The 72,089-nt window shown below is 38.4% G+C and overlaps 4 protein-coding genes and 1 long non-coding RNA gene across 8 annotated transcripts; 2 read left to right on the forward strand and 3 right to left on the reverse strand.

The window, feature by feature from the left end:
* Window positions 1-11,292: 11,292 nt before the first annotated feature.
* On the reverse strand, window positions 11,293-15,217 carry LOC131006818 (uncharacterized). The gene is made up of 7 exons (XM_057933971.1): window positions 14,991-15,217; window positions 14,729-14,845; window positions 13,102-13,566; window positions 12,636-12,775; window positions 12,428-12,548; window positions 12,026-12,166; window positions 11,293-11,617 (listed from the first exon to the last, which is right to left on the reverse strand). The coding sequence occupies exons 1-7, from the start codon at window positions 15,057-15,059 to the stop codon at window positions 11,528-11,530; spliced, it is 1,143 nt and encodes a 380-aa protein (XP_057789954.1). The 5' UTR covers window positions 15,060-15,217; the 3' UTR covers window positions 11,293-11,527.
* A 10,964-nt stretch (window positions 15,218-26,181) lies between these two features.
* On the reverse strand, window positions 26,182-28,512 carry LOC130990555 (uncharacterized). The gene has a single exon (XM_057914801.1). The coding sequence runs from the start codon at window positions 28,510-28,512 to the stop codon at window positions 26,182-26,184; it is 2,331 nt and encodes a 776-aa protein (XP_057770784.1).
* A 3,735-nt stretch (window positions 28,513-32,247) lies between these two features.
* Window positions 32,248-38,163, reverse strand: LOC131006819 (homeobox-DDT domain protein RLT2). 4 transcript variants are annotated; one of them, XM_057933975.1, is made up of 9 exons: window positions 37,376-38,163; window positions 35,893-36,000; window positions 35,140-35,790; window positions 34,800-34,876; window positions 34,065-34,113; window positions 33,640-33,929; window positions 33,462-33,536; window positions 33,272-33,366; window positions 32,248-32,537 (listed from the first exon to the last, which is right to left on the reverse strand). In XM_057933975.1, exons 1-9 carry the CDS (start codon window positions 37,383-37,385, stop codon window positions 32,519-32,521), a joined length of 1,374 nt encoding a protein of 457 aa, XP_057789958.1. In that variant the 5' UTR covers window positions 37,386-38,163; the 3' UTR covers window positions 32,248-32,518. The 4 variants fall into 4 exon arrangements, with proteins under 4 accessions (XP_057789958.1, XP_057789957.1, XP_057789956.1 ...); XM_057933974.1 differs by having other exon boundaries at window positions 32,248-32,548; XM_057933973.1 differs by having other exon boundaries at window positions 33,640-34,113.
* A 1,984-nt stretch (window positions 38,164-40,147) lies between these two features.
* On the forward strand, window positions 40,148-40,953 carry LOC131006820 (uncharacterized). The gene is made up of 2 exons (XR_009095776.1): window positions 40,148-40,194; window positions 40,554-40,953. It is a non-coding gene; the product is annotated as an uncharacterized LOC131006820 (long non-coding RNA).
* A 28,300-nt stretch (window positions 40,954-69,253) lies between these two features.
* On the forward strand, window positions 69,254-70,407 carry LOC130990617 (uncharacterized). Its single transcript, XM_057914853.1, has 3 exons — window positions 69,254-69,640; window positions 69,853-69,987; window positions 70,051-70,407. Exons 1-3 carry the CDS (start codon window positions 69,254-69,256, stop codon window positions 70,405-70,407), a joined length of 879 nt encoding a protein of 292 aa, XP_057770836.1.
* Window positions 70,408-72,089: the final 1,682 nt, after the last annotated feature.

A 72,089-nucleotide genomic window follows, 5' to 3' on the forward strand; every position in this document is an offset into this window, starting at 1 on the left:
AATAAAAATAAAAATTATTATACACATTTTCAGAAACAAAGTAATGAAGTTGAAAAATCAAATAATGAAAAAAAAAATTCATATATCCAAGCGAACACATTATTTTCGGGTCAACCCTATCAAGTGTCGGACTATTCGATTACGAGCTATTCAGGCTGTAATTTTATTGGATTGAAAATTTTCAGTCATAAGACTCATAACTCTCTCGAATTGTCGGTCCATAAATTTCGGGTTAGATTAACATTCTTATACAATTTGGGGCTGAAATAATATGGACTGATATTTCCTCATTTTAAGCTAGAGAGTGTGTGAAATGGATATCGAATATTTTAGGGTTAATTGCCGGAAAAATCATATACTTTTTCGATTTTTGGTTATTTCCCATGACAAAAAAAGTTTGAACAGAAATCCATGAATTGAGAACAAGACGATCATGGAGGCAAGCGAGAGAACTTCTCAAGTCCTTAGCATGGGAGATGTAGTCCTTCAACTCATCTCTGGCGTTGAGATTACCTTGAAGGATGTGCTGCACGTTCCCACTGTCCGAAAGAATTTAATTTCGGGCATTAAGCTCACTAAAAAAGATTTTGAATTATTTTTCAAATATGATTATGTTGTAATTCGTAAGTGGGGAAAGTTCCTTGGGAAATTCTATGCCTCCGAAGGGCTTTTCAAACTTGGTGTTAGAGCTTGTAAGCCTCCTAAAGCAAGTGCTAATAAGAATGGTTTTACTTCTTCTGCTTACTTGCTTGAGTACTATGGTTTTACTTCTTCTGCTTACTTGCTTGAGTACTCTGATTTATGGCATTGTAGACTTGTTCATGTTAATCTAAATGCTATATAAAGATTAGTAAAAATAAATTTACTAAAAGTTGATGAATTTAACAATAAAAATGTGAAGTTTGTGTTGAAGCCAAAATGGCTAAGTTACCGTTTAAATCGATTGAGAGGAGCACTAAACATCTAGAATTAATTCACACCAATGTATGTGATTTAAAGTTTGTGCAAACTAGAGGTGGTAAAAAGTATTTTATTACCTTTATTGACGATTGCACAAAATATTGCTATCTTTACTTATTGAAAAGAAAATATGAGGCTATTGAAGCTTTTAGAAACTTCAAAAATGAAGCCGAGAATCAACTTGGATGTCAAATTAAGATGGTTCAAAGTGATAGAGGCAAAGAATATGTAGCTCCGTTTGCTTAATTATGCAACGAAAGTGGTATAATCCATCACACGCCGACTCCTTATTCACCACAATCTAACGACGGCTCCTTATTCACCACAATCTAACGGCGTTACTGAATGCAAAAATCGAACACTTAAGGAGATGATGAATGCCTTGTTGATTAGTTCAAGATTACCCCAGAACTAGGGCTGCCACCGGTTTAGGAATCGCTGGTTCTGGGCCCGAACCGGCGGTTCAAGTTCAAAAATTTCATGAACCTGAACCGACCCGCCTAAAATTTGAAGGGCCGGTTTTTGAACCCTGAACCGGCGGTTCCAGGCTGGGCCGAAAACCGGCGGTTCCGGGCCAAAAACCAGCGGTTCCCGGGCTTTTTTCTTTTTTTTTTTAAATTTTTTTGTATTCTTTTTTATGAAATTAAATGATTTGTGATGAAATTTCAAAATTTTTATTCAACTTAAAATTTAAAATATAAACATGTGTTGAAATTGAAAATATAAACATGCAATATTTTTTATGTCACATATTTAAATTAAATGACTTGTGTTGAAAATTTATAAACATGACAATTAATACTCCCTCCGTCCCTGAAATGGCTTCCTCTTTGGGGACGACACGGGTTTTAATAAAAAGTTGTAAAGTGTATTGATAGTGGAGAAAAAGTGATATAATTATTATTGGAAGTTGTGAAAAGTGTTATAATTAGTATTGAGAGTGGTGAAAAGTGAAAAGTAAGAATAAATAAAGTATTATTAGTGGTGGGGTAGGTTTCCAAAAATGGAAAGAAAGAAAGAGGAAGTTATTTGGGGGACGTCCCAAAATGGAAAAAGAGGAAGTTATTTTAGGGACGGAGGGAGTATATTTTTTAAATAATTTTTTTTATGTCATCTTAATTCTTAAGTAATACTTGTGTCATCTTAATTAATATCATGTCATTTTTTTAAATTTATAACAAGTTATAAGCTTATAAAGTTGTCAATCAAAATATTTTTTTAAATTAAATGACTTGTGTTGAAAATTGAAATACAATAAAATAAAAATAATTCTAACACATTGACAATCAAAATAATGCATAAAAATTGATATCTTTATTGAATTTATTCTATGTACAAAAAAAATATTACAAGGATACAAATTACAATCTTCAAAATTGAATAAGTAAACTAACTAATACTAACTAAATAACTAATTCATTATAATAATTCCGAAAGAGAGTTGTCTAAAAGGGGAAAAAAATAATACTCTCTCCGTCTCCAAAATAAGTTCCTCTTTGGGGACGGCACTAGTTTTAAGGAAAAATGATAAAGTGTATTGATAGTGGAGAAAAATATGTTATAATTAGTATTGGAAGTGATGAAAAGGTGAAAAGGTGTTATAATTAGTATTGGGAGTGGTGAAAAAGTGAAAAGTAAGAATAAATAAAGTATTATTAGTGATGGGGTAGTTGTCCAAAAATAGAAAGAAAGAAAGAGGAACTTATTTGGGGGACGTCCCAAAAAGGAAAAAGATGAACTTATTTCAGGGACGGAGGGAGTAATAATTAAGGGCTTGAGCTCAATTTTAATATAAATATTAAAATTGAGTGGCCTACGCGCCCGAACCGGCGGTTCAGGGTCGAACCGCCGGTTCAGGGTCGACAAATGCTTGAACCTAAATCGGCCCTTAACTACCGGCGGTTCGGCCCTGAACCGGCCCGGTGGTCAATGGTCCGGGCTGAAACCGTTGACCACCGGGCCGGTTCAGGGTCGAACCGCCGATTTCGGTTGGCCCTTGGCAGCCCTACCAAGAACATGTGGGGGGGAGCTATCTTAACGACTAACTATATCTTGAACAAAATTTCACTCAAAGGGAAAGACATAACTCCCTATGAGCTATGAAAATGAAGAAAACTTTTGTATAAATACCTCAAAGTGTGGGGGTGTTTAGCTAAGGTAGAAGTGTCGTTACCAAAGCAAGTTACAATTGGATCGAAAACGGTGGATTGTATCTTCATTTGTTATGCACTTAATAGCAGTGCCTATCGTTTCCTAGTGCATAAATCGGAGATACCCGATATACATGTAGGGACTATACGATGGCACGAGTTCTAATCTGGTACCACCAAATAGGAAAAGACCAAGGTCTAAGCCTGTGGATGTGGAACTGAGACGAGGAGGTTGAAATAGAAAGGCTAAGGTCTATGGACCGGATTATGTTGTCTTAATGCTAGATGGCGAACCAGTGACGATCAAAGAAGCTTTGTCAGGCTCTGATGCAGCTCTTTGGAAAGAAGCCATTGACATTGAGATTGATTCCATTATGCAGAATCATACTTGGGTGGTAGTAGACCTACCACCTGGTTGTAAAGCTTTAGGATGCAAATGGATCCTAAAGAAGAAGTACAAATCTGATGGTACTATTGATAAGTACAAAGCCTGACTTGTCGTTCAAGGGTTTAGGCCAAAAAAATGGTATGATTTCTTTGATACCTACTCGCCTGTGACGAGGTTGACATCTATAAGGATGTTTTCTCGTTATTGCTGCCTTGCACAATCTTGAGATTCATCAAATGGATGTAAAAAACTGCTTTTTTATACGGCGAGTTGGAAGATGAAATATATATGAAGTAACCTGAAAGGTTTGTAGTACATGGGCAAGAGCGCAAAGTCTGCAAACTCCAACGGTCTTTGTATGGATTGAAGCAAGCATCACTTCAATGGCACTTGAAATTTGACGGAGTAATGTTGTCAAATGGATTTAGAATCAATGAGTGTGACAAGTGTGTCTACATTAAGAATTTAAATAATGGCTATGTTATTGTTTGTCTTTATGTAGATGATATGCTCATAATGAAAAACAATTCCCGTGTGATTCAAGAAATGAAAAGTATGCTAACTAGGAACTTTAGAATGAAAGATATGGTCTTAGCTGATGTTATTTTTGGAATTAAGATTCTAAGAAAACCTAATGGAATTGCCATGACACAATCTCACTATGCTGAGAAAGTGTTTAAAAAAATTCAACGCTTTTGACAAGCCAACAGCTAAGACACCATGGGAACCTAGTGTACACTTGAGTGTACATAAGGGAGAACCTATTGATGCAACAGAATATGCTAAGATTATTGGGAGCTTGATGCATTTGACAAATTGCACTCATCCTGATATAGCATGTTTAGTCAACAAGTTAAATAGTTTTATAGCTAACCCTAGTAATGAACATTGGAAAGCTCTTGAAAGATTTTTGAGATATTTAATATATACTCAGACTTTTGCAATTCATTATACTAGGGAGCCCCCTATACTTGAAGGGTACTGTGATGCAAATTGAATATCCGATGCAAAAGACTCATTCTCAACGAGCGATTATGTATTCACAGTGGGGGGTGGTGTTGTGTCTTGGAAATCCAAGAAACAAACGTGTATTGCTAGATCGACCATGGAATTTAAATTTATAGCTTTGGATAAAGCTGGTGAAGAAGCTTAGTGGCTTAGAAATTTCCTTGAGGATACTCCATGTTGGTCGAAACCTGTGTCGTCCGTAATAATTCACTGTGATAGTCATGCAACTAATCGGACGAGAACAAAATAATTTGTATAACGGAAAGTCTAGACATATTCGTCGACGTCATAATACCGTGAGACATCTGATCACGAGTGGAGTTATCTCAATTGACTATATAATGTCAATAGATAATATTGCAGATCATTTGACTAAAAGTATTCATCGAGATCAGATGTATAAGCTATTAGGGAGAATGAGTTTAAAATCCACATCTTAAAGATGATCATAGTGGAAATCCAACCATGATGACTGGAGGAACCCAAGAGCTTGGTTCAATGGGACAACTAAGCTATGAGAATCCGTGTGTTAAAAATTCGAATTCGCTTATTCCTTGTAGAACAGTGAGTGTTCGAAAACCTGAATACCTCTAGGAGGGCAAGTATAGCAGGATATTTAAGGTTAAGAGTCACCTATATAAGGGATGTTTCAAGGCCTGTAATGGACACAAACGTGAAAACAAATAAGGATTGAAGCGATATTGTGTCAATATTGTTGACTCAGTATACACCAAAGAGGACTAGTTCAAGGAACAATATCCACTAGGCCGCCAGTATACTCGATAAGATTGACTATGGTAGGTTCAAAGCCACGAGCTACCTTTCCAAATGCAATGTTGTTTCTTAAGAGGACTGAGCTAAGTGTCTGCATACAGCTTTCTCACTCATGTGTGGAATTGTTGGAAATATGGTTTTGAACAATATCTGGATTTAATTATTTTATTAAATATTTATTATTAAATTAAAATGATTATTGGATGTTAATCTACGTCTCGAGTAGATGAACGTGGTATACTTGAAGTCTCAAAATCGATTCCGGGTGAGTGAGATATTGTATGCCAAAGTTTGGATGTATGTAGGAAAATAACATTTGAAGATGTTATTTGTCCCACATTAGAAAATGAGAGATGTTTCCTCTTGTGTGAAAATGGTTAAGCTCATGGAGCTAATAACTTGTGGGCTTGCATGCTAGTGGGCTTGGATGAAGGCCTTGGCCTCGCGCGTCGCCGTCGACGATCGATCAATTGGACGAACGGACAGACGGACGTCGACGGGCCGTGGCCAAGGACTTGAATCTTGACAATTGGTGCTTTGGGTGGTATTTTGGTCCAAACTATATTCTTTTTGGACAAAATACTTTTGTGCTTTATTTTTTTAGCCCAACTGAATTTTGTTTCAGCCCAACCTCTAGAGCCCATGTGTCAGTAACAACCCAAGCCTTAAATTAGAACAATTTCGAAACTGCAGAGCCTCAATCTGTAACAGTTCTGAATTTTTGAATTCTAAAAATGCTGATTGAATTTTGTAACATCAGAATTCAAATATTTTAAGTGTTTCAATGTGTAACATCCATAACAGCCTCTGGTTGATTAATTCTCTTCAATGAGTTTTAATTTTCCTCATGGTCAGTAGCCTATAAATAGGTCTGCCTAGGACATTGCATGATTACACTGAAATTCTGCATCTTCACTCACTGCATATCAGCTTAGTTCTTGATCCTGTTCAGTTCGTCGGAGCTCGCCGGACTTGTGGTGCTACTTCCGGCGAGACATTGTCGTTCTACATTTGGGGAAGAATCGCCGAAACCGCGAGCACTACTGGGGTGATATTCTTCTTGCGGGAAGAGTTCTACTCGACTCGGCTACTGCATTCGTTTGCTATTTTCCTTTTGTAATTTGTTCTTTATTTCTCCTTGTTATTTCTAATTTGTCTATTTTCTTAGTCCAAAATTTTTTGTAGTTTTTATTTGTTCATTTGAGTTGTAAAAGTTTCTCGATTGTGTTTCTTGGTGTTAACAATAACATGGACTAGCTATTTATTTTCATAAGTTATAACCGTGAGAAGAATCATGTGTGAAGTACGTTTCAAAAGAAAATAAAGTAAATCAATTTTGAATAAAAATGCATGTCATATAAATAGTAATTTAGATTTAAGGTAAATAAGTGCACAAATTCGAACACCATTTATTATAAAAATGCACACTTACATGAGACCGAGTCCATTACAATGCGCAGATCGGGTCACTGGAATGGGGTAGGGCCCGTGAGGGTGCAGGCGGGCCGAGACAGGGTAGGGTGAGGGGAGAGGGATTATAGAAAAAAATAAATGCTTCTACTGAAAATCGAACCCAAGTTCATTGATTGAATTAAAAAAAATTTGCTTTATCCGTGCCACAATGTCTTTATAAATTTTTATTACAAATTTTGTTTATAAAGTCTTATTTGATTATAAAAAAAATCACATTTTCGCATAAAATTTTATTTGCTATTAAGAAAAGTCTTATTACTCTTAAAAAAGTCTTATTACTTTTATAAAAAGTTTTATTTAATTTTGTGAAATATCATATTCACATTTAAATAAAATTTTATATGCTCTTAAAAAAATATCTTATTTGCTCTTGAGAAAAATCTTACTCCCTCAGTCCCACAAATAACTTCCTAGAAGGGAGGAGCACAGGTTTTAAGATGAAATTATTGAGTGTATTGAAAGTGATGAAAAAAATATTATAATTAGTACTGAAAGTGGTGAAAATACACTCCATCCGTCCCATCATAAGTGAGGTAATTCTTTTGAGCACGAGATTTAAGAAGTTGTAGTTTAGTGTATTAAATGTATTTAATTATATGTGTTATTAAATATTTCAAAAATAAGGGATGAGTATTAATTAGGGTGATTAAGAAAAATAAGGGTATAATTAGTTTTATTAATAAAGTCTTAAATTTTCTAATTTTACCAAAAAAGGAAACGGCTCACTTTCGTTGGGACAACCCAAAAAGGAATACGATTCACTTTCGGTGGGATAGATGGAGTATTATAATTAGTATTGAGAGTGGTGTTTCATTTACGATTAAAAATTCTTAAAGTCTTATTTACTATTGAGAAATTTCTTATTTATTTTTAAGAAAAAGACTTATTCACTATTAAAGAAAGTCTTATTTGTTATTAATAAAAGTCTTATTTGATTTTAAAAAATATATTATTTACATTCAAGTAAAAGTCTCATTTACTAATAAAAAGTCTAAAATTCTTAATTCATCCGTCCTACTACAAGTGGCACAAAATTTTTGAGCACGCAAATTAGAGAATATGTGAATTGATTAAAAGTATTATGACTTACACTTTTTTAAGGGTTAAATTTTGTAATTTATGGAAACATGTCATTTATAGTGAGATAACTCAAAATGGAATACATGTCACTTTTAGTAGGACGAATGGAGTATTTGCTATTAAGAAAATTTTTATTTGTACTTAATAGTAAAAGTCTCATTTATGAATAAAAAATCTTAAAGTCCTATTTACTATTAAGAAAAATCTTGTTTGCACTTAAAAAAAGTCTTATTTGATTTTATGAAAAAATATTAATTACATTCAAGAAAAAGTTTTATTTTCAAATAAAAAGTCTTTAATGTCTTTGTTGGTCCCGAGCAAGTGCATATTGGTGTATGAGACGGAGAGAATACACCAGTTGCAATTTTTTTGTTGCTGTGCAAAGTGTGTTCTAAACACGTTCAGTTGATAATGAAATGAGTTAGTTGGAATGACACAGATCTGCTGACCAAAAGGTAGACTGACTGATACCCAAGTAAGCATGTTTTAACTGAGTGTTCAGTTAGCAATCCTACTGACTTCTCATAAGCTGATCAGTTGGACTGATAACTGGTATTTTCAAAATGTGGTGGTTAAGTTGCTCGCTTAACCAAAATCTTTCAAGTCAAAATTTTAGGTTAGTGCAGATTCAGTTTATAATCAGTAACTTGAGTCAGGTGATAGATTTATGCTGAAATTTTGTTTTATCAAGAATGCTAATTATGATATGATGATTGGTAGATTGCAATTTATATCAAATAATATAATGTTGAAAGTAAGTGCATAATATAAATGACACAATAAGTTTTACGTGGTTTGGAGAAACCATACTTTGTCCATGGTTTTGATTTATAGGAGAATTCCACTAACTTAGAATTTCATGTATTAAAGCTGCAGGCTGATCAGTCAATTTTCTTACTATTTCAAAATAAGTTGCAATAAAGTATGGTGTATCTTCGTACTCTACTTTCTAGCACAAATGCATCTTCTACATGGTGAAGAAATTTGAGTATGGAGAAGCATTCCATTGAGGGCGTGAATTGACATACTACAGTTCCTCAGATTCAATATCTTATAGTTGCCAACGGATTGAGTTTTTAAGGATATCCATGTCGCCACATGCTTTGCTGGATGAGAGCTCAACAAATCATGATGCTACCAGGAAAATATGTGGCTCAAAGTTGGACAAAGTTGGCAAAATCTAGTACATTGTATGAGCATATCAAAGGTTTTGTTCAATCTTTACTTCAAGGCGATGAGCATCATCTCATATAGCAAGGGATATAATGGATAAGTATTCTTTAACAAAGGCTTCTAGCAATTTCTTGATGGTAGAATTAGATAAGTTGAAGTCCAAAGTCAAAGATTTTGATATTGGTGGCAATACATGCAAGCGACTAAATGAAAGCAACAGATAAGAGTTTGTATAAAGTGTTCAACATCCGAATCTCGTGCGAGCCAAAGAATGTGGAAAACGATTGATCAAATGAAAAAATAATGTCTCAAAGCAACAAAAGTTGTACTCCCTCCGTCCGCGATATCGTTTCCACATTTGCCATTTCGGTCCGTCCGCGATATCGTTTCCACTTCCATTTATAGAAGTAGGGTCCACAAACTTCCACTCACAACAATTGTGGGACCCAAACTCCACTAACTACATATCCACTACAATCCACCACTTTTCTTAAAACTCGTGCCGTCCACAATGTGGAAACGATATCGCGGACGGAGGGAGTAGTATTTATAGTCTAAGTGATCATGATAAGTGAACATGTCTAAATCTACAACAAATGTGATCTCTTGTAATTCATGTTATACTCTTATGAATATTTTTAACTTTCTATTAGATTTTGACGTGTATTTTTCATTATCAATGATAGGTCACAATCAATTGGTGAAGCATACTACCCAACAATTTTCTTTCAAGCAAACATAATAGAATGATTACGCTAGATTAAGTTGATACATTATTAGTTCAACTGCTACGTAAATTGATTTATTGTTCTATTATACGGGTGTGTTTGCTTTTTATCCCTCTAAATGGAGGAATAACGAAAAATTGTGTCTTTAAATGTTTGTTTTCTTATCCCACATTTTACACAAACACCATTTTTTCTTTCTTATTTTTACTTCAATGAGGGATAATATTATCACACCAAAAATCGAGGGATAATATTATCCCTCATTGAAGTTAAAATAAGGAAGGAAAAATAGTGTTTGTGTAAGATGTGGAATAAGAAAACAAACATTTAAAGACATAATTTTTTGTTATCCCTCCAAAGCAAACACACCCTACATATATGCTTAATTGTTTTAGATTTTGAACATTTAAGTTTCTTCGGAGATTCAAGATGTTGTTCGATGTGACATCTCTACCCATATCTACTTTCAGCGTGGTTGGCATCGGGGTTGTCGCCGCTGTGCTTTTTGATTGCGAATATGGCGTGGGTGTCTATTGTTGGTATGTGAGATTTTGTAGTTGGCAGCACGAAAGTGTGCTTGCTGGTGTTTTTGCTTTTGTTGAACAAACAGTGTGAATATGTATCTATTACTTGTTATTTTTGACACCCTTATGATGACAGTGTTCAAACATAGCAACAATTACTTCTGGAGTGGACTATGGATTTGTGGCCATAGGTTTGGTCTTATAATGTCGGATGGGGTTATTGTTGGAGAATGGTAAAGATACTCATAGGTTTACTCAAATGAATGTTTTTCTTAAAGAAATTTGTGTGGTGTGTGTTAATATACATATAGATATATTTTTTTTAGAATTACAAGAGCTATTATCTAATATATAATCAAATAAGCAACTCGCACGCAGACGAGATCGCTACACCACAGAAAAGTGGAAAAACAACCACACGCAGACGAAACCACTACCCACACAAGAGTGCGAACACTACCCACATAAAAGTGAGAAAATTATTAGATGTCTCAACTTTGCCACTAGAGCAATGCCTCATTAGCACATATAGATATATTTATTAGGTTGTCGTAATGTTACATGTTTTTGCTATTTCCCTAAAAATAGAAGGATTTTTTTATATAATAAGGTGATTCAGAATCTCAGATACTCTAATACTCGACTCGAGTACCAAAAGAGTCATATTTGAATACCCAACTAATAGCACAAGGTTGGAATCAAGTATCATCTTTGCCAAAATTTTAGGATCCGAACCCAACCCGATTTACACCCGTAGGCCGTAGCATTTCTATTAAATTGCATGTCATGTTTAGTCTGGTGATTTGATATTTGAATACCATATTAGAGGATAGTTTTTTACTTATTAAAAACCTTTTACCTAATTGTGCGTGAACAAAAAATGCAGTAGAACACAAAAGTTCACTTTCTTCTTCTTCCCAAATTTTAAGAAGCAAAAACTGCAGAACCCTACATTAATATTTTTTAATATAGAAGAGAAAAACAACAAATTCATGCAATCAATCGCGAGAACCGAGGGTGAGGATTCTCGTGGATTGAGATATTAAATGGAGTGGCCATTCCTATTCATATGATTGGTATGTTTTGAAATTCGAAATCACCATTCATGATGAGGGAATAGTCATTCCTTCCAACTTGTAGACCCTTTAAACTTACATTCATCAAATATTAAGTCTGCCTAATTTAGCAAGTAATTCAGCTGAGTTCCAAATGAAAACAGTAGAAGAAAAACTGTAGATCCAAACCTTTCATAAATTCAAAATATTAATTCTACTGCTCCTTCAATGGGCTGCTGAGTTGCCTCAAGTTATACTTGGCTAATTCCTTGTACTTCTCCACAACTCCAATCAAGCAAACAGTCTGAAAACACAAAACCCCCATCAATACAGAGAGAAAGATCCTCATGTTTGAGTCAGACTGGTGCATTAAAAAAATCAACAAACAACACCATCACTTTCCGATGTAAGTCTTAAAAGACATGCACTTGAGATGTTTGTTTTAATGTGTGGCTGTGTTTATGCATCAAGGAAATTTGAAGTCAGTATCTAGAATTTCAGATAGATGCAAGTCTCATCTTGAAGGCATGCTCATGTATGTAGCAATGGTTGCAGCACACACAGTTACACTGTGGATTTTAAGTTAGTTGTGACAACACGTGCACTGCTAAAATGCCAAAATCTCAGAAGGAATAGTACTTTTCAACTCAGCTGTGGTGGCTCATACGAGAAATTAAGTCAGAATTTTTTCAACAAAGATGAATTTTCTCACCTTGACAATTTGGACCATTATACTTATATCTGGGTTAGCCAGATCGACCTTGTGAACTGATGGAACAGATTTGGCAACTGCATCAATAACTTTTGTACGATTGATGCCAGTGTTTGCACGAGCATCATACAAAACTGAAAACTGAAACAAAATAATCAAACAAGTGTAAGAATCATCTTTGTCCTTTCGTATTAATTATCGCTTTATGGTAAAGATGTTTGCTTCAAACCCATCCGTACTTAATAAAATCAGAAGCACTATCACCAGGAGGAAGGTCAAAAAGTTTATGTGTCTGTATGAAGTTGATTCACAAGGACAGAATGTAACCCTTCTATATCAATATCTGAAGTCCTAGTTAATGTTCACAAAAACAAAACAGTAATTAGAAAGCAACATATTTACCTTACGCGGTTTCTCAGTTTCTATAGGAAAATACTTTTCGATCACAGGCTTGATGGCTCGTCTGATTTCATCATCTGACGTGTAGCATGATACTTCAACTGGAAGCAACCTTAAAAGAAACCTGATAAAAAAATGCAATGCTCTCAGCTGGGTGATGCCAAATGCTGGACATATTTTGAGAAACTAGGAAAGAACATCGGGAGGTAACCTTGAGACGTGTTTCTTGGTTACAGCAAGAGAAGTCATCATGTGATGGACAATATCTTTTGGGCTGGGATCTCCCTCTTTCTTACGCATTTGGATGAAGACAACACCATTACAACCGGTGTCAAGTTTACAAAAACGCCTCTGCTTACACAAAGAGATAAATGTATCACTCATACAACAGTATTAGACATGAAAACATAAACATGTGCAGAAGTGAGTACAGAAAAGCTGATTTTTGGGTTTAAAAGACTTACTGCTGATTTATGTTATTAGAACAAAATAAAGAAGACAAAACAAAAAAACCGAAAAGGAGCACTCATTGACTTCCTTACTCCATTACTAAAATTATTATGCACATTTCAGGAATGAAGATAAGTAAGGAATCAGCTGCATTGAGGTGCAAGTAGAATAAAGATAACATATTTTCTCAAACAAAGAACAAAGATAAAGTATACTCTTGGGCTCACCTTGCTCTTATCTCCCAGTTCTGCCAGCTCAGCTTCAATTAACTTATCAACAGATTTAGTCTCAACCTTTTTGGGCAAGCTTCCACTGTTCGCGGCATCTGCATCGGTGCATTGCCTCTTAGCCTGTGGCCCCAGGGTCTCAGCTTCTTTGGTATCTCGATGCTCAGGTTTCTCTTCCTCTGTAGGTGTTTGATTCTGAGGAGGCACAGCATTCTCAGTTTCAAGTCTTGACTCATCATTTCCATTGTCAGTCGAGGCAACAGCACTTTGGTTTTTGTCCTCCCTTGTCTCTAGATTGTTTTTATCCTTTGCATCATCTTTATTGGAATCTTTATCATCGTCATCGTCATCGTTGTCGCTTCCAGAAGAATCTGATGCGAATTTCGTGATTTTGTTTGAAGGCTTCTTCGGTGGTTCTGCGTGCTCAAACTTTGACTCTGCATCATCCACCAGTTCTTCATAGAACTGTTTAAACAAATATATTAGAACTCTAACTCTGATGTCACTACTGTCATGCTCTAAAAAGGAAAAAAAAAAATCGATAAATAGTGCATCATTCATATCTCTGTCGATGAGAAATGCTTCCTGGTCTCAATCTACCATGGTATAGGCTAAAAAGTTTTACTCCATCCGTCCACCAATTCGTGTCCTAAGGGAAGGGGGCACAGGTTTTATGAAAAAGTGTATTGTTTATTTGTTGAGTGGAGAAGGGAGCACGACTTTTAAGAAAAAATTATTTATTTGTTAAGGAAATAGTTACTAAAAATGGGTAGGGCACGAATTGGTGGACGGACCAAAATGGAAAATTAGGACACGAATTGGTGGACGGAGAGAGTACAAAATAGCACAGCTCGGCGAACAAAAACCTAAACCCACAAACTCAGTAATGTGAAAGGATATAAGCTGGACAACATTGATTACAGAAACTTTGTAGTTCGCAATGTGCAAACATCTTTCTCATTATCCTTAGTTCCAGGTGAAGATAAACCAAAAGGCATTGCAATCTCCAATTTCGGCTTGCAGCTTCACATTGTTGAAATTCACCCAACAGTTCATGTTTTATAATTCTGTTCACAAATTTAAGCCTTCAACCATAAGGCCTTAATTTAAGTGCATTTTGCCAACATGTAATGTGCATAAACAAATACCAGAGTAACATCTGCACAACTAATAACAGTGTCATCAAAAGCAACTCTTGCTCCATTATCAAGCAGTCGGTAGTTTCCAAACTTAAGGGCAATAGGTCTCACAATCATCTTACCAACTCTTGTTTTAAGGGAAGATCGACATACAAACTAATTAGGTATAGTTATGTGCAAATTCATCAATAGAAAATAGGCAGCACCAGTACAGACCAATACCAAAAATATTCTGATAAACTAACCTTGTGATAAACTTAACAGTTCAAGAGATTAGGTGTCCTAAAATTAATAAAATCATGAACAACAAAACCCTAAACCCTCAACTCCAAGAAAAAAACTAAAATCCTAACTCACTCAACTCATAATCCGCAAGGAACAGTAAGTTAATTAACCAAGTACTCATTCAAAGGCACAATTTTCCATCAAAGGTGAAAAAATAAATTAAAAATAGAAATAAGAAATCGATAAAAATATATATAACATACAGATTCAATGACACTGATAGCTTCATTTGCTGCCTGGTGCTCCCTCCCACCATCACACGTTATGAAGAATCCCTCAACTCCCGCACGTAATGGGTAAGCGCCCTTTTTCACTGGCCTCTGCAAAAAAAGCAATCAGTTGAAATTCTTCAGCGTATTGAATACGTGAGAACCGAAACACAACCACAACGTAAAGCTCAATAAGCCAATTATTCGACGTATGTATAAGAAAGGGGGAGAAAGAGAGAGAAGTAGGGGTAATTACATATTGGGGAAGGTAATTCTTTCTCTTCTTGTTGGAGTTGGTTGGATTGGAGTTGTCGTCGGTCGCCATTAAGTTACTGCAGGCGAAGCGTGCCGAGAAATGCGAGGTTTATAGTGCCGCCATTTCTGCTTTCGATTTTGGTTGATTAATGTCACGTCGCTAAAAGCCCAATGGGCCTTTCAGTAAAACTGGTTTTCATTTGTCTACGCTTTTACATTGCTATGTGTTTCCTTTTCATTTTAAATTGGGTTAATAGCAGGAAAATACACGAATTATCACCGGATTTACATGTTGCACACGACCTTTAAAATTAGTCCCAAAATACATCATCTTTTAATTTAGTTGTAAATTACACACGGCGAAAGTTCCGATCACTCTTTAGTTTGATCGGCGACGACGTGAACAATATTTAACATTACATGTCGTACTTTTAATTTAAATTGGGCTAATTACCCGTAAATTTATACCGTTTACACGGAATTGGTTTTTACTCTTATTTTAAATAATCTACCTTTAAATACATAACCTTTCATTTTTGTCTTGTTTTTGCCTGGTGACCAGTTTTTTCTTACGCCGATGTCGAAAATGACACGGTGACAGCCGAAAATTGACACCTAGACATATTATTGACACGTGGAAAAAATATTAAAAAAACAAAAAAAAACCACATCAGCATCTTCTCCAAAATGTTGAACGAGGCGCTCAATCCACCGCCATCTTCCATGACGACCACGGCCGGAATGAGCGTGTCGATGAATATGAGCCGCGGCTGATCGCGACCGTCTGGCGCCGCGGCAGCAACGAAGAGGAACGAGAGGGAGTACGGGATGCCTCCGCCGCTCGAATTGCTTGGGATCTCGCCAAATTAATCGGGGGAAGCAGCTTCGGACGCCATTGATGGAGAATTTGGGATGATTACTGAAGGTTTTGAGACTTGAAGAGAATTAGAGAGAGGAGTTGATGGATTTGGGCGGGATTTGGAAGTGGGGATTTTTATCGAGCAGGTGACGGGCGATGACGGTGCAGCGGAGGATTTATAGCGGCGCCAAGGTTGGGGGGAGGGGCAGTGGGCGCCGTCACCGGCGGCACAGGATGGCAGTTACGGGTGGGGGAATGGGAGATTAGGGTTTGGGAGTGGGGGAGATTAGGGAAGATGATGATGTGGGTTTTTTATTATTATTATTATTTATTATTTATTTTCACATGTCAATAATATGCATAGGTGTCAATTTTCGGCTGCCACCGCATCAATTCCAGCTACCACCGTGTCATTTCCAGCGCCGGTGTAAGAAAAAATCGATCACCGGACAAAAATGAGACAAAAATGATATGTTATGTATTAAGAGGCAGATTTTTAAAAATACAAGTAAAAACCAATTCCATGTAAACGTTATGGATATACAGGCAATTACCCCTTTTTAAATTTTAAGGTTGCCAGAAATTTTATTCAATAAAATTCTACCCTATTCTTATCACAAGTACTTACATGAGACTTGCCTCATATATATATGAGGTCAGATCATAGGTTGATACATGTATGTAGGTCACGGATTGACTCGATTCGCTTTTTTAATCTGCATGAGACATGTTTATAATACTCCATCCGTCCACAATTTAAAGCTCTACTTGCTCTTAAATTTTTGTCCACAAATTAAAGCCCTATTCTACTTTTTGTACTTTTTTACTTTTCTTCTTTTCTTATATTTACTACCCTTTGCCATTAATGGACCCACCTTAAAACACTTTTATTATTTTATATTATATATTTACTACACTTTATCACTAGTGGACCCACTCACAACACCTTTATCACTTCAACTACCCTTATATTTCATCCACATCACATTTTTCAGCTTTCTTAGTCTGTGTGCCCACACTAAAGTGGGGCTTTAAATTGTGGACGGAGGGAGTAATAACTTTGGTAGAAGAATACAAAAATGATGATGTGACACAATGAATAAAATGTTGTGTTTAGTTTCTGAGTTCAAATTCGTTTCCCTTATGATCCCCCAAAATTACATTGCACCTCTCATTGTTTTCTCTCCCATCCCCACCTCCTAACTTGACACAACAGTTTCCCTCTGTGAGTTTACAACGGATTCAAGAAATGAATGATGAAATATCAGTGTTCCTTCCAAAAAGTGGGTCTAAGAAAGAACTTACTCATTTGGATGTGTTGGAGAGTGTCTACAAAACTCAACAATTGGAGAACTTATCTGCAAATAAGGATAAGTGAAAGGATGTAAAGCTATTCTTTATTAGTCTATAAAGAGTAGTTAGTATTATCTCTATAGTGAAGGGGTTGAATTATAGAATATTGGGAGAGAGAGAGAGAGAGAGAGCGGCAACATCATTGTTGTGAGCTTGAAGCTCTCGATTGTATCTGTAATCTCAATATTCCGATAGTGAAAGAATCCAGAGATCCCCTCCGTGGATGTAGGCACATTGCCGAACCACGTAAAAATCTTGCATTCTTCTTCTCCGTCCATTTTCTTTTGTACCAGTTTCTTCGATCTATTATGAGCGCCGATCACTTGCTCAACAAGTGGCGCCGTCTGTGGGAAGACACAGATCGGTGCAGTAGATTCAAGGATGTCGACTGCAAAGATTGCGGCGGATTGAATCACGACAAAGTAGATCAATCGAAGAGACCGATTGGGGAAATCCGATCGGAGAGGCGCAGGGAAGGCAGAAGAATAGTGAGATTCGCAGGGAAGGCGGAAGAAGGTCGATCTAACAGATCAATTATGGGAATCTCACGAGAAGCGAATGCAAATCGCTCTTCTTGAGGATATCGATGGCCGCTTATTCAAATAGTTCGTCGGTTTCGCTCGATGTTGAGAAATCAGCGATGTTGCGGAATCGGAAATGGCGATCAGGGCTGTTCAACAGCGATCAAGGTTGTTCAGCAGCGATCAGGGCTGTTCGACAGCGATCGGGGAAGAGTGGCAAGGCCAAGAAACCCCGGAGGGTTTTCAAGAAGGGCAAGAAAGGAAGGCAGGGAAACATGGGCTCAAATGATGAGGCTCAGGGGTGTTTCTACTGCGGGAAGCTGGGGCACTGGAAGAGGGACTGTATTGCTTCGAAGAAAAGCCAAGATCAGTTAAATGCCACTAAGAGGGTGGAGTCACAAGAGAAAGAGCCATGGGATTCCGCGGAAGCACTGAATGTGCTAGAAGGGGGTCTGCAGTGGGTTTTTGATTATGGAGGTTCGTTCCAGTGAGTTTGATGGACGATTGTTACAAGAACTGAAGTTTCAAAGGTGGGTACTACAGGTTCTTGGTAACAACAGACTTATTCTGAAAGGGATAAGGAAAAAAAAAGTGGCTTGATTATCTTGAGGAAGACAATCACAGGGGAATGTGGTTTGACAAAGATAGATAGATCAGTCTGCACGTTTTGCAGCAAGGTTCTGATTCAGGGGTGAAGAAGAACGAACTGTAAAGGGAGATGGATTTTATTATCTCAAGGAAGAGACAATCACAGGGATGGTGATTTGGTGCAGAGGAGATAATTCAATCTCATAGCACGAAGAAATGATATGGGAGAGCAGAGCTGGGAACTGGGATAGCAGAGCTAGCAGAGCAGAGCTGGGAACTAGTAGAGCAGAGCTGGTGGATCTTGAAGTTGCAGGATCAGGTGGAGATGTTGGACTTGCGATATTGGGTGGAGCTTCTGAGATTTCACGGGAACATCTTGGAGATGGTGAAAATCGTCGGAGGGGCTCGGAGAACTTGAGTCTTCATCAGTTGGCCGGGGCACAGAGTCAGGAGGCGGAATGCTCATGCTCAGAGACACAGTCAGGTTGAGCTGGTTTGCTCGTGGGACTGTTGGGTGAGGAGGAGTATCGGGGCCATAGGACTCGTGCAGGGGTCATGAGAGGACAAGATAAGGATCTAGTAAATTCTCTTGGAGAGAATGGCACCAGAGCTGTTCCTGTGTCTAAGTTTGTTCGCTGCATGGATCTCATCAAGCTGGTGACCAAGGCTTGATGTATTGGTGGTGTTTGAGTGTCCCGTTGAAGGTGCAGGGTTGTTATTGGAGTAACAACGTTGTTGTTGTTTACTGTTGGCAGCGCTGCTCAATGCTGACAGTGCTGTTCTTTAGCATTGTTACTCCAATGGATGTCTGACCAAAGCACTGTCTGCTGCAAAGTTCATGGAATCTGCTGGAGTTTGCAAATTGATGGTTTTACAGACAAGGTGGAGATTGTTGGAGAGTGTCTACAAAACTCAACAATTGGAGAACTTATCTGCAAATAAGGATAAGTGAAAGGATGTAAAGCTATTCTTTATTAGTCTATAAAGAGTAGTTAGTATTATCTCAATAGTGAAGGGGTTGAATTATAAAATATTGGGAGAAAGAGAGAGCGGCAACACCATTGTTGTGAGCTTGAAGCTCTTGATTATATCTGTAATCTCAATATTCCGATAGTGAAAGGAGAGATCCCCTCCGTGGATGTAGGCACATTGCCGAACCACGTAAAAATCTTGCGTTCTTCTTCTTCGTTCATTTTCTTTTGTACTAGTTTCTTCGATCTATTGTGAGCGCCGATCACTTGCTCATCAGGATGTTGTTGATGCGGTTTCTCTGAAGTGTACAAAAGCTATTTTTGTTGAGTTTGATTATGATAAGAGAATATTAGAAAGGTTGCTGAGCAACCTAATGAAGACATTAAGATGGAACTACAGCAGGCTTCGAAACGTAACGACTGTCCACGCTCTCTCAAAATTACTCGAGGTTGTTTTTGTGATGGAAACAAAGAGAACATATCAGGAAATGTGACACATTAATTATCATTTTTATAATTTAGAGGTTATTTTGTTGTCTCATATAATGAAAGTGGGTGCCGCAGAAGTGGAGGTCCGGTGATGATGTGGCAGGATTTCAATGATCTAAGCCTCATCAATTTTTCATTTAACCATATTTTATTCTCTTTCAATTATATCAAAAATGCTATTATGGGCTTTTATTAGGAGTTTAAGATGAAATATTTTGGTCTACATTCTATTTTCACAACCGATTATTACCTCAAAATATTTCATCTGTTTTTTTTTTTTATTCAAATCATTTGTCTTATATGATTATCAGTTGTTAGGGTCATAAATAAAGATAATCTTACCACCATTTTTCTCTCTCTCTTTTATTTTTGTTTTTAGATTTTGAATTCCAAAGTGAATTTGAAATGAATAAGTTGTGATCGTTTAAAATATCAATTTTTTTTTTCTCTCTCATCTATCTAATGTTGAACAACATACCATTTTTTATGTTGTTTCGTTTGCTAATGGAAAAATAAGTAAATGTTCTCGTTTGTGTGGCTCGTCTGCTTTGGTGATCCCCGGGGCCACGGTTGTCTTGTGACCAGAGCAGGGAGGATCTTTGATGCGTTCGGTGGGCATCCTGTGCTGCCCGCTCAGCTTGGTCCCGCCAGTGCAGTTCTCTCTGGCTGCCCTGCGCTGCCCCCTCGGGTTTAGTTGTTGGCACTTTTGTGCTAGCGCTGGGTTTCTTCCAGCTTAGGGGGACGACTCGCCGATGGGTTTTGGTTAGGCCAGAACTTGTGATGATGGCTTTCCTGTCCCCTTGAACTGTGGTTCTGTTTTTTGGTTGTTTGTTAGGTCGCGTTGCGCCTTTGTTCTTGCTGTACTGTTTTCTGTTACACCGGTTTTGTATCAACTTTTCTTTATTTCTTTTCAATAAAATTGTCATTTCAGCGGAAAAATAAGTAAATGTTACTCAATCTGTCCCGCTAAAAGTGACAGATTACTTTATTGCACGTAAATAAGGAGGCTTAGATTAGCATTTTAATTATGTTATGAGTTTTTTTTTTTCGAAGAAAATTATATTGTAAGTTAGATTAAGCATTTCTTATATTCATGGTAAATAAAATCGATGCATATTTATTTTTTATCAGAAAATTGAAAGTTAAGAAATTCTATTTTTACTTAATCAATATAACTTTAATTTTTAATTAGATAAGATAATCCTCAAAAAAAAAAAAAAAAAAAACTGAACGGAAAAGCATATGAACACCAGGCGACTAAGCATGAAAACTGAAATGATTTCAAATTTGTCTCAAATTGACCAAAATTTTGCATCCTTCCAAAAATTAGAAATCACACTTTCAAATTTCAACAAACTAAAATTCCCACAAAACTAACTCTATGAAAATGGAATTTCCATCACATTACATCCACGCTACACGAAAGGATTCAGCAGCCTACAAATCGGGAAAAAAAAGTGGTGAAGAAGAATCTCTCCATCAAGGAGAGGAACATTGTTCAATTTCTTCTTGCAAACTTCAAAAATGGCAAGCCATTGAAAGGCAAAATGAAGGTGGCAATGTTGAAGTTCAGCTACGGCTGTAAACGAACCAAGCCACTCGCGAACTATTCGGAATTCGGCTCAAAAAATGGGGTTACATGATAGCTTACATGATAGCCTACTTTATGAGGGGGGACCACATGGTGTAAAGATGCTGCATTGGGGTTACATGATAGCATTAGTTTTGATTTTTCCATTTTTCATTTAAGTTTAATTTCATAAATTTAAATTACACAATTTACTTCAAATTTAAATTGCATTAATTTTGAAATCCTAAAAATTACATAAAATTTAATAAAATAAAAACAAATCCTACAAATAACTATTCCGGCCCTAGAGGTCCGAAACGTGCCCAAACATGCTCCATCAAATCATATTAGAGCACGGCGTGCAACTGCCTATCTCGGAGAATTGTGATAGTATTTTATGAGTGAATGAGGAGAATTGTGGAGTGAAAGTGAGGAAGAAGAAGGAGGCAGATAGAATATAAAGAGAAGAAGAAAAAAAATTCGAACGGTCAAATTTGGCACGGAGACCGAGGCAGTCAAAGCAATTTTCAAATTCAAAAATCGATTTTTTTAAAGGCGCGTGTAAAACACACGCCTTTTTTCAACCGTTTAAAGGGCTACACGATAGAACGTATAGCCCTCGTGTAAGTTCGGCCCGCATCGCTTACACGATAGCAGACTTACACGAGTAAGCTGCTATCGTGTAGGCGTTGCCAATGCTCTTACACTCTTAACTTTTTATTCTTAATATCCGTGCCTAACTTAAAAGTGTCAATTGAAGTGGAACCGAGGGAGTAATAATCATCAAACACTATATTTGTTAGTTATATAATTCCCACATCTTAACAATGTACTCGTTATAATATTAACAAAAACTAATAATAACTCAATAATATAAAATCATAATAATAATTATAATAATAAAAATAATACTCGTATTAGTTAATGAAACAATAACAATGTATTTATATAGTTCCTCCGTCCATCAAAAATGAGGCACAATTACTATATTTGGCGTCTACAAAAAATAGGACATTTTCCCTTTTAAGACATGAGCCCACCACTTTTTCTTATATTTTATCATTATCAATACCCCTTATTTACAAAAAAAAAATCAACTTTAATTCATTCTCAACCACTCATTTCAAATAATGGTAGGACCCTTTGTCCACTAACCACCAATTTTATTAAAACCTGTGTCCAAGAAATGTGCCCCATTTTTGGTGGACGGAGGGGGTAATATTAGTAGGGGTGCGGTTCCAGTGAGAAAATTTTCGTGAGAACATGAGAACCATTAAAATTATTGCATCTGCTATACAAATTAATGTATCCGTTATTAAATTTATTGCATTTGGGAAAAGTAAAATTTTTCCTCCCTTCAATATTCGAACTCGGGTTCTGCATACATCTATCAAGATGATGCATCCATCGTAAATCTTGATGATCCGATGACTTAAAATGGTTATCCGTTCTTATTTTATTTAGTTGTTCTTATTTGAACATCTCTCATATTAGTAGTGCTTAAATATCAAGACTTATACCTTAAATTTTAGGGTTAATTGCGCCAAAAACCATGAACTATACCCCCATTTCCAACTTTTCCATGAACTTTTTTTTTTTATCAAAAATTCCCTGAACTTTATGTGTTGAACAATTTTTTCATGATTTTTTCCTCCGGTAAAGCTCCAGGCTGAGTTGGCGCCTACGTGGTAATACCGGGCTGATATGGCGCATACGTGGTAATACCGAGCTGATATGGCGCTTACTTGGAAAAAAATAAAAAAAATCATATTTTTCCCTCCCCCTCCTCCAGGTCCGGTGGACCGCCGCCCTCCCCTACCACCATCACCAAATCTGACGCCACCAACCACCCTCGTAGCTTCGCCGCCTCTCCTGGCATGCTAGCAGATCCGCCGCCACCAGCCATGGCATGGTTGGGCTCGTAGATCCGCCGCCACCAACCACCCAGTATCGACCGCTGCCCCTCGCAGATCCACCGCCACCAGCTATGGTTGGGCTTGCAGATCTGCCGCCACCAGTCCTGGCATGGTTGGGCTTGCAGATCCGCCGCCACCAACCACCCACGTAGCTTTGCCGCCTTCCCTAGCATGCTCGCAGATCCACCGCCACCAGCCATGGTTGGGCTTGCAGATCTGCCGCCACCATCCCTGGCATGGTTGGGCTCGCAGATCCGCCGCCACCAACCACCCCCGTAGCTTCGTCGCGACCGTTGCCCCTCACAGATCCACCACCACCAGCCATGGTTGGGCTTGCAGATCTGCCGCCACCAGCCCCAGCATGGTTGGGCTCACAGATCCGCCGCCACCAACCACCCCCGTAGCTTCGCCGCGACCGCTGCCCCTCGCAGATCCACCGCCACCAGCCATGGTTGGGCTTGCAGATCTGCCGCCACCAGCCCTGGCATGGTTGGGCTCGCAGATCCGCCGCCACCAACCACCCCCGTAGCTTCACCGCCTCCCCTAGCATGCTCGCAGATCCACCGCCACCAGCCATGGTTGGGCTTGCAGATCTGCCGCCACCAGCCATGGCATGGTTGGGCTCGACTGCTGCTGTTCGACTTCCGGCGAGCTTCCAACCGAGAGAGAGAGAGAGAGGTTTTGGCTCAAAACGACGTCGTTTTACTTCCAACTAAACGACGTCGTTTGTTTTCGCCGCCGGCTATGCCATATCAGCACTCAATTTGGGGATTATTGAAAGTCATGGAAAAATTGTTCAACACATAAAGTTCAGGGAATTTTTTATAAAAAAAAAAAAAAAAAAAAAACGTTCATGGAAAAGTTGGAAATGGGGGTATAGTTCATGGTTTTTGGCGCAATTAACCCTAAATTTTATATTAGTTATATACTTATATTTTAAATTATATTATTAATTCTAAAATAAGATATACTTCACTTACATAACTAATTAACGATGTGATTAAGATAATTTATAACTTATTATAGTTTAGTACTTATTATATGAGATACAAAATAACTTATAACCTATAACTTATTATAGTTTAATAGTAGTACTTGTTATGTAAGATACATATAGCTTGATCAATAAATTAACTAATTAAATAATGTATTTATTTTATATTTTATATAGATATCTTTAGGACTTAGTAATTTACTATAGAAGGATACATATAACTTATATTACTAATTATAGCTTAATATTTGTTATATAAGATACATACAACTTAGTTAGTTAATTAACTTATAAGATAAATATTTTATATAGATATCTTTAGTATAGTACTTATTATATAACTTATATAACTAATTATAGTTTGAAATTTTGTTATACAATACAAATATAATTAAATGAAGTGAAAATAATGTTAAATATTTATTTTATAGATATCTTTAATACTAATAAGATCTTATATTATTAATTAACTATGACATTAAGACAACTATAGTCGCAAGTACATAATTAGAGTAACTATAATTGAATAATATTATTTAAATAAGTTATTTTACTACTTAATTACGAAGACATGTTCTATAAAATTTAACTATAAAAACTAAAATAAACCAAAATAAATAAATTAATATCATTTAAGTTTGTTATGTAATTTTGATGCTCTTGTATTCTTATTTGTGGATTTATTTTGTGATTTTGTTTTGTGAAAGTGAACTTTATTTTGTGGATTGAAACTTGTGGAATGAACTACATATACAGTTATTATTATTATTATTATTATTATTATTATTATTATTATTATTATTATTATTATTATTATTATTAATTCACAGACCGAGCTCGAATTTGAGCCTGAATTTGAAATCGAGCTCGAACTTTGGGCCAAGTACGAGCCAAGCTCGAGCTCAAGATAAACGAATAATTAACTAATCGAATTCGAACCAAACTCGAGCTTATTATTATATAGGCGAATCGAGCTCGAGCTCGAGCCGAACTCGAACCGAACCAAATTTTCACAAGCCGAGCCCGAGCCTCGGGGTATTTGGCTCAGCTCGGTTCATATACAGCCCTAAGTTCAACAGTGAGAGGACCATCTCTAGGCTTTGGCAGCTGCAAAGAAATAACAATCACAAGGTGAGATTATCTATCTACAGAGTCTGACACCCAACACATCAAAGAGAAATAGAGTAGAGATAGATTTGGACCTATTCTCCAATCTGGATTTACTTCAAAGATCAACAATCATCAAGCTTGCCAATGGGATTTCATGCAGTAAGAGCATAGTGCGGATGTTGGTTTCGAGGTGAATATGTTCTGGTGTATGGGAGGAAATATACCAAATAATAATTTTACTTGTTTCCTCAGAGTATTGAACAACTTAGTTGATAGTGAGTCAGCTAGAAAAAAGAGGAGTCAACTTGCTGAGAGCTATCTTACTAATACTTAAAGTACGCTTACTTGTAGCAGGTGGACATAGTAGAGGTTCATGTTCAAATACAAATGCAGAATTGGTGGTTAGATAAACTCGCTTTAATGAAAATATTTTTGATGCGTGCACAATATTAGTGACTTGAGTCAAACTGATAAGGTATTGAAATCAATGTATGCAAGTACAATTTGTGATGCATGAGGTCAGCTTGCTGAAAGATTTGATTAAAGTTCACACATCAACTATAAAGCCTGATCTCATAACCTTCTTAGGCTCACTTTCACACTAGAGGCACTTGATTGATAGACTCATGAACACTTTGAAGTTCAAAAGCATGAATAACATAGTGCACATCAACGAGAAGTGGTTTACATCATAAAAACTTCTCACAGATTCTACCTCACACACCTGGTGACAGGGGCGGATCCAGGATTTAATAATGGGGTGGGCTGAAGAATAAATATTTCGACACATTAAATTTTATACTACCAAAATATTTCGATGTTCACATAAGTTGTGCCCTGCGAGATTTCAATACATAAAATTCATCAATAACTGAGTCTATATCTATATGTTTAACAAAATCTCTCTCAATATAAAGCATTAATGAATCTTCAAGTAAATCATCCCCCATCTTGTTACGAAGTGCCGTCTTCACATGTTTCATTGCAGAAAATGCCCGTTCAGTTGTAGCAGTAGAAACAGGCAGCGTCAAAATGAGATGAATCAATCTAGTTAACATAACATAGACCTTCGACCTTTCGCTCTTAGCAAGTAGTTGACTCAACTCAACAAGTGTAGAAACTTGAAACTCTTGCATCACTATCACATCGTGCTTATAATGTCTCAACTCATATTCTAATGAAACAATATCTTGATCAGTGAAATCTTCAGGATAGAATTTCCTTGCAAGCTTGCAAATATTATCACTGTCGAATGATTCAAAAGAATTTTTAGGATCTAAGGCCACACTGAGAGAAAGCAATTCAACTGACACATCATTAAACCTTGTATTCAACTCCATCAAGATGTAATCTATTGCTCCATTGAAAACATCAAAATGATAATGATGTTCAATTGTAGTTTGCCCACGAGAACGACCAACCTTGTATGGAGATCCCAAATCGGGGACATCAATATCATTCTTCAAGCAAAAGACCTTAACTTCTTCGAAAAATTCTTCCCAACCACTTTCTCTCAATTCTTGAAGAATAGTTTTAGTAGTAGAGACAAAAGCAATAGCAGCCAAAATATCTTGAACTTTTCTTTGAAGAATCTGACAAAGAGAATCAGTAACTCGCATAATCCTATGCATTAGGTGTAATGTGAATACAAATTCAAAGCTTGCCATATTTTTGTAAACTCCTTGAACTTCGGCCTTAGATCTTCCATTTTGAGAATGTTCAATGAGACATTCAAACACCTTACAAGTTGCAGGATACATACCTATCAAACTCCTCACGGAGTTATAGTGTGAACTCCAACGAGTAGCTCCAGCTCGCTGCAAATTACCAATTTGATTGGCACCACTTCCAGAAACAAGCTCTTCTGCAGCCAATAAACTCTGAATTTCATTTCTTTGAGCAGCGTGTAGTTGAGAGACACGCTTTGGTGAAGAAGTTATAATGTTAACAACATTATCTAAGTGAGAAATGAACTCCCAAACAACACCAATATCTTTAGCTGCAGAAACTATTGCCAATTGCAGTCGATGCGCAAAACAATGGATATAATAGGCATATGGGCAATCTCTAAGAAATAAAGCCTGAAGTCCATTCCATGAACCACGCATATTACTAGCACCATCATATCCCTGACCTCTCATTTTCTCAACATGTAGATCATGATGAGAAATAACACGACATATCTCTTTTTTCAAAGTTAATGAAGTGGTGTCACTAACACTTTTAATTGCAAAAAAGCGTTCAGTTAAAATTCCATGATCATTGACAAACCTCAAGATAATGGCCATTTGCTCTTGCTTGGAGATATCTTGTGCTTCATCAACAAGAATACAAAAATATTTATCTCCAACTTCTTCACGAATCATTTGACGTACTCTGTTGGCCATAATATTCAAAAGCTCTTTTTGAATTTCTGGAGCAATATATTGGGCATTTTTCGGAGCATTATCAAGAACAACTTCATTTACCTCCTTATTCATATTTGCAAAAGCCTTCACCAATTCAATAAAATTCCCACGATTCGATGAAGATGAAGACTCATCATGACCTCTAAAAGCACAACCTTGAAGTGCAAGCCATCGGAGGCTTGTGATCGAGGTCTTCAAGCGCAGTCGATTCCTCTCCTTCTCAATAATCGTTTGAGAATGCATCACTTTGTCTATATGCCCAACTGGTCTCATCAAATCTTCTGCACGTCTTAAGCACATAGTATGTGGTGATGTAGCTGCAGAACCAACATGAGTAAGGAATGCACAATTTTTTCCTTGATTTATTCTTTTCCAATTGTCAAATCCTTCCTTGACTAATGCAGAAGAGCCAGGCAGATTAACTTCACTGATGAAAAGAAAGCAATAGAAACAATATGCCTTATTTGTGGAAAGCGAATACTCCAGCCAATGAAACTTATCAAACCATCTCTTCTGAAAGCTACGATTTTGAGTGCCAAACTTTGTAACAGGATACGCTTCCATTTTCGGTTGATAAGGCCCAGCTTTTAGATATGCACGTCTTATATCATCTCGTGCATTAACAGAATATTCACACAATTGTTTCCTTTTACCCGGATCACGCTCAATACATGTAACTGAATTTTGCTCCATAGGAGGTGATTCAAGTGAATGAGATTGATTAGTTTGATTTCCAGCGGCCATGGTTGAATTTGAAGGTTCCAAGCTATCTCCATTGTCTTGAGTATCTTGACGATCACGTTTCTTAAAGAAAGATGATATAAGTCCTTTTTCCTTTCTTTGCAATATGTTGATGCTCCATTTAAATTATTGAAGAACTGCAAGATATAAAAAAAACATTAAGAATTTCATTACATTTATTTTTATATATTTAAAATATTAATTGCAATTTACAGGTGAGTTTCAAATAAAAGATAAGAAATTCTTCTACCTCTATTTCAAGTTTCAATTTCATCAGTAAAATTCAACAAAAATAAACTTAATTTTAATATGAATTCTAATTTAGGGTTCTTGAATTTACATACCTTGAATAATATGAGACGAGAATAAGTAAATAAATTGGAAGTTCAATTCTCCACAGCCACAATAGGAGAAATTATTGCTTTGCAATTGCTAGGAGAGAGAGACGTTATTTTCTGATTTTTTTCTACTGTGTGCGTCACTTTTGAGTCTTTGACATAGGTTAGAATGTTTTTATGTTTTCTTTAGATAGTTGGGCTGGGCTATGGGTAATCTATGAGGTGGGCTTGGTATTATATATTATATATATATATAGAAAAAATTTGGGCTTTGCACTGGGCTGGAGCCCAGTGCAGCCATAGCATACATCCGCCCCTGCCTGGTGAGGCAGAGCCATATAGGACATGTAGAAGCAAAAAATTTATAACCAAGGTCATGTTCATGTGTGCAGGCCTGTTTTTTCGCAAGATGGGAGAGTCATATTTGATGCAAAAATTGCAATTTTTTCATTCACGCAACAAGTGAGGAAAAGTTTTTTTTTTCCCCCCCTTATGCATTTTGTGTAAATATGCAGTTATTTATCTGCATATTTGAGAAGAATGCACTTTTTTGTATGCATTTATGCTTTTGAAACATGTTTTTTGCAATTTTTGGGTCAAGATTTTGTGTAAAGCATACAAACATCAGATTACATGAATACACAACATGATTGGTAGTAAATAAGATGCCACTTCACACATGTTTCACATCACCTAATGCATAACAATAACCCAACTAAAAACATACAATGCACAGAAATAACAGGGCCAAGCATAACAACACAACAACCTCAAAGAAAGATGCGTCTCAACACATGTTTCCACATCACACAATGCACAAAGAGGAAGATTTGAAGGATTTGTAGATTTTTCACTTCCGCTCAGAGATTGTGCCTCCTCCAAGGCTTCTGAATCCTCGACGTATTCCCCGAGCAAAGTAGTATCTGAAGTTTCAACCGGTGATTCAGGAGCGTGGGTCAACAAAATGGAAGGATTCGTCGATTTGTTTGGTTTCCTCTCGGCAAATCTGAATAGATTAAGGTTTGGAGAAAAGAGAGAGTGTCAGCTGAGAAGAGAGACGCGTAGAAATGAAGAGAATTGTGCAAGAATGGAAGAAATATGATTATGGTTAGAATATGTTAGTTTGTAGCCCGATTAATTGCTTTTACTTAGGGATTTGATTAGAGTTTTAATCCTTTTTTTTAAATCTGCCACTTATAATGGGACGATCCAAAGTAGTATACCTGCCACTTTTAGCGGGACTGAGGAAGTGTTGGGAACTCAATGAAATATCATAATCCTAGTTTTGATGATACCAAAATCAATAGGTTTCACTTGTAATAGACTAGAACTGTTCGAACTCAAGTGTTAGAGTTCTTTTTCTAGTATAGTTGCTGTTCTGAAGACTGAAGACTGAAGTCGGAGGACTGAAGACTAAAGACTGAAGTTGCCGACTGATGTAACGATAAAGGTAAAGTCAAATACTGATATTTGACTAACCAGTCCAAGAATCAGTTACGACTGATTATTTAATGCGAGCCAAGTGGATTCAGCGGACTGATACTAAAGTCAAGTATCAGTTAAACATTCTTCCTCGGACTGAACCTCTAAAGTTTAAAGAAAGCCACGCACTCCAGAAGTACAGCTGCGTTAAATGCAGAGATCTCAGGATCCTCCTTTCTCTGCAGAGGCCATTCTTTTTTGTGATTACCTTTTTAGAGATGTCCTATCTCCTGCTCCTCAAAGTAGCCGTTCTCACCAAACAAAGGAACCTCGAAGATTAAAGCCTCATCTCAAGTTCAAATTACTTTCTAACGGAAGAATTCTTGAAGACCATTTATGCCAACGGATCTATTCAAGACGTCTCCTATAAATAGAGCTCGAGGATCACACAGATATGTCAACGCACAGTTTTATTCGCATGGTTCGATGGTGCTCTTCTTGTTTGGGCTTTATGGTTTCGCGGCGCGAACGTCTGGTTGTTGGGGGATGGAGCTGGGTCGAAAAGCTTTTATCTATTGGAGCATTTTATCTGCTAGAGCTTGTCTTTGGAGTTCCCAGTCTTCCTCGTTTTCTGCCGTCACTTTGGGGTTTTTTTGTCAGTCAAAGGGTGGTCTTTTACTTGTGTCGTTTGTTCCTTGGCTCTATGCAACATCTCGTGGGAGATTATTAGAGGTCTTTCACCGAGCACTCGGTGGGCTTGGTGCTCGGGTCTCCGGCACCTTTTTCGGTTATTTCTCGTGCAGGGCTCCATCGTTATTGGCTCGATGCTGCAATCATTTTTCAGACCTTCGGTGCGCTGGGGTCTGGGATTATGGTATTTTGTGTTCCGTCTCTTTTTTTGGCTCGTCGTTGGGTATTGCTTTGTATGTGGTTTGGGTTTCTCCTCTGCGGACTTTCGCTGAGCAGACCTTCGGTGCGCTGGAGTCCTGGGATTATGGGTGATTGCGTTAGGTTAAGTGATGGAGTTTGCTCCTCAAGGTGTTGGCGCTCAGCCTTGATCTTGTTCGTAGCCTGCTGGAGGGTCGTTCTCCTTGATGGAAGTTTACATTCTTTTTTACAGTCCTTCGGTGCGCTGGGGTCTGGGATTGTGGTATTTTGTGTTCCGTCTCTTTTTTTTTGGCTCGTCGTTGGGTATTGCTTTGCATGTGGTGTGGGTTTCTCCTCTGCGGACTTTCGTTGAGCAGACCTTCGGTGCGCTGGAGTCTGGGATTATGGGTGATTGCGTTGGGTTAAGTGATGGAGTTTGCTCCTCAAGGTGCTGGCGCTCAGCCTTGATCTTGTTCGTAGCCTACTGGAGGGTCGTTCTCCTTGATGGAAGTCTACATTCTTTTTTACAGTCCTTCGGTGCGCTGGGGGCTGGAATGTGGGCTCACGTGATGTGTTCTTTGCCTTCGTTTCGTTTGGTTTTTCCAATTTCGTGTGGAAGTCTTACACAAGAGCTCTGTTTTTTGTGTGTTTTTCTTGCTTGTTATCTTTGCTGGCATGAGAGAGATGCAGATTATTTTGCACTGATGGTTAGTCCGGAGCTCCACTTTTAATCTCGTCTTTTTTGTGCTCAGGGTTCTAACACTTGTTGATCGGAACAGCAAGGGTTGGGTGATGGTTAGCCCGAAGTTCATTTCACTGCCGTCTCTTGTATTTTGTTTCTCTTTGTCTTTTGAGACATGTTTTGCTGGACGAATACTCTTTTTTCTCTTTAAGAGTTTTTCAACTGAATTTTTCTAAAGAGATTTTAACGAAACTCAACCTTTATCTGCTGTCTTGTGTTTGTTTTTCTTTTTTTATATATAATCTCATTTTAATAACTCACAAATAATGATATTTTATATAATTTAAGAATTTAAAAAATAATCAAATATATAATGACATGTGGATTGCACAAGAAGACGTGCTAGTTACATTAAAAAGCAAGCCATTATGATGGAATATTATAATTTTCCTCACGGAAGATACTAATAAACTGAGACAAGAATGATTCACATCGGGCCATGACCATCCTCTATATAATGAAGGTTCCTACAAGAACTACATAATAATGTTACAATGCTATAAAATTATTTGTAACTGTACATATTTCCAGCTCTCCGCAAGCAGCGAAGTAACTTTAACCAACAAGTATAAAGCATCCATATATATCTTGCCTTTTTCAGTCCACCGACGAACTCGTTCCGCCACTTTCGTCGTCTTCACTAAAACTTGATGGCATCTCTGTTGCAGACCTAAAGATGCAAATATGCTGGCAGCATTAGGTAAAAAGACAGAATAGCAGCAAGATTTCTAGATTCCGATAGGGAAAAAACCCAAGCCAATGCATGCTAAAACTCTCCCCCATATAAAGACACACAAGCAGAAACCAAAATGTCCAATATGATAATCCTCTCTAGAAATCGCTCACGATCCCACATCCTGATTTCTCACGATCCCATATCCTTAAAATTTGGAAAATTTAATTGGTCAAGTATGAATTGGTGTATAAGCCAAGTATCTGAGAGCACTTTGTTTGGAAGAATCTAACTTTGTGTCTGAATATCGACAGCATTGGCCATTTAAAAATGCAAGATTCAGGCATTATTAATCCATTTGTCCAACGATTGAGTTCTTAATTTGTATGAGTAGACTCAGACCATCAATAAGAAAACCTGGGTTTGCACAATCTATATTTGAACATAAACCATTAAAATAGATTAAGGCTCTCCTCCCAGAAATACATAGGAAGTTAACAATGACACCCCAGAAAACAAGGCAGACCATGTTATATGCGAGCGTTGCTAAAATGAGGAGGTTAACAAGACGCTGGGCATTTTAATTGATGCACAAGCAACAGTAGTAGACTTAAGCTGGTATCCATTGGTCTACAGCTTTGATGCCAAATATCCAGATTTATCAAACAAAAGCACCAATAACAACCAATTGTCTAAAAGATTATATTGACCAAATCTGACCTTATGACTTGATAGTTCTGTGGTGTTGTATCCACCATCAATGTTGCTTTTGGGGGTTGCTGATGTGGAAATTCTTCCCTTAATCTTTTCTTGCCCTACAAATAAGAAACATGCAAAGAGAAAAGTATGTCAAGGACTATTACCTAATTAATTGTATGCATATTAGCACAGATGCATGCACAGAAATTACAATAGTATCATTCTTGATGGGGATCTTCATTTGATGTTCATTTATCATCCTCCGATCAGTATATATTTTATCATCCTGCATGAAACATTGTGCAAGGCACAAAACATCAGCACAAGAGAGACGAACAGAAAAAACAATTTGCGGGTAGTAAGAAAGTTAATATAAGAGAAAAGAAAACCTTAATAACTTCTCCGCGGAGCCCTTTGTCCACAGAACTGTGGTAGCCATTTCTTCTTGCGGTCAAGTTGGAATTCTCATTTTCAGTATCTTCTCCAAAGGCAACCCTTGCACTCACATCATTATATTTTTGAGACCAAGACTCTGCTCGTTTCTCTCTCAATTTGCCACCAAAAGCTTGCAGATTTGAATATCTTGGAACTGTATCCATTGTTGTAACTTCGACGCCAGGTCTTCGCCTCGAACCATACTCATCTCTACTCCCAACGCCTGGTATATCTCTGATAGTACCTTCAGTAAATTCCACTGAAGAGTTACTCCTCGGATAATAGGAACCACTGTTGGAGAAAGACGTCTTTATTTTGGACTTTCGGTAAATGTAGCTATCAGGAATATCAGAGCCACTCCTTGTTTTGAAATTCGTACCATCAATGTCAGAGTTAAATGAAGCCATGCTGGATAAGTATTCAGATCCCTGTATGAATTTTGATTAGAAGAAAATTTAGAACATATCAGATGCACAGTCTATCAAAGTTAATAACAAATAAACAGACATGGAAACATTACAAGGATGTGGGCGTAAGGTCTGTGCAGATAAAGATTCATCAATCAGTAAATGACTTTTCTGCTTAGCCAGAAAACAGAGAATGATAAATGATTACTGCTGATGTTAGATTCGTGACTTGCAAAAGCAACAGATGAGACAAACAATGAAAGGGCAACAGCTAACTTTTCGCAATTAGATTCAAGACATGCAACATGAAATATTGAGTGTGGAAAATTTTGAAGTTTCAATCAACCTGGTCACTCGCAGCTCTACTTAATGGATAAACTATAACATCACCCAAGAAGTTTAAAATGGAGAGTGGAGATATCTCCTTTGGAGATGCCATAAACTGATAAAAGACTAGTGGATCATGCAGACATGCTGATATGATCCTGTTTTACCTTCATGCATCTTAGCAGTGGCAAATAGAATGCATCATTTAGAGCTCCTATAATGATTAGTGGAGACTCGTGTATGAGTATGACCTTCGAGATTGTATAATTACTTGACCAATAAGCTGGAGTACACACTCCTTGAGTAATAGGTTTTTTGATGTTTCAAAATACACAAGCAAGATATGGAAAACTAAATGTAATTATGAAAAATTGAATCACCTTGCAAAACTTGGAATTCTGGCGAACATTCAAAAGATCAGGTGAGCGACGGACATCTTCTCCAGTGTGGTAATTTTCTAATATAAAGGCCAAAGTGAAATTATGAACAACGTAAACTGTGAATCTCCAGATTGCAAATGCAAAACAGTTGAAAATTACTTTTTCAATTAAAAAGAAAAAAAGAACAAGCTTAAACTCATTGTAAGACTAACAATGCAATTGTGCAAGAGATGTATTTTAAAATTATAAGCATGAGTCACCAAAGTCACAAATGACACCAATGAAACTTTCGAAATGACCAGAAAAAATTATATTACAAAATATCACTATTCTAACTGACCTTCAACTGGCTCCTGCATTGAGGATTCAAATGCACCAGGAGGAAGTGAATCAAATTCAACACCAAGAGGAGGACCGTCGTCCCGATAATGCTTCCCCAGCTGCCTCTTGACCGCAGTTATAGCAGGATTTTCCAATCGTCCCTTCAATTTTAAGTAACCTGACGGGCCAGGCCTGGTTTTTACACCCTTTACATCAGATGGAAGTTTTGGTATTAGGTACCTTGAAGTAGCAGCATCAGAGGGATCCCCGTTTTGGTAATTAGGAGGGACATTCCGCAATGAACTACTACTTCCTGAAGAATCATCATTTGTGTGATTGTAGTTTCCAGCATAATGACTGTCATGCTCATAAGTAAGGTCTGCAGCAGAAAATTCTTTTGACGTCAACCTTCCACTTTCCACTTCCCTGGTATCAAGATTCTTATCATCCCCCTGTTTTGTGCTACCACATGAATCTTGCCTATGCCCGCTGCCACGGTCTTGTATGACTCCACTTGAGCGATCTTGCCTTACAGTGGCATGGTTTTCTCCATTGATTAACTTCTTATCTTTCAACCTCCTATGGCAAAACCATCCAGAAACTTGCTTCTCTGTCAAACCTATGGACTCTGCAAGTTGTATTTTCATTGACTCTGAAGGGTATTTATGCTCTGGTAAAACAAAACCAGCACTTCAATTAACAACAATGTAAAAGAATTTTTCACAAATAAATGGCAGGACAGATATATCATATATTAAGAGAACTAACTTACCATTGTAAAATTTCTCCAATGCTTGAACCTGAGCATGTGTCTTCACTATCCTTTTCTTGTTCTTCTCTGAAAGAACTTTATCATCTTCATGGTGCATCTCACATGTATCTGAAAAACATTAGAATCAAAAGCATATATAGTAAGTACTAAAGGGTTATTAGCAAATGTGCCTCAACAATTCTGTATTCATCGGTAATTTTCTGTGGGACGTGTGTTTGGAGTAAAATATCATACGGTAGGAAAAGAATTTATTATGCCACTTCATTTAGAAGTCAAGGAATAAATCTCAATTGTGTAAAAAAATTTATTTTCATTCGCTCACTTCTTTTGGATCTCATCCACAGGCACAGACACTCCAACAAGGAAGATGCATGCTTGATATTTCACATAAAGCCAAAACATAGTACCAACATACGTAGATCTTACACATACATGAAGGCACAATTATGATCATCATCTACGAAAGATTGTATTATTAATCTCTGCTTCTCACATTATTATTATACATACATAGAAAGCATTTATATGCCTCGAAAGAGCAATAAGGCATCTATGCATTTTGAGTCAATACTAAATCACTATTGGACGACTACAATTATTTGCACCCGCTTCTGCATCCAACTAAAATGAATTGGTATATATATGTTTAAGTTTCAGCACCCACAGATGAAAGAATCCTGAAATGTTGGAACTTGGAATCTTCTATCTTCAGGCTCATAATATCTCTTAACAAGCTGATAACTTTTCACAGGCAATATGAATAATAGTGTTGCTCAACATATATGAACATTGATAGTGAAGGATACAGAAAGTAACAGAGCAGCAGGCTATTAATATTCAAACCAACAAGAATTTGACAACTTTATATCATGTAGTTGGATAGTGGAGCACATTGTGAGGAAGGCATAAATCTATGAATACTTATATGCCTCCAATTTCAGAAAACTTCCATGGATCACCATTAAACTAAAATCTGGACTGCTCAAATTCATCAAGTATTTAGTTCATCATTTCATGCAAACACACCCAAAGTTAAAAATTAATTATAATATCTGGACTATCTTAACCATGGTTACACCAGAAAACTACAAATGGTGATTTGCAGCTTCCTTCAGCAAAAGCAACAGTAGAATGATGGAACGGCAAAGTTCACACAACTCTTGGATACAGCAACATCTAAGAGATACATCTATGCAGCATTATTAGCCAGATACAAACATTAACATAAAATCGAAATTGGAAAACAAAAATCAAACCCAATTCGGAAAAAAGTAAACAACAAAATTTGGACATCAAATTCCACGCCCTCTCACAGCTACAACGATATTGCACACCAAAAATCTCAAAAATCAGCATCCGCAGAAACCAAAACAAAATAAAAAATACCTAAACGTCAAATCCAACTAAATCAAGTTTTCCAACAACAGCACGAGTAAATCATGATCTGCTAAGTTAAGAAAATTCCAAAAATTTCAAGCCATACCTTCTCTCATGATTCTCCGGGCGCAACTGTTTCCCTTCGTCCCTCAGTTTTCGCCTTTCCCCAATTAGGTTTCAAAATTGCCACCCCCTTTCTCTGTATCGACCCATCAACGTTTCATCCCCACTCAACTTGGCGGAGAATTCAAGAAATTCCAGGCAGAGAAAGAAAGCGAATCTCGACGGACTACATGAGATGTCAAGGCATGTATATCCGTATGGAGAGAGACAGGCAGAGAAAAAGTTGTAGAGAGAGAAAGAGAATTGAGAAAGAGATGGCTGGGCTGGGGACGAGAGGAGAGTTGAAGAAATTTATTTTCTGGGTTATTATAATTATGTTGATGTTGATTAATTGTTGTGAATTTTGCTATCGTTTTGCTTTGATTTGCAAATCTTTTTCTGCTTAATATTGATTTTTGATTATGAATAAATTTTCATTGTATTCGTCTGTCTCTATTGCCGATTCTCGCATTAACTGCTAATCCGATAACTCTCCAGCCTTCATTATTATTTAAATTAAAATTTAATAACCTTTTCAACTTCTTAATTGCAGCCAATATTTCTGGTTATTCCAGAAAATCTTCGAAATTGACATTGGAAATCTTCAAACTTTGGCCTCTTTCAAAAAGGTAAAACATTTTAAAGAAAAATATTGTCTTTTCAGGATTTTAAAAATTGAAAATCTTCAAAAATTTGGTCTCTTTCAAAAGGTAAAACATTTTTAAGAAAATTAAATTTAGAAGCATTGTCATATTTTCAATCATCTGCAATAAAACAAATTTAGAAATGTGATTATCCCTCTGCACAATTTTTGGGTTTGTTTTTCATATCTATCTGTAAATGATTTTACTAGGCCCCATTGGGGACATGAAAGCGATGAAAATTATCTGTGAAGAGTAAAAGTTAGGGTTTAATTCTTGTCCTCTCCTATCTTCGCTAAAAAAATTAAATTTTGATAATTTTTTAATTCGAATCGCTCAATTTACATGAACATGGGTTCTAACAACGATATCATAGTTTTAACTTTTAAGGGATATTTATGGTAAAATACACGAATTTTTATCAAATTTTAATTTTTTTCATTATTTTTATAATTTGAAAAAAAAAATACATCATCTTTCAATTTTTTCTGATTTTTCCACGGTATGAAATACTTCAAATAGAAACTGATTTTAGGGCTTGACTTAATTTTTTTTAATACTTAAACGTGAGGGATTTTCAATTCACAAATACATTGGCTTTATTATGCCATCTTTATTATCTCTTACACTTAGGTATCAAAAAATCTAAGTCAAAAGTCCTAAAATCAGTTTTATTTGGAGGTATTCATACCCGTGGTAAAAATCAGAAAAATAGAAAGATGGTATATTTTTTTTTTCAAATTTTAAAGGTCATAGGAACAATCAGAATGTGTTGAAAGTTCGTGTATTTTACGGCAAATGTCGATAGCTTTAATAAGTAAAATAATGAATACCATGAAACTACTCATGTTAGTTTTGAAAAGTGAATTCTTAAATTTTCAACATTTAAGTAGCACATTTTTATTTGCTGATATTTGAAGTGATTGCCTTACTCCCATCATTTCTGTCTTCTTATGTCGTCTTCTTTTTTTATCATTTTCCTGTCGATTCTCGTCTTTAGTTGCGGGGCATTTCTCTTGCCTCCATGTGTCTTTGTTGCAGGTTTCTCTTGCCTTTGGACGGAAATGAATAGTCGTAAGCATAGAGCTATTCATTTCCGTACCTCTCACGTGATTTGGCAGGTTTCTTATCACCTTCGTCTTCTTGTTGCAGTGAGGACTCTCACTGACACTAATTGGCGAGGATGCGCTCTACCGGTTGACTTCATGCCTCACTGAACAGGTGTATGGGGGGGATACACTATTTTTCGAAATTCTTTTGTAGTTAACTGAAATAGTATCGATTGATACTGAAAGAGTTTGACTGATGTGAGCAGTTAAAGAGAACTTCAGTTAAACGAAGGTTGTAGACTGATACTGAAGTAACTTCAATATTTTGACTTCAGTTAAATTCGGAGTTTTAACTGATATCCACGTAAGGCTTCAGTTTAGATTTTGTAAACATATGAGTGTTATGAATATTACTGATTATCCGAAGATTTATCAGTTAGACTAATAACACTAGCAACGAAAAATTAAACTTAAGAAATAGCATTTGTGATTAACACGTTGTCAAGATAGAGTTTCACTTTGCAATTAATCAGTTTCAATCAAGAAAGCGTTTGTGCACAGATAAGAAAGTAAAACTGAAAGCGATAAACGACAAAGGATTTTTACATAGTTCGGAATAAGTTCCTACGTCCACGGTCAGTTAAACACACTGACAATCACTCTGGGCTTGTGCTTGCGAGTGCACAGCAAACCTTCAACTGAAACAAGGTTTTAGTGCCAATACACTAGATTGGACTTCTCGTCTCTTTCTTAACTCGCAAAAGCAAAGACTACACTTGTCTTGCGTGTGGGGGTTAAGAACTCTTGAGTTCAGACATTGGCTCGAACTCTCTCTCTCAAACTCTCTTTTCGCTTAGTTGAAAAGGGTTCGAATTACCAACTAGATTATAGAGAACAGGCTCTCTGTAATCAGGGACTTAGACTTTGGATTTTATGAAGTATTTACCTAAGTAATTAATAGAATGTATGAAATCAGTAAACTGATTTAGGCTTTGAGTATTTTCTTCTTCGATTCAAGCTTTGAAAGCAGTGAGTAGGTTGAGTTGCAATTTTGGCAGAGTTTCAACTTATGCGTTTGAATCGGTAATGATTGTGATGAGCAAAAACCAGATCCCTCACTGTTAAAACTCCAGGTTCTCACCTCTCATCTGTTGCTTCATATATTTTCCAATTTTCAAATATTATCTGCCTTCAATTTCCCATTGCTAATCTTCAACTGCAATAGCATAAATTTTATTTAGTGATATTCGTGGTCACAAACATCATTTACATGTATTCTTCATTTTCCATTATTTCAAAATATGCTTAACTAAATTATAACAGCATGCAGCAGATACAGATACAAACCAATTTGTGATGCATGTTTTGCTCAACAACATTTGTAGTCTTATATGGCAAAAACAGATTTAGGCATCCAAGAAAATCATATTCTTGCAAGAATGCAGCTGAAATAATAAGTTCAATAACACGATATCCTACTTTCTGATGCAAGGTTGAATCCTTGGAACTCAATCGAACTTTAAGCTTCAAGGAGTGGATGAACAAACGTACAACCTCTCCAGCAAGCCCGGATGGCGTTTCCTCGAAGAAGGTACGATCATCTGTCGCGCCTCAAACTCCAGCAGTTGCAGGATGCCTTAGCAGAGATAGCACGTCAGAAGGAGGAGATGAGGCAGAAAGAAGAGCAGACCGATGCTCGATTTGAGGCTCAACAGCGTATGTAGATGAGGCAGAAAGAAGAGCAGACCCACTCCACCCATCGGACCATCATCTTGATTATTATGTTGTATTTCTGTATTTTGAATACTTGACTATTTAACACTTGACTATTATGTATGACTATATGTATGATTTAGAATTTTAATATTTTATTGATTTTGTATTTTTGGTGATTGGTGTATTGATAATATAGTAGAATAAAAGTGTATAACAGGGCGTCGATAACTGGGGTAGAGCAAATTTTATTTTTTTATTTTTTTTTAAATTACCGACGGAATCGAAATCCGTCGCTAAATTTGAACAGGCAAATACCGACGGAATTTTGTCCGTCGCTATTTAGCGACGGAATTTTCCGTCGCTGTTTCCGTCGCTAATGACTGACGACGAATTCGACGTCGTTTTTCGCCGACGGTGGATCCGTCGTTATTTCCGTCGACGAATTACCGACGGACGGAAATTCCGTCGGTATTTAGTTTAACGACCAGCATTGCGGCGACAGACGGCATCCGTCGGCCGTCCGTCGTTGATCAAAAATAGCGACGGAATTTTTAGGATCAGCGACGGAAAATTCCGTCGCTGATCGCGCAGTTTCTTGTAGTGCTCGAGCTCTATTTATAGCCGAAGTCTTGAATAGATCCGTTGGCAAGATGGTCTTCAAAAATTCGTCCGTTGTGAGAATAATTTGAATTTTTGCTAAGACTTCAATCTTTGAGGTTCCTTATTTGGTAAAGTACTGCGTCTCAGGTACAAGGGGTAAGGCGCCTCTGAAAAGTTTGCACCAAAAAGGAATACTGTGCAGAGAAATGACAATCTTCAATATCTCTGCATTTAATGCGGTTGTACTTGAAAGTACGTGGCTTCCTTTTAACTTAAGAGTTTAAGTCCGAGGAAGAATGTCAACTGATACTTGACTTGAGTATCAGTCCGCTAATTCCACGTGGCCAACATTAATACTTCAGTCATAACTGATCCTTCAGTGAGACTCTCCTCCAGTCAATACTTCAGTATTTGACTTTGTCTTTTCACAGCTACCTTCAGTTGAGGTCTTTAGTCTTCAGTCCTCCGGTCTTCAATCTTCAGAACAACAGTTTAACTAGGAAACATGAACTCTAACATTTGAGTTCGAAAAGTTATAGTCTATTAAAAGAAAATCTAAGAGTTTTGGTATCATCAAAACTAGGGCTAGGATATTTCATTAAGTTCCCAAGACTCTAGCTTCTCCCGTGAGGAGGTCCATCTGTTCCACTATGGTGTGCTGGATCCCCCCTGATTCTTCGTGGGTGAAGCTGAACACAAATGGTTCTTATGATTCCCAACTGTAGTGTGGAGCCAGTGGAGATGTGGTTCGTGATCACACGTGAGCCCTCCTTACTGCTTTTTGTACCCCATGCATTGCCTCTTTCAATTTTGAGACTAAGTTATTTGCCTTGCTCGAGGGTCTTCGGCTAGCTGTCACTTTTTCTGCTCATATCTGGGTTGAGTTGGATGCTGCAGCAATTGCTTTGCTCATATCTGCTGGGAGCCATGGTCATGCTAGTATCCGACATATTGTTGCCTCGATCTATCAGCTTATTCAATATCGGCAGGTCCATTTTACTCTCATACATCAAGAGGGAAATCGGCCTGCCAATTTTATGGCGTGGCGAGGACATCAGGCCCATGAGTTATCTACTTTCGACTGTTATTCTGCTCCTCGTTATTTTTTTGCTCTGGTTAGGATGGACCAGCTTGATTATCCTAACGTCAGATTCAAATTCCATGATGATAGGTAGTTTGTTTTGATTTTTTCTTATTTGATGTTGCTTCCTTTGTCTTCTGGGTGTTGGCACTGTTGGGCTAGTTCTTTGGTGGTCTCTCGCATGTTCTTTCTCTGTTTTGCAGCACCATGTAGAATATTGGTTGATGATTATTTATAGGTTGGGTGTCTGCCTATCCCTCACCCCTCGGTTAGTTTTTCCAAAAAAAAAAAAAAAAGCAGCATATTTTTGTTAATCCCCATATGCAAATTATTGTGTGCGGGTGACTGCATACCATGCGGTCACCCACATATTAAACGTGTATATATATGTTTTGAGAGAAAACAAACATAATTGTGTGGTGTTGTAGTGGTAATAGGTTAATAAAACTCCACTTCCTATAGGTCCCAAGTTTGAAGCCTCTAACCCCCATTTTTGCGATTTTGTCCTTTTTTCTTACTTTTTTTTTACACTTTTTGGGTTTTCTTTTTCTGGTTTTGTTTTTTTTTTCCTTTTCCTATTTTTTTTGTTTTTTTATATACTTTCTTTTTTTTTCTTTTCAGTATTTTTTACTATTTTTATTGCATTTTTTTAATTTTACTGTTTTTCTGTTTTTCTTTTGCATTATTTTATATATTTGGATTTTTTTATCCTTTCGGTATTTTCTTTATTTTTCGTTTGTTTTTTTTATTTATTGTTTTGTTTTTCCTTTTTTTTATATATATTTTTGTGAAAAATATAATACTTTTAAAATATTACATTTTTTCATAACAATAATTACTTTTTATGACGACAATAATTACTTGAGAAAAATAACTAAAAATATAAGTTCTCGTGAGTAAAAGTAACAATTATCGTGAACAACTGTTTCAAAATTATTACATTTGTTTATGATTATTCGTACTTTTATTTACTAGAACTTGTACTTTTAATTATTTGGTTAAGTAATTATTATGGTAAGAAAAAGTAATTATTGATATGAATAAAAGTAGTACTTTTACTCATTAGAACTTATATTTTTAGTTATTTAGTCAAGTAAAAATTGTCCTAAGAAAAAGTAACCATTGATATGATAAAAGATAATATTTTAACAATATTACATGTCTTCACAATAATGTTTATTTTTGTTCATAAGAACTTTTACTTGTACTTATTTTCTCAAGTAATTATTTTTGTAAGTTAAAGTAATTGTTGATGTGAAGAAAAGCTTATTTGTTTTAAAAGAAGCCACGTGGAAAGTCAACAAGTACAACTGCATTTAATATGAAGATCTGCAGAATCGCCCTTTAGAAAACAGAGTTTTTCCTTTCGTGCTACTTTATTCTGCAGCACCCTCATCTACTGAGCAAAGGACGATACCTTCTTTCAGTTTAGAGAGGACGAAGACTGAGGACCTAAGCTCAAATTTGAATATAAGTCACAACTGCAGAAAACTGAAGACAGACCCCCTCCAACGGATCTTTTCTCAGGACACTGCCTATAAATAGAGCTCAAGGATCAACCTCATTCTTCACCGATTCAATGCACAAGTTGAAACTCTGTCGAACTCGAGACTCAATATATTCTCTGCAATCAATTTGAATCGAAGAATAGAATACCCAACATTGTAACTATCAGTCTGTTGGGAACCTTGTGGAATATCCTAACCCTTGTTTTGATGATACCAAAATTCATAGGACTTATATGTAATAGACTAGAATCGTTTTGAACTCAAGTGTTAGAGTTCGTTTCTAGTTTAGTTGCGGTGTCAAAGACTGAAGACTGAAGACTGAAGAACAAAGACTGAAGACTGAAGACTGCAGATACCAACTGAAGTATCAGTTGAAGAATCAGTTGAAGACTGATTATTTAATGCGCGCAAAGGACTGATACTAAAGTCAAGTATCAGTTGAACATTCCTCCTAGGACTGATCTTCCAACGTTCAGAGGAAGCCACGTACGCACAAGTATAGCCGCATTAAATGCAGAGATCTCAGAATATCTTATCTCTGCAGAGGTCATTCCTATCTGTTGGTTACTTTTTAGAGATGTCACATCTCCTGTCCATCAAAGAGAGTCATTTCCACACAGACAAGGAACCTCGAAGATTGAAGCCTCAGCCCAAATTCGAATTGCTCTCCAATGGAAGAAATCTTGAGGACGATTTACGCCAACGGATCTATTCAAGAGTTCTCCTACAAATAGCGCTCGAGGATCACTTCAACCTTCACCGATTCAACGACATAAGCTGAAGCTCTGCAGAAATTGCTACTCAGCCTAAAGCTTAACCGCCCAAAGCTTGAATCGAAGAAGAGAATTCCAAAGCCAAAATCAGTCACTGCTGATTACATACATTCTCTTAGACCCTAGGCATATATCTGTTTACCCAGAAGCCAAAGGTCAAACTTGCTTCAAAGAACTTGTTCTTTGTAAGTATAGTTGGCACTCGTTCAAACCTCCCCCCATAAGAGTGTTTGAGTGGTTCGGAGTTCAGGAAGGTACTCTAAACTCTGAGTGAGAAGTCTGAGCACGAGGTGTGCTTAGCAGGGAAATCCTACGCGAGGTGTGTGGGTGCTGAAGAAGGGTTTTCTTCAGTTTACGGTTGTGTGCACCAGGCAAGCACACGGGTACGGTTTGCAGTGCACCAGTGAAGCACTTGCGGAGTGGATTGTTGGTCTGATCAACTAGTCGTGGATGTAGGAAAGGGTTTTTCCGAACCACGTAAAAGTCTCTGAGTTGTTTACAGCTTTCAGTTTTACATTCTTACTTGTGCTATTTCTATTGATAAAACTGAACACTGACTAACAGCAAAGAGAAACCTTAATCCAACTATCTGCTCCACCGAGGCTATTACAAAACGAAGTTTAATTTCCGCTACGTATGATATCTATCTGACTGAACTATCCTCTGATAGTAAGGAAGAGTGATATCATCTCTATCTTAGCAAACACGACTGAAGCCCTTACTTGGATCAGTTAAGTTCCAGCAACTTAACTGATAACTCATTACTGAAGAGCTTTCAGTATCAGTCGTCAACCCTGTTGGTCAAAACTGATTTCAGTAAAACAGGAGTCTTTGTTTGCGTGTAAAGTTTCGTTTTGATCTCTGACTGAGATCCCTCTGATTGAGGTCAGTAGATTGTTGTAAAAATAGCCTATAGGTGTATTCCCCCCTCCCCATACACTTATTCGAGACCCCCCGGAGCTAACAATTGGTATCAGAGCAGGTTGTTCGCAAGAACTATCTGCATCTGACTAGGTTCTATTTGAACTAGATCATTTTTCTTGAAGGTCTCGAAAAAGTTTTTACTCTTTCTTTTTCTGCTTGCGATTTGCTCTATCTGCTGTTATCTGTTCTCTCTTTTTTGATGGAGACTAACCACATCAGATTATCTTCTCTACCTATGTTTAGTATTGAAAAATACGACATATGGAAGTTTCGGCTTGAAAGCTTCCTCACCGCCCAACATTGCCGAATGTGGGAAGTCATCACCAGCGGACCAATCACCATCACCGAAACTGTCAAAAGGATTCCTAATGATCTCCATCAGGATCCTTACGATGAGGTCCAGCCCAAGTCAAAGGCAGATTTCACCACAGAAGAAAGGAAGCAAGATGAGTTAGACAACCTCGCCAAAAGCATCATCTCCGGCACCGTTCCTGACAAGCATGTCATGAAGATCATCAAGTGCGGAACAACAAAGAAGATGTGGGACATTCTGGAAAGAATGTGCGTAGGTTCTGAGGAAATCAAGGAGAATAAGCTATCGATAGCTTGCCAGAAGTTCGACTCCTTCCTCATGCTCAAGAATGAATCTGTCGAGGAAATGGAACAAAGATTCAATCTCATCTTGAATGAAGTTCAATCCATTTCCAAAGACAAATACACTCAACGAGAAATTAACCTGAAGATTCTTCGAGCACTGCCACGTGGAGAATGGCAGATCTACTCAGTCGCTCATCAACATAAGCCAGGATTCAGTCAGCTCCCGACAAACAAGCTTTTCTCCGATCTCATGGCAAATGAGTTCGACCTTCTGAGAAATCTTGGTAACAAGAAGGCTGGAGGATCAGACGAAGATGGTCCATCAACCTCAAGAGGAGTAGCACTGAAGGCCTCAAACAGAGAAGGCAAGAAGCAGATCAAGGAACCAACGGAACTCAACCCAGAGGACTTCTTCAGTCAATATGCCTTGTTGACTGAAAGATTCAACAAGAGGGAGTCCAAGTTCCGGAAGTACAGAAGGTTCCACAAGCAGCACTACAAAGGAAAAGAAAGAGAAAGCAACTCCAGGCATTCCACAGATCGAAGCGGAGAAAGGAAGTCAGCCGCTTACGACATCAAAGATATGGAATGCTTTGCATGCAGAAAGAAAGGGCACTTTCGACATGAATGCCCTGATCTGACTCCAGCTGAGCGCAGAGAACTGAAAGCTAAGAAAGATCGTAGCTTTTCGAAGAAGAAAGCGATGGTTGCTGACGATGCTGACTCTTCCAAAGACGCATCAGAATCATCCGACTTCGACAGTTCCAGCTCAGATGATGAGAGCCGAGCCCTGATGGCCAATGAATCAGAAAGCGTGGCTGACAACAGCTACGACAATGGAATGAATGGCTCAGAGGTAAACTCTCACTCAAAAACTCCATTTACTGATAACTTCCTGATGCTTTCAGGAGACCACTCAGAATCTGGAGATAGTTCATCCGATGAAACTGACGAGTTTGATCAGCTCATGACTGATCACTGTCAGCTGAGGAAAATGTTCGAAGATCTCCTCAAGCAGAATCAGAAAATGGACAAGGAGATCAATGATGAACGAGCTAAGAATCAGACAATCATCTACTTTCCGGATGAAACTTGTCTTGATTAGCTAATCATAGAGAACAACCGACTGGAAGAAGAGCTCAGAATCTCCAACTCAGAATGTGAAAGAGCATCTCATGAATTTAAGAGGCTCAATCACAAGCTGGAAGAAACAGTCAAGAACTGCATGATGCAGTCTCCCATGATGAGCAACTTTCCATCGAAAGGACTGGTCAACATCATCGGAGGAAAGGTTGCAGCTGTCAAAGGAAAGGATATCATGATCATCTCAAAGGACGATCCTTCTGAAATCACAACCTCAGAAGAATCAAGAGATCATGATATGGATGAAGTTCGCAAGCGCAGACTGATGGCTAGATCAAATGTTCCACCTCCGAGAAACTACAGACGAGCTAAGGAGGCCCCCAACCAGATCATTCTATTGAAGAGGCTGGAAAGCAGATTTCAGTCAAAGATTCGGGAAGGAACATCAGGAGTCAAGAAGAATCTTTCTCACCCATCCAGGTGGAAGAAAAGTCACATCAGTCAGAAACTGACTTCCTCAGTTCAGTTTCAGAAGGAACAACATCCATGGAGACCAAGCAATGCTGAGTCCAGACGAGCCAAGAGTCATCATCGACAACAAGCCACTGGACATCAGCCAAGTCTCCATAAGTCTGCAAAGACTCAAGTATCTCAGGAAAGATACTTCGCCGAGCAAAGAAGACCTCAACCACTCATCAGACAGAACTGCTACAAGAGTGAGGCCTTCAAAAGGATTTCTCAACAGAAGAATGCTCATGTGCCACCTGAAGCGCCAACGACGTCAATCAGACATTTAACCAAGCGCAAGAGATCAGCCAGACCAACTCTGAAGCAGATATGGGTTCCAAAGGGAACTCGAGCTAACATCGAAGGACCCAAAGCTTGATTGGGTGCCTGAAGCAACTCTTCCTTGCAGGTCAATGTCAGGAAACACAAAAAGAAGGAAGAGGCCAAAGCTTCAATCAGAACGTGGTATTTGGATAGTGGTTGTTCGAAGCACATGACGGGCTACAAATAATATCTATCTCAGTATGTTGAGAAAGCTGGATCCAAAGTTGCATTCGGAGACAACTCAATCGGAGAAATAAAAGGCTACGGTGTGCTCAACATGGGTAACGCCAGTATCAGTAATGTTAGCTTTGTTTCTGGTCTTAAACATAATCTGTTGTCTGTGAGTCAATTTTGTGACAGTGGTTTCACAGTGAAGATCAAGAAGGATGAATTCACTGTTAGAAACAATCAAAAGAAGGTGGTTCTGAAAGGATTCAGACAAGGAAGTCTCTACGTCGTTTCTTGGGAAGACAGCCCACCAGAAACGTGCCTCATCAGCAAAAGCAGCTCGGAGCTCAATTGGCTATGGCACAAGAGACTCAACCATCTCAACTTCAAGACGATCAACAAACTTGCTAAACATCAACTGGTAGAAGGTCTTCCTTCTATTGTGTTCTAGAAGAAGCAAGAATGTGAAGCATGCCTCAGAGGAAAGCAGACGCGGACGTCATTCAAGTCAAAGACAGGACACTCCTCTGGAAGGATTCTGCATCTACTTCACATGGATCTGTTTGGCCCGATCACTCCAAGAAGCTACAACGGTAGGAAGTACACCTTAGTAGTTATGGATGATTATTCACGATATACTTGGGTTATCTTTCTCTTCAAGAAGAAAGAGACACTGGAGGAACTGCCAAAGCTGCTGAGAAGACCGTGCGTTGAAAAAGAAGTCAACATCATCAGCATCAGATCAGATCGTGGGACTGAGTTCCTCAATACTGTCATTCTTAAGTATTGTGATGAACAAGGAATCAGTCATCAAACTTCTGCAGCAAGAACTCCACAGCTGAACGGAGTTGCAGAAAGAAGAAACCGGTCTCTAAAGGAAGCAGCAAGGACGATCCTAGCCGAGTCAAAACTCCCCTTGAAGTTTTGGGCCGAAGCAGTCAACAACGCATGCTACACGCAGAATCGCTCCTTCCTCACTCAGAGACATGGAAGAACTCCATACGAGTTATGGAAGAACAGAAAGCCATCGATTGCCTACTTTCATGCTTTCGGTTCTAAGTGTTTCATACACAACAATGATAAGAAGAGGTTGAACACTTTCGATAGCAAGGCTGATCCAGGAGTCTTCCTTGGATACTCTGGAACAGAACGTTCAAGCAAATCCTATCGAGTGTTTAATACTCAAACTCTTTGTGTTGAAGAAACACCTCAACCACTGCGAAGAACAGTGATAGCTAGAGCCTGATAAGTCTGCACAGGTTGGCCATGAAATTTTCCGGGCTGCTGTTGCTGCTGAATTTGGTTCAAAGTGCCGGAAAGTAGGCCAACGGTTGTTTCAAGTCTTTTTTATGGTAGATGCTTGAGACTCCATATTCTGTTTGGTAATCTCCATATTTTGTTTGCTGATCTCCATAAAAGCTTGCAAAGTTTCTTCCAGCGACGTTTTCTGTGGTGGCATCTGTTGTGCATTCTGGAAGGTTTGTGGCTGAGAATTCCCTTGCGGCATGGACTGCTGCTGCCTGTACTGTTGAGAAGAGCTCTGCTGCAGTGGGAAGTATTGTTGCTGCTGTTGATATCCCATTTGGGGTGGTCGACGGAATTGATTTCCTCCAGAATTTTGATTTCCCCATCCAAAGTTCGGCTGACCTCTCCAACCACCATTAACGTTTTGCTGTCCTTGATTAAAATTCTGCCCGCACTGCGGTCTGCTCTGCACTTGATTATAGCTCTGAAATCCTTGAGCCGCATAGATTTCAGCTTGACCCTCTGGAGTAAACTCGCGCATTCTGTGACACTCATTAGCTCTATGGCCGAAATCTCCACATATACCGCAAGGCTCAACATTCTGCAGAGCTAAATTCTGCACCGGGACGGGAGGAGTTTCCATCTTGCCTATCTTAAGCTGTTGTACTTCCCGCATAATTGAGGCCAATTGTTGCTGCATCTCAAACTGGTTCGTCACAGCGCTGGCCTCCACTCTCCTTCCACGGACTGACTTCTGTTGGGAGCTCTCGGCTAAGGTCTTGAAAATCCCCTTTAACTCTGTGGCCGTCTTCCGAGCTATGTTACCTCCTGTCGTGCTGTCCACCATAAATTGGGCAGTTTGCACTAACCCATCATAGAAGAATTGCATCAACATGACATTCGTGAACTGATGTTGAGGGCATTGACGGAGGAGTTCTTGATATCTATCCCAAACTTCTTGTATGGGCTCGTCCGATCCTTGGGTGAATTCCATGATTTGCGTTCTGAGCTCCTGTGTCTTGTGGCTAGGATAGTACTTGAGCATGAACTTTTCACAAGCTTCTCCCCAAGTGGTGATGGAGTTGGGCGGCAGAGATAACATCCACGTCCTCGCCCGGTCTTTAAGTGCATAGGGAAAGCACTTGAGCTTGAGTTGGTCCTCCGTGAGATTCAGCAATGGTATGGTTTGCACTTGCGTGCGAAAATCCCGGATGAATTGCAGGGCGTCCTCACTCGGCATCCCGTGAAACACCGGTAGCAAACTTGAGTTATTCGGCTTTAGATTGTAGTTTCTCACTGCAGTGGGGAGCACAATCACCGAAGTGTTGGTGTCTCCAATTACAGGCCTGGTGAAGTCTCCCATGTACTCCATGTTTTGCGCCATCTCCTTCTTTTCCTCGTGTATGTTCTGCTCTGATCGGTCCGAGTCAGAGCTGACTTCCTCCTTCGTATTTGTGGTCTGCACCTCCGTATCAATGGGCTGCTCTGTAGACTGTTCTTCTTCCGTGGGCTGCTCTAAAGAGTCAGAGTCAGAGCTCGCTGGCAGTTCTAGAAGCTTGTCTGCCTCCTCTTCTACGCTCTGCTCTGGTAGGTCAGAGTTAGAGTAGACACCGTCAGCTTTGGCAGAGTCAGACTCAGAATCGTCTGCTCTGTCCTCTGCAAAGACTCATTTGCAGCTGTTCTTCCTGAAAATCCCTTCGTACGTGCTATGCAATGGAGACACAAGTTTGCCTCTAAGACTACGACGTCCCTGCATGCACAACACTAAACGAACGGATCAAGCGTACCGGCGGGAAGAAAGGTAAAAACAAAACGAGAAAAACTGAAAATTAAATAAAGCAAGTAAAAAGCGATACAACTAAAACGCCTAAAACCTTCCCTGGCAACGGCGCCAAAAATTGACTCAACCTAAACACTACTCTAGATTGACTCGCAATAGGACGAGATCTATTGTAATGTGTAAGCTAACCCAAGTCGTCTCTCAAGGAAGATTTTTAAGGGCTTCTAATTGTATCGTAGGAAAAACAATAAAGAATTGGTTTAAAAACAATAAACTTAAACTTAAACTTAGACATGAATTTAAACTTGAACTTATAAATTAATCTTAAAATTAATCTAGGCACCAAACTATAAAAACCCTAGGCGAGAATTTAAATAACTTAAAGTAAATCTAACTTAAGGAATTTAAATACTTGTAAATTAAAAACCTTCTAATCTAGACGTGAAACTAAAGTGCATAATTTAAATTGCATGATTGAAAAGAAAGCATAAACGTAAAGGCACGGTGTAAACATAATGAAACAAAATAAATTGAATTAAAATACGAAATACCGTAAACGTCTTGAATGTGTAATTGTGTCACTCAATCACAATCCAAGAATAAACTAAAAACTAAATTGAAACCTAACCTAGAACAATGAAATTCGAAACTAAGAAGAAACTAAGAAAGCAAAAAAACGCCTAAGACTTGGCTGCCAACGGAAGAAGAATTCTCAAAGGCGGACAAAAATTAGGGCAAATGATGATTTTACAATGAATAACTAAGCCCTATTTATAGACTTTAAATCCCTCTTGATCACCATCAAAGTTGCCATGCAAAGTTGAACTCTAAAGGCAATAAAATCGTGTAGGCAATGGTAACTCCAGCTGGCAACGCACTCTGCAAAACACCTCAACTCTGGCGAAAATCGCAGCTCTGCAACGTTTAGCGAACTCTAGAAACTCGGCTCTGCAAAGGCATGGCAGAGCTGAAAGTCAGCTCTGCAAAGTTCAGATTTGGCGAGTAATGCAGAGCTGAAAAGTCAGCTTTGTAAAGTTGACTCTGCATAGGTTGACTCTGTCGATTTAGCTCTGCTCTTCCAAGTTTACTCTGGCGCGTAAATCAGCTCTGTCAAGTTTGTTCTGCTCTGGAGATGTCAGCTCTGATAGGGAAGTTCAGCTCTCGAGATTTCAGCTCTGACTCTGCAAGTCGGCTCTGCTCTGCTACAGAGCTATCCTCGCAGCTCTGCTCTGACGAGCTTCTCTGCTCTACTCTGCAGCGGGCTTTTCGGCTCTGGCGCAGGCTTTTCAGCTCTGCACGGGATTTATAGCTCTGCACGGCAGAGTATTCCTAAAAACACCATTTTCATCTAAAATCTCCAAAATTGCACTCTTCCATCTATAAAACCTAAATCTCCTGCAAAACAACAAACCATAAAATGCACCAATTTCTAGAAGATTCAACTTAAAATATGCACATGCAACACCCAAAATTTAGAACAATTGAGCATAAATCATTATATATATATATAGGGTTGGGTTCCTGTAGTATCCAAGCTTATAATAAATCCGTAGGTCCAAATCTTGACCACACATTTATGACATGTGGCACATCAAGATGGTGACACGTGGCAAGAAGCTTCCATGCATTTCAAGGCAAAATCTGGAGAGGGGTAAAATTGGAATGTAATTTTCGGATTTAATAATTAAAAAAAAATAGATTTTCTCAAAATAGATATATTTTAGATGCATAAAGTTTAATACGAAAATGCATGAAGGTTCATATTAAAATGCATAAAGTTTCATATAAAAATGCATAAGATTTCACCCACCCCACCCCACCCCCTCACACCCCTGAACGCCACCCCACCCCCACCCCCCACCCCCCTTCCCAAATTTTTTTTAAACTGATTTTCTGACCACTGACCCACCCCTACCCCCCAACCCCCACCCCACCCCCCACCCCCACCCAAAAAAAATTATTTTTTTACAAAACTGATTTTCTGACCACTGACCCATCCCCATCCACCCACCCACCCACCCACCCCAAAATTTTTTTTATTTATTTTTTATTTTTTCAAAAACTGATTTTCTGACCACTGACCCATCCCCACCCCCACCCCACCCACCCACCCACCCAATTTTTTTTTCAAAAACTGATTTTCTGACCACTGACCCACCCCACCCACCCACCACCCACCCCCCGTCCCCCCAAAAAAAATTTCATTTTAATTTTTTTTTAATTTTTGGGGATGCATAATTTCATACACTGATATGCATATATTATTACATGAAAATGCATAAAACATAACTACAAATAATTATTTTTGCAAATACACCCTAAAATAAATACTAAACACTAAAACCTATATACACTAAAAAACTACACACTAAAACCTAAAAACTAAACCCTAAATACTAAAACACTAAACTCTAAACATCATTAATTAAACCCTAAACACTAAAACCAAAACCCTAAAATAAATACTAAACACTAACACCAAAACCCTAAAATAAATACTAAACACTAAAACCTATATACACTAAAACACTACACACTAAAACCTAAAAACTAAACCCTAAATACAAAAACACTAATATCTAAACATCATTAAACCCTAAATACTAAAACTCAAACCCTAAAATAAATACTAAACACTAAAACCTATACACTAAACCCTAAAAACTAAACCCTAAACACTAAACCCTAAAAACTAAACCTTAAACACTAAACCCTAAACACTAAAACACTACACACTAAACCCTAAACCCTAAACCCAAAACACTAAATCCTAAACACTATAAACCTAAACACTAAATCCTAAACACTAAACCCTAAACCCTAAAAACTAAGCCCCCTAAACACTAAAACACTACACACTAAACCCTATAACCTAAACCCTAAACACTAAATCCTAAACACTAAAAACCTAAACACTAATCCCTAACCCTATACCCTAAAATAAAATATTATAAAACGTGTGTATATAAAAAAGAAGAATGCATAATCAAGAACAATAAAATGCATATATTATTACATGAAAATGCATAAAACATTAACTACAAATAAGTTTTTTTTTTTTTGGGGGGGGGGTCAGCAATCAGAAAATCAGTTTTTGAAAAAAAAATTTGGGGGGAGGGGGTGGGTCAGCAATCAGAAAATCAATTTTTGAAAAAAAAAAAATTGGGGTGGGGGTTGGGTAGGGGTGGGGTGGCGAAAATACCAGATTTATTAAAATGAAATACATTTTTTGTATAATTTAATGCATTTTTATGTGAAAACTTTATGCACTTTTGTTTGATTTTATATGCATGTGAAACATGACTATTTTGGGGGGTGGTAATGGGGAGGGTTGGGGGGTGGTGTGGGGTGGGGTGGTGAAAATACCAAAACTGTAAAAATTAAATGCATTTTTCTGTTCAAAGTTATGCATTTCATGTGAAAACTTTATGCATCTTTGTGTGAAACTATATGCATCTAAAATATATCTATTTTGAGAAAATCTAAAAAATATATATATATTTTTATTAAATCCAAAAATTATATTCCAATTTTACCCCTCCAGATTTTGCCTTGGAATGCTTGGAAGCTCCTTGCCACGTGTCACCATCTTGATGCGCCACATGTCATAAATGTGTGGTCAAGATTTGGACCTACGGATCTATTATAAGCACTGGATACTACATGATCCCATTCCTATATATATATATATATATATATATATATATATATATATATACACACACATATATATATAGGGAACAGATCAAAAGAGAGAAACCCATATATGTGAAGAATAAAGAATGAATCTCACCCATTCAAATATGCCGATCTAATGGCTATTGATTATCTAATATATCTGAATTAATAACTCGCTAAAATGCTAGATTTGTCATAACATATTATAAGCTATCTGAAAATATCTTTTAATAATATGGCAAGTGTTGGGAACCTTGTGGAATATCCTAATCCTTGTTTTGATGATACCAAAATTCATAGGACTTAATTGTAATAGACTAGAATTGTTTTGAACTCAAGTGTTAGAGTTCATTTCTAGTTTAGCTTGCGGTGTCGAAGACTGCAGACTGAAGACTGAAGACTGAAGAACGAAGGACTGAAGACTGAAGACTGCATATACCAACTGAAGTATCAGTTGAAGACTGATTACTTAATGCGCGCAATGGACTGATACTAAAGTCAAGTATCAGTTGAATATTCCTCCTCGGACTGATCTTCCAACGTTCAGAGGAAGCCACGTACTCACAAAGTACAGCCGCATTAAATGCAGAGATTTCAGGATCTTATCTCTGCAGAGGTCATTCCTATCTGGTGGTTACTTTTCAGAGACGTCACATCTCCTGTCCATCAAAGAGAGCCGTTTCCACCCAGACAAGGAACCTCGAAGATTGAAGCCTCAGCCCAAATTCAAATTGCTCTCCAACGGAAGAAATCTTGAGGACGATTTATGCCAACGGATCTATTCAAGAGTTCTCCTACAAATAGCGCTCGAGGATCACTTCAACCTTCACCGATTCAACGACATAAGCTGAAGCTCTGCCGAAATTGCTACTCAGCCTTAAGCTTAAACTCCCCAAAGCTTGAATCGAAGAAGAGAATTCCAAAGCCAAAAATCAGTCACTGCTGATTACATATATTCTCTTAGACCTTAGGCAAAACTCTGTTTACCCAGAAGCCAAAGGTCAAACTTGCTTCAAAGAACTTGTTCTTTGTAAGTATAGTTGGCACTCGTTCAAACCTCCCCCCCATAAGAGTGTTTTGAGTGATTCGGAGGTCAGAAGGGTTTTCTGTCTCTGAGAGTCTTAGCACGGGTTGTGTTAAGCAAGAGAAATCCGACGCGAGTGAAGCGTGGGTACTGAAGAAGGATTTTCTTCAGTGTACGGTTGTGTGCACCCGGCAAGCACACGGTTTGGTTTGCAGTGCACCTGTTAAGCACTTGCGGAGTGGATTGTTGGTCTGATCAACCAACCGTGGATGTAGAAAAGGGTTTTTCCGAACCACGTAAAAGTCTCTATATTTTTTACAGCTTTCAGTTTTACATTCTTACTTGTATTATTTCAATTGATAAACTGAATACTGATTAACGGCAAAGAGCAACCTAATAACCAACAACGTGCTCCACCGAGGCTATTGCTAAACTAAGTTTAATTTCCGCTGCGTATGATATCATTCTGACTGATCTATCTTCTGATAGTCAGGAAGAGTGTTATCATCTCTGTTTTAGCAAACTCGACTGAAGACCTTACTTGCATCAGTTAAGTTCCAGCAACTTAACTGATAACTCTTTACTGAAGAGCTTTCAGTATCAGTCGTCAACCCTGTTTGGTCAAAACTGATTTCAGTAAAATAGGCGTCTTTGTTTGCATGCAAAGTTTCGTTTTGATCTCTGACTGAGATCCCTCTAATTGAGGATTGTTTAAAAGGAGCCCATAGGTGTATTCCCCCCCATACACCTATTCGAGACCCTCAGGACCTAACAATTGGTATCAAAGCAGGTTGTTCGCAAGAACTATCTGTATCTGATTAGGTTCTAATTGAACTAGATCCTTTTTCTCAAAGGTCTCGAAAAAGTTCTCTATTTCTTTTTGTGCTTGCTATTTGTTCTATCTGCTGTTATCTGTTCTCTTTTTTTTTTATGGAGACTAACCACAACAGATTATCTTCTCTACCTATGTTTAGTATTGAAAAATACGACATATGGAAGTTTCGGCTTGAAAGCTTCCTCACCGCCCAACATTGCCGAATGTGGGAAGTCATCACCAGCGGACCAATAACCATCACCGAAACTGTCAAAAGGGTTCCTGTTAATCCACAACAAGATCCTTACTATGAGGTCCAGCCCAAGAAAAAAGCTGACTTCACCACAGAAGAAAGGAAGCAAGATGAGTTAGACAACCTCGCCAAAAGCATCATCTCCGGCACTGTTCCCGACAAGGATGTCATGAAGATCATCAAGTGCGGAACTCCAAAGGAGATGTGGGACATTCTGGAAAGAATGTGCGTAGGTTCTGAGGAAATCAAGGAGAATAAGCTATCCATAGCTTGCCAGAAGTTCGACTTCTTCCTCATGCTAAAGAATGAATCTGTCGAGGAAATGGAACTTAGATTCAACCAAATTTTGAATGAAGTTCAATCCATTTCCAAAGACAAATACACTCAACGAGAAATCAACCTGAAGATTCTGCGAGCACTGCCACGTGGAGAATGACAGATCTACTCAGTCGCTCATCAACATAAGCCAGGATTCAGTCAGCTCCCGACAAACAAGCTTTTCTCCGATCTCATGGCGAATGAGTTCGACCTTCGAAGAAATCTTGGAAACAAGAAGGCTGGAGGATCAGACGAAGATGGTCCATCAACCTCAAGAGACCACTCAGAATCTGGAGACCACTCAAAACTCCTTATACTGATAACTTCCTGATGCTTTCAGGAGACCACTCAGAATCTGGAGATAGCTCATCCGATGAAACTGACGAGTTTGATCAGCTCATGACTGATCACTGTCAATTGAGGAAAATGTTCGAAGATCTCCTAAAGCAGAATCAGAAATTGGACAAGGAGATCAATGATGAACGAGCTAAGAATCAGACAATCATCTATTTTCCGGATGAAACTTGTCTTGATCAGCTAATCATGGAGAACAGCCGACTGGAGGAAAAGCTCAGAAACTCCAACTCAGAATGTGAGAAAGCATCTCATGAGATCAAGAGGCTCAATCACAAGCTGGAAGAAACAGTCAAGAACTGCATGATGCAGTCTCCCATGATGAGCAACTTTCCATCGAAAGGCCTTGTTAAAAGCATTGGAGGAAAGGTTGCAGCTGACAAAGGAAAGAAGATCATGATCATTTCAAAGGATGATCTTTCTGAAATCACAACATCAGAAGAATCAAGAGATCATGATGTGGATGAAGTTCGCAAACGCAGACTGATGGTAAGATCAAATGTTCCACTTCCACGGAGCTATAGACGAGCAAAGGAAGCCCCCAACCAGATCATCTTACTGAGAAGACTGGAAAGCAGATTTCAGTCAAAGATCGGGGAAGGAACATCAGGAATCAAGAAGAATCTTCCTCACCAATCTAGGGGGAAGAAAGGCCACATCAGTCAGAGACTGACATCAGTTCAGTTTCAGAAGGAACAACATCCATGGAGACCAAACAATGCTGAGTCCAGTCGAGCCAAGCGACATCCACGACAACAAGCAATTGGACATCAGTCAAGTCTCCATAACTCTGCAAAGACTCGAGTATCTCCAAGAAGATACTTCGCCGAGCAAAGAAGACCTCAACCACTCATCAGATAGAACTGCTACGAGATTGAGGCTTTCGAAGGAATTTCTCAACAGAAGAATGCTCGTGTGCCAACTGAAGCGCCAACAACGTCAATCAGACAATCAACAAAGCGCAAGAGATCAGCCAGACCAATTCTGAAGCAGATATGGGTTCCAAAGGGAACTCGAGCTAACATCGAAGGACCCAAAGCTTGATTGGGTGCCTGAAGCAACTCTTCCTTGCAGGTCAATGTCAGGAAACACAAAAAGAAGGAAGAGGTTAAAGCTTCAATCAGAACGTGGTATCTGGATAGTGGTTGCTCGAAGCACATGACGGGCTACAAAGAATATCTATCTCAGTATGTTGAGAAAGCTGGATCCAAAGTTGCATTCAGAGACAACTCAATCGGAGAAACAAAAGGCTACGGTGTGCTCAATATGGGTAACGCCAGTATCAGTAATGTTAGCTTTGTTTCTGGTCTTAAACATAATCTGTTGTCTGTGAGTCAATTTTGTGACAGCGGTTTCACAGTGAAAATCAAGAAAGATGAATTCACTGTTAGAAACAATCAAAAGAAGGTGGTTCTGAAAGGATTCAGATAAGGGAGTCTCTACGTCGTTTCATGGAAAGACAGCCCACCAGAAACATGCATCATCAGCAAAAGCAGCTCGGAGCTCAACTGGCTGTGGCATAAGAGACTCAACCATCTCAACTTCAAGACGATCAACAAACTTGCTAAACATCAACTGGTAGAAGGTCTTCCTTCTATTGTGTTCCAGAAGAAGCAAGAATGTGAAGCATGCCAAAGAGGAAAGCAGACGCGGATGTCATTCAAGTCAAAGTCAGGACACTCCTCTGAAAGAATTCTGCATCTACTTCACATGGATCTGTTTGGCCCGATCACTCCAAGAAGCTACATCGGCAGGAAGTACACCTTAGTAGTTGTGGATGATTATTCACGATATACTTGGGTTATCTTTCTCTTCAAGAAGAAAGAAACGCTGGAGGAACTGCCAAAGCTGCTGAGAAGACTGAGCGTTGAAAAGGAAGTCAACATCATCAACATCAGATCAGATCGTGGGACTGAGTTCCTCAATACTGTCATTCGTGAGTATTGTGATGAACAAGGAATCAGTCATCAAACTTCTGCAGCAAGAACTCCACAGCAGAACGGAGTTGCAGAAAGAAGAAACCGGTCTTTGAAGGAAGCAGCAATGACGATGCTAGCAGAATCAAAACTCCCCTTGAAGTTTTGGGCCGAAGCAGTCAACAACGCATGCTACAAGCAGAATCGCTCCTTCCTCACTCAGAGACATGGAAAAACTCCATACGAGCTATGGAAGAACAGAAAGCCTTCGATTGCCTACTTTCATGCTTTCGGTTCTAAGTGTTTCATCCACATAAATGAAAAGAAGAGGTTAAACACTTTCGATAGCAAGGCTGATCCAAGTGTCTTCCTTGGATACTCTGGAACATGACGTTCAAGCAAAGCTTATCGAGTGTTTAATTCTCAAACTCTTTATGTTGAAGAAACACCTCATGTGATCTTTGATGAGTCTACAGATGATTTCAGGGAACAAGAAACTGGAAAGTGTGTTCAGATCACTGAAGGTTCCAAAGCTGAAATTCACAACACCGAGCCCTCTACTGTCTTGGTGTGGGGACAAGGCAAAGATGAAGATACTGAGGTGCTTCAGTATCAAAAGATCAGCCAAAGGTCTGAAGTTCAGACTGGAGCCAATGCAGATGGCATCAGTCAAGGGGGAACTCCAGTTGCTGAAGATCGAGTTGAACGTGCAGAAGCAGCTCCAGCTCAACTCTCCCCTACTCCAGAAGGTGCTCAACACCTCAGAACCATTCTGACCGAAGAAGCCCCACCATCTCCAGAAGAGATCAAGAAGTATCGAAGATGGTTTGAACTCCACTCAAAGGAGAACATCATTGGAGAACCATCAGATGGCGTCAAGACTCGGAGATCGATGTGCAACCTCGTCTTCGACATCAATCAGAACTGCATCAATGAAGATAAGATTTTCAGCTGTTTCTTATCATCTACAGAGCCCAAGGATATTGAAGAAGCTCTGAAGTCTACTCAGTGGGTCATCGCAATGCTAGAAGAACTCAATGAATTCAACCAGAATTCAGTTTGGGAGCTTGTGGATCGACCAGACGATGCAAAGGTGATTGGCTTGAAATGGATTTTCAAGAACAAGGAAGACGAAGAAGGAAACGTTGTGAGAAACAAAGCAAGGCTTGTAGCTAAAGGATACAGTCAAGAAGAAGAAATCGACTACGTCGAGACATTCGCTCCAGTTGCCAGATTGGAAGCAGTCAGACTCTTCTTAGCCTTCGCAGCTCACAAAGGTTTCAAGGTACACCAAATGGATGTCAAGTGTGCATTTCTCAATGGAGTGCTCACATATGAAGTCTATGTGGAACAACCTCCAGGGTTTAAGGTTGCTGGACCAGAAAAGGTGTACAAGCTGAAGAAAGCGCTCTATGGATTGAAGCAAGCACCAAGAGCGTGGTATGATACTCTCTCGGAGTATCTTGTTGAACAAGGTTTCAAGAAAGGATCTGTGGATAGAACTCTGTTCACTCTCAAAGAAGGAGAAGATCTCTTGCTTGTTCAGATTTATGTCGATGACATAATTTTCGGATCCAAATCCGAACGCATGTGCAAGAAGTTTGCTGACATCATGACCAACAAGTTTCAAATGTCCATGATGGGAGAAATGAATTTCTTTCTCGGATTACAAGTCAAGCAGACCAACGAAGGAATACTGATCAGTCAGTCCAAGTATGCTAAGGAACTAATAGCCAAGTTCGGTATTCAGCACATGAAATCAGTCAAGATCCCAATGAACACAAACTGGAAAGTTGATCCAGGTTCAGAAGGAAAATCTGTCTCTTCGACGAAGTACAGAGAAATCATTGGATATTTGCTGTATTTGACTGCGAGCAGACCAGACATCGCATTTGCAGTCGGGGTATGTGCAAGATATCAATCAGATCCAAAGGAAGCTCATTTGGATGCAGCAAAGCGGATACTAAGATATCTCAAAGGCACACCCAATTTAGGATTGTGGTATCCAGCAGACGACGACATCAAGCTCACCGGGTATTCAGACTCAGACTTCGGTGGATGCAAGCTTGATCGCAAATCAACCTTCGGAACATGTCAATTCCTAGGCAACAAGCTCATCTCATGGTTTTCAAAGAAGCAGACTTCAGTCGCCACCTCTACAACTGAAGCTGAATATGTTGCTGCCGGAAGCTGCTGCTCACAAATCCTGTGGTTAGTCCATCAATTGAAGGACTATGGGATCGACAAAAAGGAAGTTCCTATCTATTACGACAGCTCCAGTGCTATTTCAATCTCCCAGAATCCAGTTCATCACACCAGAGTTAAGCATATTGCTATTCGACATCACTTCATCCGTGATCATGTCGAAAAGAAGAATATCTCTGTGGAATGGATTCCCACTGCAATTTAGAGAGCGGACCTGCTGACCAAGGCTCTTCCAGAAGAGAGGTTCAATGATCTATATGGAAAGATCGGCCTCATCAACCCTGAAGAGTGATGCTGTGTTTAAAGACCTTCTCAAACAGTATTGCTGACTGGTGGTCAACCAACTGCTGATTCTACAATCGCCGACGTGGAAAGCAATGAAGTCAGAACGCTCATCTGAAGAAGAAGTCATCCTGATGAATCAACCAGGATCAAGTGGTATCAACTGACTACAATGTTCAGTTGATCAGTAAGTATTTTAAAAGCTTACTTTTTAAATCAGTTATTTCAGTTAAGAGTTTTGAGTTTCAGTTCAAAATCTTTCTCTAACTGATCAGTTTCTTTCAAAAACTTTAACTGGTTGTTGGAAAATGGAATATCCGAGAAGGACAAGAGTTTTTAAAAGGGAAAATCTGTTTTGATTGAACTTGTCCTGATCTTTTGCCAAAAATCTTTCCAACCTTTTTGCCTCTAAAATAAAATTTCTTGAGAAGCTCATTGACATGACAGAATGCAATGATGTCTCTCAACTTTTTGAAGTCTCAGTCCCTCGCAGTGACGGCAGACGTGAATTTTTCTTCAAATACATTTTAGGCACAGTTTTCGAAAAACCTTTTCATCTTCTTACATGGTTCACATCTTGTCTATTTATACCATGTTGTCTTCACGATTTCTCTGCATCAACTAACAACTCTCCACAGCCTTCACTGTGAGAAATTTTTTCAATCTTTTCAAAGTTGCAGAGAAAATTTGTTCTGACTAAAGGAGAAATCTATGACTGCAAAGTCATGGAGTGGAAGAATGACGCTCACATACCTGGTCTTCACCGGACCCTTCCACTGGATCTCAACGTCTCTCCGACGTCAAAGTTTGCTCTACCCTCACTTGTATCCAGCGAAGCGAGTGTCTTCCATCCTCATGCCCGGCACATCGGCTTGAAGTACCTGTCTGAAGAAGACAGACTTCACCTGGTTCTCAGGAAAGCCTCTCGCCTTTTGGTGAAGCTTTGATGTGGTGCAACAGCAATGAGCAGAAGCTCACTGCCATCCGGCGCAATATCGACAGTGCTAGTCCTCACGACTACCACTGATTCGATTTTTCATCTTCACCTCCTCCTTCCCCCATGTATGACGAGGCGCGTTTTGATATACTTCTTTCATCAAAGCCTCGCCATGCATTTCCTTCACTTCTTCTCCCCACTTCTCGCACTCTTATAATTCTTCCCTTCTCGTCTGTCTATTCGCCCTCTGGATTGTATGCATAGCTGCATCTCATGTTTATCTCTAACATGCTATGCATACTTTCCTTTCCTTCACCCTGTTCTTCTTCATGTCTCCGTCTCCATCGCTTCTTCGTCTCTCTTCTCATCTCTCCACCTCTCCACTGGCGTCCTCTTTCTTCTGCATCTCGGGATCACGTCTCCATTTCCAAGCTCTCCCACGAATGCTTAGGAATCGGAGTTGAAGTCCCATCCGATCATAACTTTCATCATCAGCTCTCTTTTTTATGTTGCCAAAAAGGGGGAAAGTCAGAAGTCAGAGAGAAACCTTCCCTAAGGTTGCTCCTGTCCTTTCTTGACTGTAGATGAGATAGCAAGGATCACCAGAAGTTGTAAGGACGACGTTCCAGTAAAGACCTCAAATCAACGGAACACAAGTGAGAGTGGAACAAGCTTAGGAACATGAAGACACGAAGACAGAAGATGAAGATCAAGAAGCTCAAGGCGCAGCCAAGCAGACTGCTGGAGTCCATGGGTTTCCCATGATGTTTTTGTTTTTCTTTTTACTCCAATGTAAGTCTTGCTCTGTACCTCGACTGATGACTTATCAGTCTTTTATTAATGAAAAGAACTTCTTATTGATCTCAACCTGAAGACAATGACTCTTTGTCCAGGCTCTGATTATATTTTTCTGTCTTCTTCTTGTTCTGTTTTAGAACTGTTTCGTTCTTAACTCTAAGTACAAGTTTTTTAGGTTCTATTGTTAAGGGGGAACTGTTTTCACCCCAGGTTTAGAACTTGTTCTGTGAGTTCAGTCTTTTTGCTGTCTAGAACTGCTGTGTGGTTTTGGCATCATCAAAAAGGGGGAAATTGTTGGGAACCTTGTGGAATATCCTAATCCTTATTTTGATGATACCAAAATTCATAGGACTTAATTGTAATAGACTAGAATTGTTTTGAACTCAAGTGTTAGAGTTCGTTTCTAGTTTAGCTTGCAGTGTCGAAGACTGAAGACTAAAGACTGAAGAACGAAGGACTGAAGACTGAAGACTACAGATACCAACTGAAGTATCAGTTGAAGACTGATTACTTAATGCGCGCAATGGACTGATACTAAAGTCAAGTATCAGTTGAATATTCCTCCTCGGACTGATCTTCCAACGTTCAGAGGAAGCCACGTACTCACAAAGTAAAGCCGCATTAAATGCAGATATCTCAGGATCTTATCTCTGCAGAGGTCATTCCTATATGGTGGTTACTTTTCAGAGACGTCACATCTCATGTCCATCAAAGAGAGCCGTTTCCACCCATATAAGGAACCTCGAAGATTGAAGCCTCAGCCGAAATTCGAATTGCTCTCCAACGGAAGAAATCTTGAGGACGATTTACGCCAACGGATCTATTCAAGAGTTCTCCTACAAATAGCGCTCGAGGATCACTTCAACCTTCACCGATTCAACGACATAAGCTGAAGCTCTGCCAAAATTGCTACTCAGCCTTAAGCTTAAACTCCCCAAAGCTTGAATCGAAGAAGAGAATTCCAAAGCCAAAAATCAGTCACTGCTGATTACATATATTCTCTTAGACCTTAGGCAAAACTCTGTTTACCTAGAAGCCAAAAGTCAAACTTGCTTCAAAGAACTTGTTCTTTGTAAGTATAGTTGGCACTCGTTCAAACCCCTCCCTCATAAAAGTGTTTTAAGTGATTCGGAGGTCAGAAGGGTTTTGTGTCTCTGAGAGTCTTAGCACGGGTTGTGTTAAGCAAGAGAAATCCGACGCGAGTGAAGCATGGGTACTGAAGAAGGGTTTTCTTCAGTGTACGGTTGTGTGCACCCGGCAAGCACACGGTTTGGTTTACAGTGCACCTGTTAAGCACTTGCGGAGTGGATTGTTGGTCTGATCAACCAACTGTGGATGTAGGAAAGAGTTTTTCCGAACCACGTAAAAGTCTCTGTGTTGTTTACAGCTTTCAGTTTTACATTCTTACTTGTGTTATTTCAATTGATAAACTGAATACTGATTAACGGCAAAGAGCAACCTAATAACCAACAACGTGCTCCACCGAGGCTATTGCGAAACTAAGTTTAATTTCCGATGCGTATGATATCATTCTGACTGATCTATCTTCTGATAGTCAGGAAGAGTGTTATCATCTCTATTTTAGCAAACTCGACTGAAGCCCTTACTTGCATCAGTTAAGTTCCAGCAACTTAACTGATAACTCTTTACTGAAGAGCTTTCAGTATCAGTCGTCAACCCTGTTTGGTCAAAACTGATTTCAGTAAAACAGGCGTCTTTGTTTGCATGCAAAGTTTCGTTTTGATCTCTGACTGAGATCCCTCTAATTGAGGATTGTTTAAAAATAGCCTTAGGTGTATTCCCCCCCTACACCTATTCGAGACCCTCAGGACCTAACAACAAGATTCCATTCGTTCCTTAATTTTAGCTAAACAATAAACGTTTGACATAGAAAGTTATTATCTTTTATTATCCAGAATCAGTTCGTATCATCCCAAGTCCCAACGCAAACTCACCTCATTATCGTCGACCAACTCTGAAAAAAAATGGAATTATTTACGGTATCTTGTATGTAATATTCGTGAGTACTTATGAGTTTTGAACACTAGTTTCATTCACATATTTCGTTTATTTAATATACATGCACGACACAAATCTCATATAACCCTCACGACCCATGAAGGTCTCCACACTTGACTTCATGCACTATACCGTCCACGTTTGTGAATTCTCAAAGTGCAGATGCGCTTACAGTTTTCTGGTCTTTACATCATTTGTGTTAATATTTTACTTTGTTAATTTAAATAGGTAAATCAACGACAATTGAACTACAAGAACGATCCTAACTATTCTTCCCTGAATGTGATGCCACTTTAAAACTATTTACTGAGCAAATTTTCTCTAATCTTGAAATAGGGGAGAAATTTTATGAGGATTACGCAGCCGTGTGTGGTTTTATTTCTCGTAAGAGTACCATCAATTATGCAGATGATGGGCCCATCCGTACTCGATATATGGTCTGTAATAGAGAAAGGACCCCCAACAAACCAGATGCTTTTTTGTTGGGCGAGGACAACACTAAAAATCAGAAACGCAAGGCCCTTATCATATTTCAGGCCATGTCTTTTGGTCTATACATGGTTCGCACTTTTAGTGAGGGCCATAACGATAAGATGGTTTCTGAAGGTAGTCGTCATTTAATGTCGAGCAATAGGAATCTCCATAATGTGCACCAATTATTTATACATGCGGGTATTAAAGCCAACATTGGACCAATGAGAACATTTTGCATTTACAAGGAGATTGTTGGTGGTTATGATAAGGTTAGTTGCACCAGTATTGATTTCAAGAACTATGTTCGAGATTTGAAGGTCTATGTCGTTGGATCTGATATGGATTCCAATACTTTTATGATGTTGACGAGAAAAATCTGCTGTGTCGCCTTATCCGGATAAATTAACAATCAGTGACTAATTAGTACAAAAATTTTGGCGAGGCGGTATCGTTTGATGCAACATATGATACCAACAAGTTTAATTATTTTCATATGCTCATTCTGTTCAATGCTAATTTATTTATTACAATTACATGCTTATTCAATTAGTTACATTTGTTGTTCTTTAGTAGTATTTCGTATTTTCAAAGTAATTCTGTTCATTTTCAATTATATTCGTAACATGTTCAGGTTTATTCAGTAGAGTGTGTATTTAATATTTTCAAAAATATACAGTGTAATATGAACTTTATTCGCCTAATATGGTAGTATATTCAGTTCGTTTTGAACTTTATTCGATAACTCACTTAGTTTATTCTTAATATTGTCAACTTTATTCGCCAACTCTTCTACTATATTATGTGTGTTGTCAACTTCATTTGCTAACTTTGTTTCTTTGTTCAGTATGTTAATATAGTTCTATTCAACAAGACTAATATTATTAATTTAAATCGCATTCTGAAAAAAAAAATAGATAGGTACAAAATGATTTTTACACCGTTCACTGATAGGGACAACCATGGGAAATGTGTGTCGTTTGGGGTAGCAATCATCTCACGTGAAGACATGGATTCCTATACGTGGTTGACGAGCTCATTTTTCGTGCTCTTTTTGTGTGTCTTTTAGGTCTAGATCGAGTCTTGTTTTTGTGTGTTTTGTGTTTGGGAGGACACATTTTGGGCATGAGGACATGTGGATAGGATCTTGGGCACAACAGGCTGCATTCCGCAAAAGAGGCACAGATTTGAGATCATTTATGGGCACAACAGTTGTACTTCTGTGCCCAGACCAAGTACCATACGGGATCCAGTTGCATTCCAAGGCACAAAGGCGAGACAAGAGCAAAATCTGGCATGTTAGGGCATAGCTAAAAAAGCTGGTGTTCACGGGCATAGGCGCAAGTCAGAGGTCAAACAAAAACTAAGCAGAAATATGAGGCTGACTTTGAGGCACAACCTGGCGTACAAGGGCACAACCCGCACCCATTAACATAAGAAAAGAAGAAGGCGGATATCCACTTACCATACATAGGAGGATTTGCCCTGCTTTACTTGTCAAAGTTATGAGATGCATATTTGATGCGGGCAAAGCAAATATGGAAAGAAATCTCAGCAACATGGCTGTGCCCAGAAACCCTAGCCACGGTGCCCAGAAACCCTAGCTGCTGCGCCCAGAAGCCCTAATCTACATGGACCTGGCCCAAAGGTCCACTGAAATCTCTATATAAACAAGCAGACCCCTGAGGCTAGAAGGGAGCGAGAGACGAATTTTAAGGATGAGAGAGTGGAAGTTTACCACACATAATTCCACACCTTAGATTAGTTTGTTTTGTATTTCTATTTTCAATGAGAGTCTGGCCAAGGAAGAAACAAGCCCTTTGGGCACCTTTTTATGTTATGTATTATTTTTATTTGCTTTGGGAAAAGTTGGTGTTGCCCAAAGATTGCTTTTATTTTTGAACTTCTATTTCAATTCAAGTATGTTTATTTCGTTTATTTATTTTGTGTTATTTTATTTAATTATGTCTAGGTAATTGTTTTACTTGGTTTGGGCTAAAAATCGAGATAAGTATGAGCAAGTGAAATCGTGAGGTCTAATGTGGGCACAAGATTTGTGCAATCACGTTCCCAAAGCAATTGGCCTGATTCCAATACAACTTAGACAAACTCGGCACTTTATTCGGCTGGTACTATTTTGGGCACAGCCAAGTTACAAATAATATGTGGGCACAAGTTAGGAGAAATCCGACGCCACAAAGTACGGCAATTGTGGGTGAGTGGTAGTATGTCTTCGGACATGCCTAATGACCATTTGGGTCCGACAAACTTCTTGTGGGCAACCACATGAAGGGCACGGATGAGGGCGGGGTAGGCTGCACACGTGACAAGTGACAAGGGGGCCCAGCTTATTGACATCTTCCCATAACCAATGACGTGAAGGCACAATGACAATCCTTGAACCTATGAGCGATGACTGTGCCCAGACTTGACGAGACTATGCCCAAACCAAGTTCTTTTTATTTTTGTTCTTTCTTTTGTTTTATTTCTGGTTCGTTATTTTCAGTGCTCTGATCAGGGCACAACCCCAAGTGTGGGATCGTGACCGTGATAAGAGAGAAGAATACACCAACTCCTCGTGGGATCGACCCTATACTTACCGCTAGCGGAACCTAGCTGTGGGCATAGAAAAATTACAAATTTATTTGTATGGAGAATCCACCGCACAACGACAGGGCAAATGAACAACCTCCGTCAGTAGTATTGAGGAAGTTTACCGAGTATGTTGGGAATCTTCCTCGTGTGTTTATGACTGACCAAGATCCTGTGTTGAAGAAAATCATTGCCCTTGTATGGTCTTACATGTAGCACATCACAATGAATGTTGCAGAGAAATTGCCTTCAAATTTGAGGGAGGATTCTGATTTCAAGGTTAGTTTCGATAAGATTGTATGGTCTGATACTGCTGAGCCTCATGAGTTTGAGGATAACTGGAGTAATTTGATAGATGAATATGGGTTGGCTGACAACAGATGGTTCTCTGACATGTACGAGGATCGATCGTTCTGGATTCCTGTTTATTTTCGTGACATCAATATGAGTGGGTTTTTTCGCACCCCTTTATTGTCGGATAGCGAGAATAGCTATTTCAAACGCTTCTTAAACAAGTTTTCTGATTTGGTCATACTGTTTATGAATTATAACAGTGCCTTGAATTCCCAACAAGATACGTGTCAGAAGTTAAATTTTGCTGATGAGACTGTTGTACTGCCCATGCTTACAAGGCTGCCAATTGAGAGACATGCCTCTACATTATATACTAACACAATTTTCAAGGAGGTCCAGGATGAGATTTAATTCACTGTTACATCATGCATGATGTCGAAGATGGAGGATAACAAATTCATTGTCGATGACAATGTTAAAGGCTTATTCACTGTTGTCCACGATACCGTTACTGATTGTTTGACGTGCAGGTGAACCTGTTCATCAGGAAGGGGTTGTTATGCAGACACATGTACTACATTTTGCGGTGGCTGAAGGTTAACAAGATACCGGAAAGATACATTGCTAATCAGTGGTGCAAATCTTATATGTTATCTACACCGCAAGTGATGTATTGTACATCACTTTCTTCATCAATCCAAGTAATTGGTAATCATGATTTATTCCAGGTCTTCAGCAAATGTATTGGCCATGTTTCTGGTGATCAAGATTTGACGAAACAGTTGTTGGCTACCTTCATTGAAGTTGAGAACAAGTTTGGAAAACTTGGAAATAAAAATCCAACGGCAAATTCGAAGGATTTGATATTCAAGGAGTTCTATGGGTCTGTACCACCTGAGGTGCCTACCGTGCTTCCACCTGCTGTTGCTAAAACTAAAGGTAGTGGAGCGGGTGGACGTAGGAAATCCAACAAAAAGAAGGCAATGATTCTAGCCCAGAAGCTTATGCGCAACTATAAAAGATGTAAAACCATGGGACACCACGACTCGATGAATTGTCCTACCAAGGCATTGTCGAACCCATGAAGTTTCAATCTTTTTAGTTATTTATTTTTTCGATGTTAGCTTATTATATTTAATTTGATATTCACGATTACAGTGTTTTTGTCTACAACTGAAACTTTTTTAGACTGTTTTTTATTTGGTTAATTATGGTTCTAGTGGGTTTTGTTATATTGTTTATGCTTTATTTTTTTTCGCGGTTTTACTGTTTTGTGTTTGTAGTACTTAGTTCGTTTCTTCAGTACCGTACTATTTTTGCTCAATTTATTATAAGAGTTATTCGGTTAACTATTCAACCTTGTTCAGTAGATTCATCTGCTTGGGTGCAATTATATATGAATTAATGACTATTGAAGTTATGATATTCTCAATACTGTATGAATTATCATAACCAATTATCTATAAATTAACAAAATTCCCACTCATTAGGTCTAACTTTTCATATCGGCAATTCAATACGTGAATCCAACAAAATAATATACAAAGCTTCACATTTCAAACATATCGAACATTTAAAGTACTTCGTTGTTCCAAACAATCACAACCTATTATTAGTAAAACACTTTTTATTTTATCATAAAAAATCCAAGTCTGTATTATATTGTATCAGTTCCGTTCACCTACCCACCGTGGGCACGCGTTAACGTGCCCACAGCTGATGTGGCAATGCCACATAAGAAAAAGAATTAAATATACTTAACCCCACATTTTCATTATATGGAAATTTTTTATTTTTAGTTTCAATACCATAAATAAGGAATTAATTTAACAATTATAATATAAGTTTTACAATTATAATCATTCTTAACGATAATTAAATCAAATTAGCTTCTTCCTCATTCCAGAAAACCCCTGTATACAAAACTCCATTAAATTAAAACTAAAACACACACACGTCTGCCATCATTCTTATCAAACTTAGGCACCACAACCCACTTACTGCTTTACAAACTTAGGTGAATGATTCCGGCCGCGTCTTATCATCAGCAACGTCGCCGCATTCGGCAACATCATTAATCTGCCGCCGATAGAAGTCATAGCCATATCGAGTTTTACATACCTTTACTGCTTTACAAATTTAATTTCATTAGGATGAGCCTCCAAAGTGTTTCACGGCATGAGAAATTTAAGACGAAAAAATTTCTTGATTTAGATTTAGGCTTTGATGATGGATGATATGTCATTATAATAATGAAAAAGTTTATCGAATAATTACATTTGGGGGTGTTTGGGATGTTGAGGTACAAGAGACATAAAGTGGGTTGTGGTGCCTAAGTTTGATAAGAATGATGGCAGACGTGTGTGTGTTTTAGTTTTAATTTAATGGAGTTTTGTATACAGGGGTTTTCCGGAATGAGGAAGAAGCTAATTTGATTTAATTATCGTTAAGAATTATTGTAATTGTAAAACTTATATTATACTATTTTAAAATTAATTCCTTATTTATGGTATTGAAACTAAAAATAAAAAATTTCCAAATAATGAAAATGTGGGGTTAAGTATATTTAATTCTCTTTCTTATGTGGCATTGCCACATCAGCGGTGGGCACGTTAACGCGTGCCCACGGTGGGTAGGTGAACGGAACTGTATATTGTATTATCCAACAAAAACTACTGAAATTTATAAATAAAAAAAGTGAAATAGTTTTCTCTCGCTGAAGTTTCACCCAAGTAGGGTCGAATTCACATTGAATCCTAGTTCTTGC

The sequence above is a fragment of the Salvia miltiorrhiza genome, chromosome 1 (genome assembly GCF_028751815.1).
Source record: "Salvia miltiorrhiza cultivar Shanhuang (shh) chromosome 1, IMPLAD_Smil_shh, whole genome shotgun sequence".
In the NCBI taxonomy this organism is placed as follows: Eukaryota; Viridiplantae; Streptophyta; class Magnoliopsida; order Lamiales; family Lamiaceae; genus Salvia; species Salvia miltiorrhiza.

Bases quoted from the DNA above. Each gene is read 5' to 3' on its own strand.
- LOC131006818 (XM_057933971.1), bottom strand. From the start codon at position 15,059: ATGGCGACCGACGACAACTCCAATCCAACCAACTCCAACAAGAAGAGA. The intron at 14,846-14,990 runs GTAATTACCCCT...CTTTTTTTGCAG, and splicing joins AGAATTACCTTCCCCAATAT to AGGCCAGTGAAAAAGGGCGC. The intron at 11,618-12,025 runs GTGAGAAAATTC...TTGTGTTTTCAG, and splicing joins TAATGGTCCAAATTGTCAAG to ACTGTTTGCTTGATTGGAGT.
- LOC130990555 (XM_057914801.1), bottom strand. From the start codon at position 28,512: ATGGCCGCTGGAAATCAAACTAATCAATCTCATTCACTTGAATCACCT.
- LOC131006819 (XM_057933972.1), bottom strand. The intron at 33,537-33,639 runs GTTTTCTTTTCT...TGTTTCATGCAG, and splicing joins TCCGCGGAGAAGTTATTAAG to GATGATAAAATATATACTGA. The intron at 33,367-33,461 runs GTAATTTCTGTG...TCTTATTTGTAG, and splicing joins CCATCAAGAATGATACTATT to GGCAAGAAAAGATTAAGGGA.
- LOC130990617 (XM_057914853.1), top strand. From the start codon at position 69,254: ATGAATGTTGCAGAGAAATTGCCTTCAAATTTGAGGGAGGATTCTGAT. The intron at 69,641-69,852 runs GTACTGCCCATG...TTTGACGTGCAG, and splicing joins ATTTTGCTGATGAGACTGTT to GTGAACCTGTTCATCAGGAA. The intron at 69,988-70,050 runs GTGATGTATTGT...GATTTATTCCAG, and splicing joins ATATGTTATCTACACCGCAA to GTCTTCAGCAAATGTATTGG.